We start from the raw sequence: 72089 nt of genomic DNA on the forward strand, positions 1-72089 counted from the left end.
AGGTTTTCTGCAAGATGGCGACAAAAGGCTGAGCACCCATTGTCCTCAGGGAACATGAGGAATGAAAAAGATTTTTTCTTGGATGAATGCAGTTGTTTGAAAACTGATTAGTTATTGAGACTGTACCTCATTTTTAAAAGATCTCTTTTTACTTAGAAACACTGCCCTGCCGGCTTTATATTTTTAGAGGGTGTGTGTGTGTGTGTATGCATGTCTGTCTGTCTTAACCAAAGCTGACAGAAACTGAATTAAATGCCATCAAATGGTTCTTCTTAGGACCTAGTACAGTGAAAATTTGAGGCATTCAGCCAAATCCTTAATCTTCCATACAAAAATGCCTCCTACTTCTCAGGCAATATGAGTAACCTTAAGAAAATGAAAAGATGTCCATTTATCATCAAGATTCCAAAGGCCATACTTTTTCTATATCCACTGACCTTTATTCACTCTCACTGACCTAGCATTTCCATGATGAAATGTAACACTTTACAGAAGCATCTGAACATGGCTCATCAAACTGGCGGTGGTGGGGCCCAATATTTAATCCAGTCAAAGCAAGTTTATCAACAGCTATGGATTGCCTAGATTTAGAAAAAGGGGTGCAGGCCTTCCTGAGACAACATCCCTCAGGTACCCATAACTAGCAGATACACAAAACTTATGTATTATTTGCCTATTTCAAAGTGTCTCCTCTAATACCCATAATATACAGCAACCAGGAAGTCAGAAATTTCAAAATACCAAAACAGAAATGTGTCAAGCTTCCTTAGTAAGAAATGAAATATTTGATATGACACTAAGGAGATGATCTTATAACAGGTGCTTTCACCAACACGTACTGCTTCATACATAAATACCCAATGTCCTTTTATAAATGAGAGCCATATATAAATGACCCTCAAGGGGGTCATTTGCTGGATCAGCCTCAGTGTTGAGTGAGGAGAACTGCAGGAGAAACAAACATAGCTTAATTTTGAACCAACTGCTCCTGAAAATGGCTTTGTTTAACAGAAAGTTTTCTGATAGGGTTTTTAACAAACAGTTTACTCAATAGTATAGAATGATTTTGAAATGTTCAAATCAAAAATAAATCTCTCAGGTGTGCCTGAGCACAGGCTTAATGAAGGATAAATATTGCATCTTTAGAAATGCCCCTACAAATTCCATTCCTCCTCTGAAGTTTGGAATGAAGTAGACCCTTTTAATGGAATACTTAGACGTGTACCCTGTAAGTAGCAATAGCTTATTTTTTCTATCTTATTCTTGAGTCAGAATTAGGATTGTTCTGTTTAATCACCAACCTGCAAGAAGAATATTTGATTGGGAAACACCAATTTATTCAAAAGTGGGAGACTAGTCCTGCTCATGTTAGGCCATAGAATGGGCTGTTTCTCCAGAAATCCTCGGCCCCATTCCTCCTTTTATAATAGTTCTGGCTCATGAGGACAGAACTTTGGGGACAGAGCTCAGTTCTCTGCTCCAAGAATTAAGTTGCTACTGCACGATGGCATCATTGCTTTTCATTTCACACAGAATATCCAAGCAAAAATGCCCAGGACCATCATCCAGGGTCTGAAACAAGATGAGACTAACCAGTGACAGTCAGGCAGAAGACCCGGAAGTAATCTAGGCACTGCTTAGCCCTTTTCCTTGTTTTCTCTAACATCAGTCTCTGTATGACTGTCAGGTCCATTTGCTTCTCTAAAGTCTTGTGTTCCTTACCTCACAAGTTGAGGAAGATTAAAGGGAGAGGATGCAGGAGGAAAGTTGGATGAATAAGGCAGATTTGAGAGCCTATAGAGAAGATTTTAGGCCTAATGGGCTTTAGGAAGTATTTGCAAAACTGAACTAGATGGGGCCTTGTTGTCATGGACACGTGCAGTACCGAGAGGTAGAGATGAGTGTTCTGGTGAGGAGGGCTCTTCCTGAAGTTCTGGGAGATCACATAAACTTCCAATCCACCTTCGGGCTTGAAATCAGCCTGCTCTGCTGCATAGCAAATCTACAACATGTGCTGAAAACATTTCTGAAGTTAAAAGTGTTCTGTTACTTCCTTTGTTGTGCTAGCTAAAAAAAAAAAAAAAATCCATATATTGTTCTGGTCTCCTCCTATCTCTTATCTACAGAACAGGAGCAAAAGAGAGAAAGACAGGGCATTGGCAAGGAACTTCTCTGGCAATGTCCTATCGATTTCCACTTCCTGCTTCATCAAATTACAAAAAAAAAAATGTGTTCTTCACAAATGGTGCTCACGGAGTGTGAATTGTCAAAATGTGTTGGCTGAAACTCCTTTCACAAAAGACCTTACTTTGCAAAGGAAGTAATTTTTGGCATGTGAATACTGCTTGCTACTTTTACCTTCTAAATCCTAAGAATTCAAGTTGTAAGATTTTTTGTTGTTATTGTTCCTAATTTAAAATGGTTACTGTGTTTGTGGATGTGTGCACATGCACACACACACATTTATATATGTATGTGTAGGTACATTATGCATATGTGTTGTGTATATATATATATATATGAGTTCTTTGTTATCTCCTCTGTGTTCATGCATCCTACTGTTTTGCAGTGGGTATAAATTTTTCCCACTGCTTTGGAAATTTTTATATAGTAATACCTATTAAAGGTGCTTAGTATTTTGTATTTGGCAATAAGGGAGTAATTAATACATGTTATCACTGAACCAGGTCCACATATAATCCTGTCTTTAGTATCTTTAGTAACCAATACACTCAAAACACAGTTGTACTGCTTTTATATAATTATGAAGATCTCGGTATAATATATTTAAGAGTTCGCATATAGAAGAAAATGCTGCAGAAAGTAAAAGGGATGGGTATGGCTCTTGCTTTTAACAAGGGTCAGGTGAGATCTGGGACTTGGTGTCCAGGTTGGTTAGCTTTCTGCCTTTCCCCTTCCTTTCCAGCTGAATGGGCCCAATCCCTTTACCTGCAGCCCACAATTTAGGGAAGTTGAGGATCTGGACAAGGAGGGCACCAGAAGCCCACAAGTCCAAAAGTGGCTGGCTTTGATCAATTGCTGTGTCTATTGCTAGGCCTACCTGTCTTTTATTTTCCCTTGCATGAATTGTAACACCTTTTGGCTATACTCTTTACCTAGGCTCACAACTTTCTGCTGCTCAATTTTCCAAAGCTAATTTTTCATCTCTGTTGACTGATTCCCCCACCTCTGGATCCCTGGTAACCATTCTACTCTATAACTTTATCTGATAAACACCTGAACTCAATCCCTGATCTGCCAGCATATTCCATCTTCCTTTTGGCACTAGCTAATTATCTTCTGGAATTTTTCAGTGTACCTTCCTATACTGCAGAGACAGAAAAGCAAAGAACCGAATTTCCCAGTTTCCCATGCAACCAAGATACTGAATGTGAAATAGAGTTTACATATTAGATGTACTTAAATGAAATCTAAAAGATAGATGCAAGTCCTTTGGAGCAACAAGGCCATGGAATTGTCAAGTTTTTCTACTTCCGGTGTCCATCCTCCAGCTTCCTGAGTCTGATATCTGAAGGGGAGGTGACAGCCAGACTCCATCGCAGCTTGCTGAGGGGCCATCCACAATGGCAGCAGTGGCTGCTCTACCCCTGGGTTGTAATCTCGCCAATGTCTTCTGGAAGCAGTTGTTCTAGTGAAAGCGTCAGGGACAACATAAGTGTTCTGGGAGTCATCCCTGGAGACCAAGCTTAGAAACCCTTCCTGTAGGCCTTCCAATGGTTTGGTAAGCATCTGATTCCTTTCATTAAATCACCTGCGGTTTAAAATGCCTAGAATGGTTTCTGATTTCCAAACTGAATTCTGACTGAAACATCAACCAAGAGAGTCAGACTCTATGGGTAGGCAGGGGGGCCAAGAGATGACAAAGTAAAGAACTTAGCAGAAAAGAAATTAACTCCATAAAGGACAGACAACTCAGGAAGGACAGAAGTTCCACTGGTCCAGGCAGGCAAGGCCCAGCATCTGAGCTGTCAGAGTCACACACACAGAAGATGAGCTCTGATCCTATGGAAGGTGCTGTCTTCTGCCTGCCCTGTGGATAGGTAGGTTTACACCACGACGACCTGCCTGTAAGTACTATTAGTAGGACACATGGAGAAATCATTCCTGGGCCTCTCTGAGTGGATCGGGCCAAGTAGATCTGCCTGGGTTTATTTATTCCATCTGTATTTGTCAAGATTCTCCAGAGAAACAGAACCAATGGGATAGAGAGAGAGAGACATAAAAGAAGATTTATCAAGAGGGATTTCCTCATGCGATTACGGAGGCTGAGAAGTCCCACAATCTGCTATCTGCAAGCTGAAGGCAATGGTGTAGTTCCAGCCCAGACCCAAAGGCCTGTGAACCAGGGGATGCAATGGTGTGTCAGTCTGCATCTAAAGGTGGGCAGGGAGAGTCAATGGTAAGTTCAGGGCTAAAGGCCCTAAAACCAGGTGTACCAATGTCTGAGGGTAAGAGAAGATGGAGTCCCAGCTCAAGCAAAGAGAATGATCCACCTTTCCTCTGCCTTTTTGTTCTATTCAGACCCCAAATACATTGGATGATATCTACCCACACTGGTATGAGTGATCTTTTTACTCAGGCTTCTGATTCAAATGCTAATCTGTTCCAAAAGCACCCCCACAGGCACACCCAGAAAGAATGTTTACCAGTTACCTGGGCATCCCTTAGACTAGTCAGTACATAACATGAACCATCACACTGCTTGTGAATACATGTTTCTGAAATACATTTTTGAGATGAAGTTACTTAAAGGCTGTTTTGCCACAGAGACAGGTTGAGTTGGAAAGGCAAAGAGTCACCTTTCTTTCTCACCAGCCTTGGAATGGATTTAAACACAGTAGCTATCAAACTTAAGTTTTTAGTATCAAACAAAACTGTTGCCCAACCCCCTCAGCATTTGTCTGAGGTTTTAAAGGTCCCTGTCCCTTGCTAGGACCTCCTTGGAATCCCAGAAAGTAAAGAGGAATTATTAATATTAATGAGTACTACAAAATGGAAAGTGCTTTATCTACATTACTTAATCTATAACAGTCTGTAAGGTCAACACTATTGGGTACTACCTTGTAGTATCTACTCTGAAGTAGATACTATACTAACAGGTAGATACTATATTATACTATAAGGTAGGTATCAGTAAGGTAGATACCATTATATCACCCTTTCAAAGATAACAATTAAGAACGGTTAAGGAACAACCCAAGGTCACACAGCTATAAAGGGGCACAGTCTAGACTGGAAACCAGGCCACTGAAGTGAAAGTCTCTGCTTTACCTTTTTTAAAAACTGCCTCCCCATGGAGCTCCTCTTTTCTATAGGCCCTGACTATATGGAGCAACTCTCAACAATCACGGATGTCTATTTTAATTAATTTATTCAATTAAGCCCACTGTACGCCAAGATAAGCACAAAATTGGTTTCCAAGAGAAATGTATTCTGGGATGCTGCTCACCTGTCCTGGAATGGGGCACTGGTAACATTTCTGAAGATCCTCACAGTATCTGCTCTATGACGGTGAAGTGCCTGCTGTCTTCTTTGGGCCCCCGAGTGTCAGAATTTGCCCTGGAGCAAGGACTGCTCAGTTGCCTCCGGTGACCCCCCTTCCACCTGGCATGCCACGGAGGTCCTCCTTGCTATTATTCACTAAGGCCTGTCTCCTGGGTCTGTATTAGCATTTAAGGGGGAAAAGCTATTCTGCCAGGAAAGATGCCACCCAGATGGAATTTAAGGAAGAAAATGGAACACAAAATAACTCTTATGTGTGGGAGAGCACATTTGAAGGTAATAGGGAAAAATCACAGAATAATGAGTAAAGTTTTAGATATAATGAAATGTCCCTGTTACTTCTGTTTATATGTATCTCTTATATGTGTGTTAGTCTTGTTTTGCTGTATTCTGCTATTTTCCTGCTGAGGCCACCCTTTCCTCTCCCACAGCAGTAGGAGCGTTTCCTCAGAGGGTGAGTCAGTTGTATTATCTGGCAAGAGGCTGTTTCTCAGTCAGGAAAATGAAACTGGGAAGAAGAGTCTTAGGCAGAAGGAAGAAGCAAATCTTGCCATCCACTGGTCCCACAGCCTTGGGTCTGCGCCCAGGCCCCTAGACGCTGTGTCCTAGGATGGTGGCCCTCTCACAGAGGCATACCAGGAGTCAGAGGGTGCCGAATCCTGGAAGCGCAGGAAATAAAGCTTATCTTGGAAACCGAATTGTCTGGATTTGTGTTTCACTCCCTGTTTCTCTCTTTTGCCATCCCCAGAGCTATGGTAGCATTTTCTAATAAAAATAACATCAAACATTTACTAAGCACTTACTATGTGCCAGGGACTATGCCAAATTTTCCTGGAATTATCCAATTCAATGTTCCCAGGACATGGGTATTATATACATCCCTATTCCACAAATGAAGAAAGTGAGACCCAGATAGGTTAAGTGACCTGCCCAGAGGCTGACCATTAAATCTTGGCTGACACTGACTTGAACCTAAGTCTGACACTAGAAACAGTCTTAAACACTTGCTTTATTTAACAAGAAAAAAACAGTTCCTTCCCTCTTGGCCTTGTCTCAGCTTTGTTATGAATAATAGGGAATCAGATGTCCACACGTGGCCAGAATGTTACAGAGGTGGAAATGCATGGAAGGTCTACATGTAGGCGGCAGACATAAGTAATGTGAGATCCCCAAGAGTCAGGTGAAGTTCAGGAGACAAGAATTAGAACCTCAAAGATTTTTTCCATTTCCCTCTATTACCAACCACTGAGAGTCCAGGTTTTCTTAATAATAAGATGTTATTTTCCTCATATGAGACACTGCAGCCAACTTTTATGGCCTGGAATAAAGCAGAAACTTCCATAGAAAATTAGTGTTTCATATGGGGTTACCAACACACCTGGGCTTTGTAATCCAGTTTGGTACTTTTTATTTGCTAGTGTGAAATAACTAACTGAGGCCATATGCAAGTCATCTCCCTAGCACATGATGAAACAAAAAAAACAGCACGTATATGTCAGAGAGTTTCAAGACAATAGGGAACTTGAATGAACTATAGATAACTATTCACAGTGCCCAGTTAGTATGTTATGACCTGGCTGCTGAATGGGTTATATTTTCTAAAAGTTACCCATAAAAAGAAAAGGTCAAGTAGGACAGGGTCACAGTTCAGTTGGCCTTTCACACTAACCATCCAAGAGTTTTACAAGGGACCTAGGGTGATTCATCAATTTATTTGTTAAATCTAAAAATATCAAAGAGAATGTATTCCCTGAGGCAGACATTGGGCTGGACACAGGGTAGAACATTGAAGGTGCCCGACCTCACATCACCCAGGGATCTTCGGAAACACGCTATTTGCTTCCACTATGAGCTGAGAAAATACCTATGTATGATGCCAACAGAATCAAACAAGCAAATCAAAAAGACCAAGTATGATTACAAAAGCCAGATCAATTGCTCAGCCAAATGGAACCCTAACTTTCCATAGGAGTAGAATTTGGAGATACTTCACTTGCCTACCCCAAACTTGAAAGAATTTCATTTACCCAAACGTGGTTGCAAGGAGCTAGAGCATGAGTAAATGACAATGGGTTGTCTTACAATGGAGAATCAGTAGCACAAACAGAAATTTTTAGAGTTGAGACACCTTGACTGATATATAGCAAGAGAGTGCACATACATACACCTAGGTATGCACACAGTTCTTACTGGCTCCTGACCTCCATCCAGACATTCCATCCAGACATTGATCCAGACCTTCAATTCACTTTCATCATTATGTTTTTGATTGATTTGCTTTTTTGCCATTATCTTTCCAGGTCTGTCGTTACAGGCCTTTTTTAACATTAACTTTGTACTCTTCCATTAGCTTCCTTTCAATCGGCTTATTTGAAGAGTTCTTTGAAGATGAAAAGTCCTATGTTAAGTGTAAAGCATTAATCCTACTTACACTGCAAACAAATAATATGAAGGTCATGCAAAGTTAGCATATTAAAACCGAAGCAAACAGGGAAAAGGCAATTTCCAAAAGAAGATAAAATGTAAAAACAAGACCACTAATAATACCTGATGGTATAGGATCTCCTTTTCATTTGCACTCTTGGAAATATTGACTCATTTGTCATTAGAAGGTCCCACAAAGCTAAGATTCTAAAAAGAAAGAGCTACAGTCTGGTAGAAGAATGCCCGAGAATTCAAATGCTTACCCCAAGTCTCAGAACAGAGGGAGCAAGCGAGAAGCCAGCCTTGTGAACTGATTTGCATGTTCCCTAGGTTGCCTTACCTGAAGATGCAGCCTTGGAGTAAGGCAAGGGAATAGCAAAGAATCAACTAGCCAGCAAGCAGAGGAGCACAAGCTGAGCTTAGTTTGAAAAGTCTTGAGAACCTCTCTCCATCCTTCTCTCTGCTTATTCTAATCAGTGAAGGCTTAGAAGTATTTTGGAGGCAATTCCAAAATCATCTCATCTGCATTCCAGAAAGCAGCCTCTGTGTAGCATGCACCTGTGTTAATCATGTGATTTCAAGAGCAGAAGAAGAATTGGGCAACACTTCATATGACCTTTTCTGGATATCTACTAAATCTCCTCTTCTGATGAGTTGCTCATAGCTGCCTCTAGGGTAAGGAATCATTTCAGGAGCTGAAGGAGGTGTCCATGCTGGTGGTGAGCCTTTGCAGGCCCACAGAGTCCATCAAGGGACCAACTCAGAAAGCCTGGCACCAGGCAGCGGCTTCCATCTCTACGGGTCTGGGAATAGTGGCTATGCTCACTAAATATTAAGATATGCAGAGAATGATAATGAAATTAGCCTTCAACCCATGCATTCGTGCTTCAGACCAAAAGGAGGTCTGAAAAGCTTTCAAAAGAGATGGTTACCTTTCATAAACAACAGCATGAAGCATCCTGGAGAAATCTCTTAGCCTGTCACCTTTCTGTCTTGGGGCTTCTCCCCTGTTGGCCCAAACAGTGTTTGGGAGCACGATGTAGGGAAAGAGATTCTAAACTCTTTCAGTCACCAATCCTCTAAAATTTTCCACTCACACATAGCTGTACATTTACATGCAATCTTAAAAGATCATGAAGAAGTTCATTCCAGTTTCCCTGCAGGTGTATCTCCAATAAATCCCTTCTGCTTCAGGTGAAGTTCAGTTGCCCTCTTCTTGAACTTCTGTGCAATGGAAGCAGTAAGCCACTTCTCAGACTCCTCTTCTTTAAAATAAGAAATTATTTCTTCACCCCTATTTTTGGATTTTTCTTTAAAACACTTTAACTGAAGAACTATTTGCAGCATGTCTGATGCATTAAGATACCATGTATATAAGCTGGCAGTTCCCAAAGATGGCCTTTCCTCTGGGCTCCAAATACAAGTATCCATTTCTTTCAGATTTGCTTCCTCTCTAGTCTTACCTATCTCAGTAAATGGCAGCACCATATGCAGTTGCTCAAGCTGAAAATCTGGAAGCCATTCTTGACCTTACTGTTTCTCTTCTATCAAATCCATCAAGCCCTTTCTATTCTTTGACAATCCTTTCTAGTAGGGGTCCTATATTCTCATGCATTTCACTATCTCTTACCTGAAAAATGGCTGTAGCCTCTTACCTGGTATCTGTGTTTCCAGGCTTCGGCCCACCATAAATTCAGGCTGTACCATTCTCTTGCTTAAAGCCCTCCAATGACTTAGCATAACTATTAAGGATATAATCTGAACTCCTCAATCTGGCCTTTAAAGACCTCCTTGCCAACCTTTCTACCTCACCTCACTTCACCTCTGCACATGTGCTCTTGTGCAGATCCTTCCCTCCTTAGCGCCTTTACTTATTTCATCTACCTGGAATGGTCTTTCCCCCAAGACTAGTCTTTCTTATTATTTAGGTCTCTACTCCCTTAGAAAAGCCTTTTCTGGCCACCATATTTATCACTGTTTCTCAATCCCTGGTCCTCGCTCCCTCTTTATTGTACTGTCCTACTTAAATTTCTTCATAGCACTTTTTTATGATACCAAATTTTTTTGCTATGTTCCACCACCTTGCACATATTAAGCACTTAGTAAATATGTGTTCAGTGAATTAATGAACTATAGACCATGACATCATGTAAACAATATTCCTACCCAATCCCTGGCTTCTATGGAGAAATACATTGACCCTGTTCTTTATTACTTTGGTAGGAAAGTGTCTCTGAATATCTTCATGCTAAACAAATACCAGATACCACCTAACAGCCGTACAGTGTTCAACAGCTGCATCCCTGGGTGTCACCCTGAGACATGAGAGGCAGCAGGTTATGAAGTCACAGAAAGGAGGGCAAAGGCAGAAGCACTAGGCAGGTTCAACTGCCAAAGCAGGACCAAGATTGAATCTGAGGAGGCAGCATGTGAAGCTGCCATCTAGGAGGACCTGAGAGGTGCTCCGGGGAAGGGCCTTGATGCTGGGCCAACATTTGCTAATGCCAGGCAGCTTTGATAACTATTTTGTTTAGGGCAGGAAATAATCTCCAAGTTCAGTAGTCTGGGAACTGCATATGATACTATGTGAGAACAAATGGACAGATTAGGAAGCAAAGGGTAAATAAGAGAACTCTTGCTTACAAAAGCAATGTCTGATCTCTAGAGGATGACCATGTATCGGAGTAAAAATTGGACAAAAATATGTTTCACTGAGAGAAATGGACCTTCGAAATGGGTAATTAAACCTACTATGTATTTTATAGCTACAGTTTTTGCGCAGTCTATTTACTTTTTTTTCCCCCAGTTTGAACAGCAGGGCTTCTAAAGTAGGTCAAAAAAGGGAGATTTAATTCACCATGTCGTTTTCACTGTCTCATTAGGCCAAATCCTGTGGTCTTGGTTACCCATCCCCTTCAAAGACCCAGCACAGCTCAGCGCTGCAGCTGCTGTTGTGCAGCCTCACCCCTCTGCCGTCCCTCCGCCAGGGGCCCCTGCCAGGCCACACTGAGCAAGGGGACGATCTAAACACCTTCCGCACTCCAGAGCCACTGTTGCAAATAAAACCTAGGCCATTGTGAAGTTATTGGGACATAAACCAACAAATATATGCTACATTCATACCCTTCTGGAACTGTAAACGTGCCCTAATTAAAGCAGGCACACAACAGCTCTGCAGATGCAGTGAGACAGCGAATGCAGGGGCTGCCTGTCTGACTCCTCAGCTTCCAGCTTATGGCAGCGCCTCTTGAGTTACGTCAACTCATTTATAACTCAGGGCTCTCCACTTTAAATGATGGAGGGGCTTTTGTCTATTTAGATTATCTAGCCTCTGAAATATTTTATTAAAAGGAATATAGAATCTTAGAGGACATTCCATCCAGGCAAGGAATCCTATATAGTATTCCTTATATCATGTTAATTACCTGCCTACCAAGGGGTGCTGACCAAAGGCTGAACCAAACCTGGGGTCACAGAGCATAAACCCCAGAAATCCATGAAAGGGTAGCTCATTCAGCCTGTCATCCCAGGAAGTTATGGGCCAGCAACCAAGGTCAAACTTAGAACTCTGGCATAGAAAATTTCAGTGGAGCCTGCGGACAATGTAACATATCATACCCTCTCTCCCTAGCTCAGTTAGCATTTGTCTAGAAATAAATGAAACAGTGAAATTAGATGTTTGATATTCAACAAATCTAGAGATAGTAACTCGGTGTAAAATTGAACTAAAATATTCTCCAAATGGTTTGCTCAGAATGCCCTGTAAGCAGGCAGAGATCACATGTTCTCCCTCAGCAAACTTCAACTCCCAACTACATCTGGGTTAGAACAGAGTGCAGTCACACAGATGAGAACTACGGAGCATGAACCATGGGTGAAGAGGAGGCAGAGTAATAGGAAACATCTGTCAATAGGTGTGGCTGTTTTAAGAAATGTTTGTACACTCTTCCCAATGACAGGCAGGTTGTACAGCCCCACTTCTTGAATCTGGGTAGGCTTGTGATGGCTTTAACCAATAGAACACAATGGAATTGACACTGTGACTTCCAAGACGAGGTCAGGAAAGACCACTGAGCTCCACCTTGTTCTCATAGACCTACTGTGGGGGGAGCCAGGTGTGACGTAAGAAGTCTGACTATGCTGAGATCTGCCACAGGAGTGAGCACATTTAGTAACTCAGGCCAGCAGGCTTCACTGAGCCCCAGCCAGCAGCCATGCGAGTGAGCCATCATGAACACCCAGCCCCGTCAAGCCTTCACATGGTGCAACCCAGCCAGCAAATAACTGCAACCTTATGAGAGATCCCAAGCCAAAATTACCCCTAATTCCTGACCCAAAAAACCACAAGCAAAATAAAATTGTTGTTCTAAGTGTCTCTTGTGGGGATGGTAAATAGTAACTAATCAATGAGATTTTAATTGTTCAACTGAAAGACATTGTTCTCTTTAATGCTGGAGCACCACCTGCCTATTAACTTTCGTCACAAAGCATCCTAGAAAAGGCATCACTCTGAACCAAGCCACAAACAGCCTCTGAGCAAAGACCTAGGCTGGAAGGTCAGAACAGTGACTGCCAGACAGCAGGCTCCCTACTTTGAACTGAGCTCTCTTTCTGTGTAACTTTCACCCATTTACCCTACTTCTGCCTGCTGATGCCAAAACGAGTCTTTTCTTCCATGTGACATCAGAAAAGATTATGCAAATATAATAGGTCAATAGAAAAAGAAAAACCTTTATTCACAGGTCCTTTGAAGCATTAAAACATTGAAGTATTCTTTCTTGAGATCTCCCTGGGGGTCATAATATTTACAAATTCTTCACATATGTACCTCTTCTATGCAGAAATGGAGGAAATCACTGTATGGGAAAAATTGTTTTTGTTACAGATTTTTTCTCGTTAAATGTATTTAAAATGCCTAGATCACAAAAATCAAGAAGAAAATTAGACCTAAAACTTCAGGCTGGGTTAAAGAGCTAAATGCAAACAGCTCAAATGTTCATTAAAAAAAAAAAGAAGAAGAAAAATACAACTATTTATATTTTACAAATGAAGGAAGTTTTTTTTCTCAGCATAACTTCAAAGACTATGAAGAAAAACTGATAGAATTAATTACATACAAATAGAACTTTTGCATAATAAAACATCCACAAAATTAAAAAGCTAATGACAAACTAGAAAAAATTACTGCTGGCATGCAATAAAACAAGAGATTAAGAATCTTAATATATATTTTTAATCTTCCAATTAGTAAGAAAATGAGCATTCCAATGGGAAAAACATATATATAAGCACAAAAGAAAAATGAGCAATTCACTACAGAAAAAGTAAAAATGGCCTATAAATCTATGAACAGTTTTCAACCTTTTGTTACCAATGAAAAAAAAATTAAATAACCTATGTTATTCTCTTACTCGTTCAGGAACACTTTCTATTTTTAAATTGCCAATAGCCATGCTTGACAAAAGTGCAGGGAAGATGCCCTCCCATACATTGCCTCTCAGGTATTTTCTGGCCCAATCTTCCTGCAGAATAGTTAGGTAATATAAATTAGTCACATTTAAAACAAACTTCCGAAGGGGCGGAAGATGGCGGCGTGAGTAGAGCAACGGAAATCTCCTCCCAAAACAACATATATCTATGAAAATATAACAAAGACAACCCTTCCTAGAATAAAGACCAGAGGACACAGGACAATATCCAGACCACATCCGCACCTGAGATAACCCAGCGCCTCGCGAAGGGGGTAAGATATAAGCCCCGGCCCGCGGGAGCCGAGCGCCCCTCCCCCCAGCTCCCGGCGGGAGAAGAGCAGGCAGAGCGGGAGGGAGACGGAGCCCAGGGCTGCCGAACACCCAGCCCCAGCCATCCGGGCCAGAGTGCAGGGCCCTCGATACTGGGAAAACAGGGCAGCAATAACAGTGAGCGGGCACTGGAGGCCGGGTATCGGAGGACATAAGAAAAGGGAGCAACCATTTTTTTTTTGCTTTTTTGCTGTTTTGTTTTGGCGAGCGCTTTTTGGAAGTCTTAAAGGGATAGGGACCCCAATACTAGGGAAACAGGGCAGAAAGACCGGTGAGCAGAGGCCTGAGGCTGGCACCGGAGAATAAAGAAAAACGAACGACCACCTTTTTTTTTTTTTTTTTTAATTAAAAACTTTTTTTTTTTTTAATTTAAAAAATTTTTTTTTCTTTTTTTTTTTTTGGTGGGCGTTTTGTTTTGGCGGGTGCTTTTTGGAAGTCTTAAAGGGGCAGGGCGGGTCACTTAATCCAGAGGTAGGGAATCTGGGATCTCTGGGCACCCTAACCCCTGGGATGCAGGGAGCAGGGAGGCCCCTTACAGAGATAAATAGCCTCCCAGCAGCTCCTGCTCCCCACGCGACTCCACCATTTTGGAGTAGCTGCCCGAGCCAGGCCACGCCCACAGCAACAGCGGAGATTAACTCCATAGCAGCCAGGTAGGAAGCAGAAACCCTGTCTGCGCGCGGCTGCGCAGCACAAGCCACTAGAGGGCGCTGTTCTCCCAGGAGAGGAGGGCCACAAACCAACAAGAAAGGAAGTCCTTCCAGCCGTCACTCGTCCCAGTTCTGCAGACTATTCCTATCACCATGAAAAGGCAAAGCTACAGGCAGACAAAGATCACAGAGACAACACCAGAGAAGGAGACAGACCTAACCAGTCTCCCTGAAAAAGAATTCAAAATAAGAATCATAAACATGCTGACAGAGATGCAGAGAAATACGCAAGAGAAATGGGATGAAGTCCGGAAGGAGATCACAGATGCCAGAAAGGAGATCGCAGAAATGAAACAAACTCTGGAAGGGTTTATAAGCAGAATGGATAGGATGCAAGAGGCCATTGATGGAATTGAAATCAGAGAACAGGAACGCATAGAAGCTGACATAGAGAGAGACAAAAGGATCTCCAGGAATGAAACAATATTAAGAGAACTGTGTGACCAATCCAAAAGGAAAAATATCCATATTATAGGGGTCCCAGAAGAAGAAGAGAGAGGAAAAGAGATGGAAAGTATCTTAGAAGAAATAATTGCTGAAAACTTCCCCACACTGGGGGAGGAAGTAATCGAACAGACCACGGAAATACACAGAACCCCCAACAGAAAGGATCCAAGAAGGGCAACACCAAGACACATAATAATTAAAATGGCAAAGATCAAGGACAAGGAAAGAGTGTTAAAGGCAGCTAGAGAGAAAAAGGTCACCTATAAAGGGAAACTGATCAGGCTAACGTCAGATTTCTCAACAGAAACCCTACAGGCCAGAAGAGAATGGCATGATATATTTAATACAATGAAACAGAAGGGCCTTGAACCAAGGATACTGTATCCAGCACGACTATCATTCAAATATGACGGTGGGATTAAACAATTCCCAGACAAACAAAAGCTGAGGGAATTTGCTTTCCACAAACCACCTCTACAGAACATCTTACAGGGACTGCTCTAGATGGGAGCACTCCTAGAAAGAGCACAGCACAAAACAACCAACATATGAAGAAGGGAGGAGGAGGAATAAGAAGGGAGACAAGAAAAGAATCTCCAGACAGTGTATATAACAGCTCAATAAGCGAGCTAAGTTAGGCAGAAAGATACTAAAGAGGCTAACCTTGAACCTTTGGTAACCACGAATTTAAAGCCTGCAATGGCAATAAGTACATATCTTCCAATAGTCACCCTAAATGTTAATGGGTTGAATGCACCAATCAAAAGACACAGAGTAACAGAATGGATAAAAAAGCAAGACCCATCTATATGCTGCTTACAAGAAACTCACCTCAAACCCAAAGACATGTACAGACTAAAAGTCAAGGGATGGAAAAACATATTTCAAGCAAACAACAGTGAGAAGAAAGCAGGGGTTGCAGTACTAATATCAGACAAAATAGACTTCAAAACAAAGAAAGTAACAAGAGATAAAGAAGGACACTACATAATGATAAAGGGCTCAGTCAAACAAGAGGATATAACCATTCTAAATATATATGCACCCAACACAGGAGCACCAGCATATGTGAAACAAATACTAACAGAACTAAAGGGGGATATAGACTGCAATGCATTCATTCTAGGAGACTTCAACACACCACTCACCCCAAAGGATAGATCCACTGGGCAGAAAATAAGTAAGGACACGGAAGCACTGAACAACACAGTAGAGCAGATGGACCTAATAGACATCTATAGAACTATAAATCCAAAAGCAACAGGATATACATTCTTCTCAAGTGCACATGGAATATTCTCCAGAATAGACCACATACTAGGCCACAAAAAGAGCCTCAGAAAAATCCAAAAGATTGAAATCCTACCAACCAACTTTTCAGACCACAAAGGCATAAAACTAGAAATAAACTGTACAAAGAAAGCAAAGAGGCTCACAAACACATGGAGGCTTAACATCACGCTCCTAAATAATCAATGGATCAATGACCAAATCAAAATGGAGATCCAGCAATATATGGAAACAAATGAAAACAACAACACTAAGCCCCAACTTCTGTGGGACACAGCAAAAGCAGTCTTAAGAGGAAAGTATATAGCAATCCAAGCATATTTAAAAAAGGAAGAGCAATCCCAAATGAATGGTCTAATGTCACAATTATCGAAATTGGAAAAAGAAGAACAGATGAGGCCTAAGGTCAGCAGAAGGAGGGACATAATAAAGATCAGAGAAGAAATAAATAAAATTGAGAAGAATAAAACAATAGCAAAAATCAATGAAACCAAGAGCTGGTTCTTCAAGAAAATAAACAAAATAGATAAGCCTCTAGCCAGACTTATTAAGAAGAAAAGAGAGTCAACACAAATCAACAGTATCAGAAACGAGAAAGGAAAAATCACGACGGACCCCACGGAAATGCAAAGAATTATTGGAGAATACTATGAAAACCTATATGCTAACAAGCTGGGAAACCTAGGAGAAATGGACAACTTCCTAGAAAAATATAACCTTCCAAGATTGACCCAGGAAGAAACAGAAAATCTAAGCAGAACAATTACCAGCAACGAAATTGAAGCGGTAATCAAAAAACTACCAAAGAACAAAACCCCCGGCCAGATGGATTTACCTCGGAATTTTATCAGACATACAGGGAAGACATAATACCCATTCTCCTTAAAGTTTTCCAAAAAATAGAGAAGGAGGGGATACTCCCAAACTCATTCTATGAAGCTAACATCACTCTAATACCAAAACCAGGCAAAGACCCCACCAAAAAAGAAAACTACAGACCAATATCCCTGATGAACGTAGATGCAAAAACACTCAACAAAATATTAGCAAACCAAATTCAAAAATACATCAAAAGGATCATACACCATGACCAAGTGGGATTCATCCCAGGGATGCAAGGATGGTACAACATTCGAAAGTCCATTAACATCATCCACCACATCAACAAAAAGAAAGACAAAAACCACATGATCATCTCCATAGATGCTGAAAAAGCATTTGACAAAGTTCAACATCCATTCATGTTAAAAACTCTCAGCAAAATGGGAATAGAGGGCAAGTACCTCAACATAATAAAGGCCATCTATGATAAACCCACAGCCAACATTATATTGAACAGCGAGAAGCTGAAAGCATTTCCTCTGAGATCGGGAACTAGACAGGGATGCCCACTCTCTCCACTGTTATTTAACATAGTACTGGAGGTCCTAGCCACGGCAATAAGACAAAATAAAAAATACAAGGAATCCAGATTGGTAAAGAAGAAGTTAAACTGTCATTATTTGCAGATGACATGATACTGTACATAAAAAACCCTAAAGACTCCACCCCAAAACTACTAGGACTGATATCGGAATAAAGCAAAGTTGCAGGATACAAAATAAACACACAGAAATCTGTGGCTTTCCTATATACTAACAATGAACCAACAGAAAGAGAAATCAGGAAAACAACTCCATTCACAATTGCATCAAAAAAAATAAAATACCTAGGAATAAACCTAACCAAAGAAGTGAAAGACTTATACTCTGAAACCTCAAGTCACTCTTAAGAGAAATTAAAGGGGACACTAACAGATGGAAACTCAACCCATGCTCGTGGCTAGGAAGAACTAATATTGTCAAAATGGCCATCCTGCCCAAAGCAATATACAGATTTGATGCAATCCCTATGAAACTACCAGCAACATTCTTCAATGAACTGGAACAAATAATTCAAAAATTCATATGGAAACACCAAAGACCCCGAATAGCCAAAGCAATCCTGAGAAAGAAGAATAAAGTAGGGGGGATCTCACTCCCCAACTTCAAGCTCTACTATAAAGCCATAGTAATCAAGACAATTTGGTACTGGCACAAGAGCAGAGCCACAGACCAATGGAACAGACTAGAGAATCCAGACATTAACCCAGACATATATGGTCAATTAATATTTGATAAAGGAGCCATGGACATACAATGGGGAAATGACAGTCTCTTCAACAGATGGTGCTGGCAAAACTGGACAGCTGTATGTAGGAGAATGAAACTGGACCATTGTCTAACCCCATATACAAAAGTAAACTCAAAATGGATCAAAGACCTGAATGTAAGCCATGAAACCATTAAACTCTTGGAAGAAAACATAGGCAAAAACCTCTCAGACATAAACATGAGTGACCTCTTCTTAAACATATCTCCCTGGGCAAGGAAAACAACAGCAAAAATGAGTAAGTGGGACTATATTAAGCTGAAAAGCTTCTGTACAGCAAAAGACACCATCAATAGAACAAGAAGGATCCCTACAGTATAGGAGAATATATTTGAAAATGACACATCCGATAAAGGCTTGACGTCCAGAATATATAAGGAGCTCACACGCCTCAACAAACAAAAAACAAATAACCCAATTGAAAAATGGGCAGAGGAACTGAACAGACAGTTCTCCAAAAAAGAAATACAGATGGCCAACAGACACATGAAAAGATGCTCCACATCGCTAATTATCAGAGAAATGCAAATTAAAACTACAATGAGGTATCACCTCACACCAGTAAGGATGGCTGCCATCCAAAAGACAAACAACAACAAATGTTGGCGAGGCTGTGGAGAAAGGGGAACCCTCCTACACTGCTGGTGGGAATGTAAGTTAGTTCAACCATTGTGGAAAGCAGTATGGAGGTACATCAAAATGCTCAAAACAGACTTACCATTTGACCCAGGAATTGCACTCCTAGGAATTTACCCTAAGAACGCAGCAATCAAGTTTGAGAAAGACAGATGCACCCCTATGTTTATTGCAGCACTATTTACAATAGCCAAGAATTGGAAGCAACCTAAATGTCCATCAATAGATGAATGGATAAAGAAGATGTGGTACATATACACAATGGAATATTACTCAGCCATAAGAAAAGGGCAAATCCAATCATTCTCAGCAACATGGATGGAGCTGGAGGGTATTATGCTCAGTGAAACTAGCCAAGCGGAGAAAGAGAAATACCAAATGATTTCACTTATCTGTGGAATATAAGAACAAAGGAAAAACTGAAGGAACAAAACAGCAGCAGAATCACAGAACTCAAGAATGGACTAACAGGTACCAAAGGGAAAGGGACTGGGGAGGATGGGTGGGTAGGGAGGGATAAGGGAGGGAGAAGTAGGGGAGTATTAAGATTAACATGCATGGGGGGGTAGGAGAAAAGGGAGGGCTGTACAACACAGAGAAGGCAAGTAGTGATTCTACAACATTTTGCTATGCTGATGGACAGTGACTGTAAAGGGGTTTATAGGGGAGACCTGGTATAGGGGAGAGCCTAGTAAACATAATATTCATCATGTAAGTGTACATTAGTGATACCAAAAACAAAGCAAAAAAAAAGGGCAGTTCCTGTGTGGTAACCTCCAACGAGTTCTACACAAGGGTATAAAGGGCATATAAAAGTGTAGGCAAAGGGTCTGTTTGTGTTTATACAGAGAATCAAAGCCTAATTGGGCTACCCCGAAAATGAACTAAGATACGATATGAAAAAGAACTTCCAACATCTGCACTCTCTGGAAGACTCATGCCAGAAGATGATCATCAAAAAACCCCAACAAAGATCCACGCACTGCTACAGCTGTAGATGCACTCATCCCACCGGTTCCTGGACTTGCCATGGGAATGAGGAAGGAGATATCTAAGCTGGCCTGTGCATACAGTAAAACAACAAATTTGACTGGATCTATACTGTTGGAACTCAACCAAGAATTTGGAGAAGTGCAAATTGTAGCGCTCCAAAGTCTTACAACTACAGACTATTTACTGTTAAAAGAACATATGGCATGTGAACAGTCCCCAGGAATGGGTTGTTTTAATTTGTCTGATTTCTCTCAGACTGTTCAAGTTCAGTTGGACAATATCCACCATATCATAGATAAGTTTTCACAAATGCCTAAGGTGCCTTAATGGTTTTCTTGGTTTCACTGGAGATGGCTGGTAGTTACAGATATGCTTTGGTTATGTAACTATACTCCTATTATGTTAATGTGTGTGTGCAATTTAAGTAGTAGTTTAAAACCTATACATGCTGAAGTTACTCTACAAGAAGCTATGTCAAAGAAATAATCAATCTTACCATGTTTTCTGCCGCCTGCTACTTCTATAGCTTTTCTTCTTCCTTCCTAATTACAACCCTTAAATAGAATTCGTGCCTCATATCAAATTTACCGAGTATCATAAATCTTCCAAGTGGTAAAGATACCTCAAGACAAATGCTGGGCATAGAAGCCACAGGGCATAAATATGCAAAGAAGTAAAAAGCTAACCTTTTCAAACAATAAGGCTTCCCTCTCACTTACCAACTTCACATTTCCCTGTATGGCCCCGGAAGATGACTGGTTAGCCAGAGACGGGTAAGATGCCTCAAGGGAGGAACAACCTAAGACAGGCACAGTCACAGGGGGGCCATCAGGTGAGAAATTGGGGATCAACAGAGGTGAGGCCTAGAACCTCACACCCCCTGTTCTGAGAGAAATCTTCTGCATACGTGGATGTTTTATTGCCCTTGTCTAGCTTGGGTTAACACATAGTCTACAGGCACACACCTGATCATCTACATTTGCTCTCTTACAACACTAAACTATGTTTTCTACCTTTATCTTGTATCTACCTACCACTTCAGCATTTTATTAAAAATAATAATAATAAAGAGAGAAATGTGGTATCCACATATAAATCAAGTATAAAAACCAAATGAGTATTCATATTTGAACTGACTGTTTAGAGTTCATAATGCATGAGCAAAACAGAAAGTTTCTGTGATGACTGCCCTTGTACTGTTCACTATGTAACTTATTCATTATGTAAGAATTTGTTCTACATGTAAGAACTTGTTTGTTATGCCTCAGAAGATTGGAGACTGATGAAAATTAGGCTTGGGGTGGATTAATGATTGTGCATTGAGCATTGACCACCCTATACAGAATTTTATTGTTGTTAACAACCATTTGATCAATAAATATGAGAGATGCCCTCACAAAAAAAAAAAAAAAAAAAAAAAAAAGGACAGACTTCCAATGGTAAAATAAGTAAGTAACCAGGATGTAATGTATAGCATAAGGAATATAGTCAAGATATTGTAACAGCCTGGTAGGGTGATAGCTGGAACCTAGAATTATGTATATAAATGTTCTACCACTGTGTTGTACACTTGAAACTAATGTAATGTAATACTGTGCGTCAACTACCCTTCAATAAAAAATAATTATTTAAAAATATATATATAAATAAATAAATAAATAAAAACAAGCTTCCTCTACAGCTCAGGATTCATGCCTACCTTTAAATGTGGAAACAATCAGTAAAGTATATAAAATTTTATCTATAATCATGTTCACCAGAGCATTACTATCAGGGGGGAAAATAAAGAAATTCCGTGTATTTCAATTGGAAAGTGATTGAAGAAAACATAGTACATCCATGTAATAGAGTCCTATCTAACCATAAAGTATCCTGTGGTAGCAAATATTAATAATCTGAAAAATACATATGGGTGTTGTTAATTTACATACACAGGTTATCAAAAATAGAGATAGGGTTATATATATTTTTTTTAATATGTTATGAATACATAAAATGCATTATGCCAATTAAATATATTAAAGTAAACATAAAATATAGTATATATTTTATGTAATTATGATATAAATATATATATAACATATAATTGTGTGATATAGGTCTATGTGTGTGTGTGTGTATACATATATAATTTTATACCTCAATTTTTTTAATAGAAAAATAAGGGTCCCAGCCAATGTTTGTAGTGACTATCTACAAATATGGAAAATTATGAGTAATTTTAATTTTTTCCTTTGTACTGTTTTATTCTTTCTGAAATTTCTACAATAATGATTTTAGTCTTGAAAATAGAAATATAGACATATGGACCCAGGCAAGCAGGTTTAACATTTTGTGAAGTCTACTAACTACTCAGATTGTGTGTCAGCAAAAATTAAACAAGTCATTTCATGATGAACTCTTATGCGATGAGGGGATAGAAAGAAAAGGAAGCAAATGAAACTCGGAAGACTAATGCTGAATCACAGGTGTCAGGAAGGTCTCTGTTCTGAAAAAGGGCTGAGTAGCAGAGTAGAAAGAGCTCTAAACAGGGAATCAGAGAGCTGGGGGTGTAAAAGCAGTTCTGAAATTAACTTGCTCCATGACCCAGAACAAGACACTTTCTACCCTATTCTAAAAATAAAATCTTAGACTAAAGAATCTCAAATTCCCATCCAACCTTAAAAGACTAGTCTTTCTGATGCATTAAAGACATGATTTGTGTTTCACTAGATTTTCTTTAAGCCAATAATACCATAACTAGAGCTACCAGACAAATAAATGACATGCAGTTAGATTTGAATTTCAGGCAAACAGTGAATAATTCTTTAGTGTAAGTATACCACATGCAATATCCAGGATATACTCATGCTAAAATGTTCTTCGTTTTCTTCGTTCAATGCAAGACTCCTCTAAGAGGCAATCTACTCTGGCACTATCATTTGATAAGTGTTTATGCTAAGGAATGTACATATTCTAAAAGATTTGTTGTTCATCTGGAATTCAAATTTAACTGGGTATCCTATATTTTCATTTGCTATATCTGGCAACCCTAGCTATAACCTCCCTAGCTTATGCAGCTGTCATACAATGTTCAAGTAAAATTATATTTTGCTATCCCAAAACTATCTTACCTTGATATCCTTTTTCCTTTCTTATTCACCTGCTATGTCCAGAACAGCACAAAATTGTAAGTAAATCTGTTTTACCCCAGGATAACCCATTTGCTCTCAATCATGTTCAGACATTGGCTGAGGCTGCTGTGAGGGAGGATAAAAATGTTTTTGCTCTACCCATCTCAGGTTCTCCAGCTGGTGCCTATAAACTGACCAGTAAAAGACAGACTAACAAGAGAAAAACAAACAGCATTTATTAACAGGTGGGTCTCATATGTACACATGGGAGCCCCCAGTGATAAGTAACCCAAAGAGGTGGTTAGAACTTGAGCTTATGTAGTGTCTTAGGTTACACAAAGGAAAGGGCTTGGGGGCTTCTGAGCAGGGGAGGCAAATTAGAGGAAGGTGTCCAGGAAAAGTAGGTAAACAAGAGTTGCCTAGGAAGGTCCATTATGCAGACTTAAGTCCGTGCCTTCCTCATTGTTAAGAGTCCTCCTCTTCCTGGTACAGGACAGGAGACACCTTTCACAAATGGAAATTTCCTTTATAAATATAAATTTCCTTTACAAAAGTAAAACTTGTATCCTGGGAGTCTTTCCTGAGTCTGCTGGTGGTTAGTAGCCTTTAGCTCAAAATAATCCATATGCTTAAGAGGCATATTTTGGGGAGACATATTCTGGGACCAATCACTTGCCAGTAAGAGCATGGCCTCAGCCTAAAAGCTGAGGCACATCTTGAAGGAGTCCCAGCTGGGGACTGCACTCCATGAGCACGTGTTCTTTTGACAGGAGATCTGAGTGGTGCAACTCCCTGATGCCTACAGTCCCTCAGTTGGTGGGAAACATATACACCCAGAGTCCATGAGCCCTTTCTCCCCCCTCCTTGAAAACCTACCCTTCCCTAAGAAAACAAGCCAGTCCCTATAATTTAAACTAGCAGACTGCAAACTTCTTAAAGGGCCAGGTAGTAAATATTTCAGGCTTTTGTGTGTCACATATGGACTCTGTTACACATTTTTTTGAAAACCAATCTTTTAAAAATATAAAAACCATTCTTGGCTCTCACAAGCTATACAAAAACAGGTCACAGTCCAGAGTTTGCACATGGGTCACTGCCAATTCCTGATTTTAAAGTTTACTTGTTCTCAGAGTGCACTTAAATGGAGTCCAAAGTTCTCAGGTATAGGAATGAAGCTTTCATAGTGGAACTTTGGGAAGGAACAATTGTCAGAAGAAAAAGAACAGTGTAAATGCAAAAAATACACAAACAAAAGCCATGGTCAAACCTGGTCTTTGTTAATTTTATTGTTAGAATTGAGCTTAGATACCTACTTACTAATGCAGCTAATACTTGACTAGCTTGGTTTACCAAATGTACAACTTTCATGAGAAAATATTTTATTTCAGAGAATTTGAGATTTAGCTAATGAAAACTTCAGAGTTACCTATACCTTTTAGCATTTTGGAATTATCCAGAGGATAGGGCTTCTTTGGAACTAACCAGCTGGCTTTCCAAAATCAAGATATACTCTAATTATATCTGTTAAAGGGACCATAACCTGTCCTCCAGGACTAGACAGATTCATTGCTCAATTCAGTCTTCGATGAAATCTTTAAGTTGCCTTTCTGGCCCTCTGGGGACTGTTTTCCTGTTCCCTTACAGAATCCTCAAGTCAGGCAGATCAAACTCAGTGTCCTGGCTGAAACCATTGGCTATGTGATCCTGGCCAAGTTGCTTAACATTTCCGAGGTTCTAGTGTCCATTCAGAAAATGGGTATAAAATTACCTACTTCATTATGCTGTTGAGAGGTTTAAAAATGACAACTCTGGAAAGCTCTAGCACTGTGGCTAACCTTTAGGGCATGTTCCCTAAAGGAGATCTGTTATAATTATATTCCCATCACTTTGAACAAATTTCTTACTATGTCCCCTCTGACTAGACTGTTGGCTCCCTCCAGTATAGGATGTATATCTCCTATCTCAGTATCCCTGAGGTCTCCCCCTTAGCAGTCCTCCATCAAAATTTGTTAAACTAAGCAAAACTATCACACAGGCCTACAGCCATTAAGAAAGCTCCTATTAGCTTTAATGATACATCTCTGAACCCATACTTAAAGAAGCAAGACCACATATTGGAATTGTCCTCAAAAATTCTGAGTCACTGTACTTATACCAAGAATAAGTAGAAAAGTTGCAAATAACCATAGGGCCCCTGAAATTGGGTCACTGCTTAGTGAATGCTTTATTATAGGTGGATTAAAGATGAAGCAGGCCCCTAATTGCAGCTTTAACTTCCATATGTCAGTGTCAGCACTACTCAGGGATAAACTTCTAAAATGATAATACCTTGATTTAGTATTAGACTTTTACCATTCAGTGACTTTGCCACCTATTATTTTCTTTTATCCTCACAATGAGCCCAAGAGGGAGAGCAATTGTATAGATGAGCAAATAGCTGCACAGCAGGTTTAGTGACCGACAGGGGGTCGCAGAGTGATTTGAACAGCAGAGCTGGGTTCCCAGACAGGCTTCAGCCTCCCAGTCCTGCACTTGCTTTCTGGGACCAGGAGGTGCCCTTAGCACACTCCCAGGACAGGGCTTCTGTGGGAGTTGATGTCAGCCCAGAGCTGTTTAAGGCCCACCAGGTGTTCAGTGTATGTCTAGAGCAAGAAAGAAGGAAGAAAGGAAGGTAGGGGGGAGGGGTTTAAGAAGGGAAGGAGGGAAGAAGAAAGAAAGAGAAGTGGGGAAGACGCTGCAAGGGCGAGAAGAACTCGACTGGAAGAAAATTTTCAAGGTAGTAACCTTCTGTGTCTGGAGAATTACAGTAAGAGAGCTATTCTGTTATTTTAGTAGTAGTTACCTCATGGCCTTCAGAACTTCAGTCAGGCCTAGGTTAGAGCAGTATCAGGATCACTGAACTATATATGCTGGACAATTTCCTGTGAAGCTACGTTTACCATCCTTGCTAACTGGCTATGGACACCCAAGCTTGTTGATTCATTGCTGACTTTCAAAGGCCAAGTCACAATTTCTTACTAAAGAGTCCCTGTCCCCATATGCAACAAGTTCGTTGATGTCCAGTACATGGTACTTTTATGTAAATAGTATTTTCCAGTTTACAAACCATCTCTATCAGAAGATCTTGATCTCTCTTGCATCACTTTGATAAGGTGATGAAAACAATGACTATTTCCAAAAGCAAAGGAGTATTATGCACATACACATACACAATTTTACATACAATTCAGAGGGCAGGAGTGCTCCCATACATCTTTTAGCAGGATCTCATGGGAACCACTTAAAAACCTATCATTTATAAATTATATCATTTAAAATGGACAACAGCTTTGTGAGGTATGTAAATAGGTATTATTTATCCCATCTTATACATGAGGAGATTAAATAACTCACATACAATAGTTACTTATCTAAGAGAAAAGGTTAATTAGGCAGAACTAAAATCAGCTCTCCTAACTACTGACCTGAAGCTCTTTCCCGATATCAAGGTACCCAGGTTAGAGGTGAATATATAGGAATTGTCCAAAGCAATGATTTGACCTCTCAGGATATGAGTCAGTTTAAGAAAAGAACAGCTTCTCCTTCCCCATCACAGATGTTATTTAAAATATTGCTCTGTAAGCCTCCAGTGCATTTCAGCAATCACCAAAAAACCACCTTGCCCAAAGGTGATGATGAATATACATCACCAGCCTTGAATTCATAACCACTTAATTCTGTGTGAGTGATGGAAACATTTTCCAAAGGTTAAATAAAAATACCAAAGCAGATAAGTGTTATAATAGAAGTAGGTAGGAAGCAGGCTGTGGGAGTACAGAGAAGCCAGGTGGACAAGAATCCAGGCAAGAGGCATGGCAGCCTAGGCTGGGTGATGCAGGCAGGGCACAGACAAGGTCAGATTCTACACCCACTTTAAATGAACAGCTAGTCATTTGGTGACGGATGATTGTAGGTGTCAGCAAGAGGGAAAAGTCAAGAATGCCAACAAAGTTTGGGCCTGAGCAATTGGAAGGTTGGAGTAGTTGGCAATAACTGAATGAGAAAGAAGAGGGTCTGGAGTTCACTTCTGAACACATTAGGTTTGACTTGTCAATTAGACACCTACAACTCAGTATTTTGCAAGTAAAATAAGGTCAATATTTGTTAAATTAAAATTAATATGACATGAAAAAACCAAAATGCCTAGGTATGAAGACTTGAAATTTGAAACATGTGTTTTGGTTATGAATGTGTAGGCTCTTTCCCTATACTTTATTTCCTCCTGTAGCAATTTGATGTTAACATCTTGGACTGCTTTATTTCATTTGGTTCTATGCTGGAAAACACAACAGAAGCAACAAAACCCTGATCTTTTGTACAAAAGGCAATAATACTGAAATTTGTTTTACCTTCTCTAATTGCTTCCCCAGCTACCTTTCCTAGATTTGTAGAATTAATGGTGGGAGAGGTATAGCTCAGTTGCTGTGCTGAGCTGAGGTCCTCTGAGCTTCACTAGAGCCTGGGTGAGAAGATGGCTGCGGGCAGAAACCGTCCATGCTCCCTGGTTCTCTGGGAGCCTCTCATACATGCAGAGGCTGGCCAACCTCCATCCTCCCAATGTTGACTGAGCTGGCCACATGCTCTCGCTCTTCACCCTAGTTAAGTAGAATCCCATTAGTCAGATAAATAAGACTGGATTACATTTTATTTTAGCTCTAGCTGTTCAGTATTTGCCCGCATGTGAACATGTGTGTTATTCTCTTCAGTACCCATGTGAACTATACACAGAGATAATGTAATGATAATAGGCAAGGTCAGTCTTACGCATAGACAAACTACGCCACTACCCACAGTGCATAATTAGAAGGCAAATCTTTCCCCTAGTTAAGGCTTGAAAGCTCATTATTAGTACTTCATTCCTCCCTAGTACTTCCTCCTTCCCAAGGCATCTTCCTGGAGAGAGAGCTACCTGGCTTGAGAAGGGAACAAGAATTAGCACTTGGTCTCTAATAGCTTGATTGATTGGCTTGCTAGTGGGTAGAGGTAGGCCTTCTAACTTTGGTGGCAGAGAGAGAGATCCAGGAGCACTGGGAGTCAAAGGCTATAAGGGTGGGTTAGAAAGTCTGGAGGGGATGGAAGACACTGTAAGCCTGCAATCCAACTGTTTGACTAGCCAACCCTGAAGATGAGAGATGGCGAGGCCTTTTCAAACCCTAAAACTACAATGCAGTTCCATTGCTTTTGTGGTCCCAGATGCACTTATGTGTCATGTTTGACCAGGGAAGGCAACATGGGCCAGGCGCAAGCAGCCCACCCAGCCAAAGGAGCATCTCAGAGGGGACACCGTGTCCTCCCATCTGCACAGAGAACCCTTCCTGGCTTTTGTTCTCCTGATGGAAAATGAAATCAGAGTTATCTGTTCTAATCACCTTTCTCTAAAATGACTTTAACTCTTTGCCAGGTCTATCACCTTTTACAAAAATAAAGCTACTAAGCAATTGTAAGCACAATTTACAAATGAAATGTTCCTCCTTTAATCCTAAGGGCCTCTGATATCAGATTGTCCTTCAGAGAAGGAAGTTTAGTATAAACTATTTTTCTTGTGTTTTTCCTGTGCTTGTCCTCAGCTTCCGTTTTCTGTGGAATTTCCCCCACTCCTCTGTCACTCTTTCTCGAAAATCTTTTTTCCCTCTGAATTTCTGCCTCAAGTTCTTAGGAGATGGACACTTGGCCTTTGTTGTCAATTTCTTCTGCTCATCACCACCACCTCAATTATTCTGTCATGGGGATTTATATTCGGCAGCCTCATTTCTAATTTTGAAATGATGGCTTCCGTGACTGCTGGTGGCATTTCAGAGAGTCTCATCAGCTAACCATTCAATCAATAAATATTTTGTGATCACCAAGAAAGTGCCCTTTTGAGGGCCACAGAGAGGAAAATACAAGATTCTGTCCAAAACGAGCCCACAATCCAGAGGACACTGTCAGATTAAGCAAGGCAGCCATTAGACTGAGGCAGCTGCAGTGCCATGGTGCCCTACGTGTGCAGACCAAGCTCTATGTCTGCAAATGCCTCAAAATTATGAAATCAAAACGATAGGGACAACCAATCACAAAGAGGAAGCCAATCAATAAGTTGCTTACTTTTCTCCCACCTTTTCTCCGTAAGTCTCTCCCCATGCTTCTGCACCACTTCTGGTTTGGCGCTGCTGCATTAGAATTTATTTTTGCTTGAACAAACTCAAAATGTATAATATGCTCAGTTTATCTGTTAACAAAACTCAATAAACAAAAATGTATAATATGCTGAGTTTATCTGTAAACCTGTAGTGAATACACAATGTAATAAATATTTCCATGAAGGTGGGAATAGTGTCCTCTTGTCAAGAACACTGACAGAGGTAGAGGGACCCTGCCCAAGACTTGGAGATATTTTTCCTGAGAAGGAATAGTTGGGCAATATCTTATGAGATGAGCAGGACCTTCATGTAGGGCAGTTTATGGAGAAGCCCATTTCTCCAGACTGGAGGAAGAACATGGGCAAAGCACAGAGAAATATAGAAGGGTGGAGAAGAGTGAGAAATGGGGCAGTTGGGTGGGGGGTGCTGCTGCAGGGAGGGCGCCTGATGGAGAATGCAGCTGGAGAAGTGCGGGGGCCAGAGAATGAAGAGTCGCACAGGCCACCCGGAGCCACCCGGAGCCAACAAAGCCTGGTCAGCCTGGGAATGAAGTGGCCGTGTGGTTCACAAGAGAATGACCTTGGAGGAAACGAGGAGGACTCAACACAGCTGGAAAAGATTTCTTTTAAGGTTTGCAGGTAGCAAACAACAAAAATCAGGGAAAAAAGGTTTCCTCGTATGGTTTAAGGCAGCACCCAAAGCTGTTTCAGTGAGGGGAGGGGAGGGAGAGAGAGAGAGAGAGAGAGAGAGAATATGCCTGACCTATTTCAAACCTAAACCAGTATTTGAGAGTTGAACTTTGTCTTAATTTGCCTCACACTTTTAAAGTTTTCTTTCACTTTATCTACTCAGCAAACACTTGCTTCCAGCATCTTAAAAACGAGCTGGCTGTATTTTCACCAGAAAATATTTTTCTTACCTAACAGCAACCAATTTTTGAGGGCTGCCATTACTGATAACAGATGTTGAAACATTTGTCTTACTTTTTATTTCTTTTTTTCCCCAAGATTTTTAAATGGGTTTTAAAAACATTTTATATCGTGTTTTAGCCTCAATATGTTTTTCCTAACATTATCACTCCTTTTCTCCCAATGTATAATAAAAAAAAATTAACAGCTCCTGTTACTGTTTATTTCCCATCTGTTGGAGATGATATAAAATTTCAGATGTGCTTATAAAATACCTACCAAACATACCAAATGTAACCTATACTATACTAAACATTATATTCATTGTATATATTTTATGGACCACTTCTGGCTAAACTGAGCATTATTATAGCATGAGTCATCCTGTCTAATCTATTGTAATTCTACCAGACTCAATAGCGGCACTGAAATTGAATAGGGATATCATATACATGTTTAGTACAAAGTATTCCAACTTTTTCTATACTAATATAGCAAACCACATTCTATCCCTCTTAAAATCAAAACTGGTTACTAAGCATGTTATCATATGTAAAGTATTGAAGTTTAAGAAACTTAGCATATGAAATGGCAAACATGATCTGGTGATTTTATTCAAAATTTTTTTTTGACAAAGTGCAATTCCTGGTTATTTGAAGCATTTGGTAAAATGATAAATAATTTTCCCTTAAATCTGTGTGTGGACTAACCTAGATAAAAAGAAAATGTTGGTAAATATTCTCTTAACTCCATCATGTCATCTTCACTCCACACATCCCTGTTTACTAAAAATAAGCTTCCAGAACTTTGAGAGCTATCTATTCATTTTTTTTGTGTGTGAGGGCATCTCTCATATTTATTGATCAAATGGTTGTTAACAACAATAAAATTCTGCATAGGGGAGTCAATGCTCAATGCACAATCATTAATCCACCCCAAGCCTAATTTTCATCAGTCTCCAATCTTCTGAAGCATAACGAACAAGTTCTTACATGGAGAACAAATTCTTACATAGTGAATAAGTTACATAGTGAACAGTACAAGGGCAGTCATCACAGAAACTTTCTGTTTTGCTCATGCATTATGAACTATAAACAGTCAGTTCAAATATGAATACTCATTTGATTTTTATACTTGATTTATACGTGGATACCACATTTCTCTCTTTATTATTACAACTTTTAATAAAATGCTGAAGTGGTAGGCAGATATAAGATAAAGGTAGAAAACATACTTTAGTGTTGTAAGAGAGCAAATGTAGATGATCAGGTGTGTGCCTGTAGACTATGTGTTAATCCAAGCTAGACAAGGGCAATAAAACATCCACGTATGCAGAAGATTTCTCTCAGAACAGGGGGGGTGAGGTTCTAAGCCTCACCTCTGTTGATCCTCAATTTCTCACCTGATGGCCCCCTCTGTGACTGTGCATGTCTTAGGTTGTTCCTCCCTTGAGGAATCTTACCCGTCTCTGGCTAACCAGTCATCTTCCGAGGCCATACAGGGAAATGTAAAGTTGGTAAGTGAGAGAGAAGCCTTATTGTTTGAAAAGGTTAGCTTTTTACTTCTTTGCATATTTATGCCCTGTGGCTTCTATGCTCAGCATTTGTCTTGAGGTGTCTTTACCACTTGGAAGAATTATGATACTCGGTAAATTCGATATGAGGCACGAATTCTATTCAAGGGTTGTAATAAGGAAGGAAGAAGAAAAGCTATAGAAGTAGCAGGCGGCAGAAAACATGGGAAGATTGATTATTTCTTTGACATATCTTCTTGTAGAGTAACTTCAGCACGTGTAGGTTTTAAACTACTAATTAAATTGTGCACACACATTAACATAATAGGAGTATAGTTACATAACCAAAGCATACCTGTAATTACCAGCCATCTCCAGTGAAAACAAGAAAACCAGTTAGTCACCTTAGGCATTTGTGAAAACTTATCTATGATATGGTGGATATTGTCCAACTGAACTTGAACAGTCTGAGAGAAATCAGACAAATTAAAACAACCCATTCCTGGGGAATGTTCACATCCCTTACGTTCTTTTAACAGTAAGTTAAAATCTGTAGTTGTAAGATTTTGGAGCGCTACAATTTGCACATCTCCTAATTCTTGGTTGAGTTCCAACAGTATAGATCCAGTCAAATTTGTTGTTTTACTGTATGCACAGGCCAGCTTAGATATCTCCTTCCTCATTCCCATGGCAAGTCCAGGAACTGGCGGGATTAGTGCATCTACAGCTGTACCAGTGCGTGGATCTTTGTTGGGGTTTTTTGATGATCATCTTCTGGCATGAGTCTTCCAGAGAGTGCTGATGTTGGAAGTTCTTTTTCATACCGTATCTTAGTTCATTTTCGGGGTAGCCAAATTAGGCTTTGATCCTCTGTATAAACACAAACAGACACTTTGCCTACACTTTTATATGCCCTTTATACCCTTGTGTAGAACTCATTGGAGGTCACCACACAGGAACTGCCTTTTTTTTTTTGGTATCATAAATCTACACTTACATGACGAATATTATGTTTACTAGGCTCTCCACACTATACCAGGTCCCCCCTATAAACCCCTTTACAGTCACTGTCCATCAGCATAGCAAAATGTTGTAGAATCACTACTTGCCTTCTCTGTGTTGTACAGCCCTCCCCTTTCTCCCACGCCCCCATGCATGCTAATCTTAATATTCCCATTCTTCTTCCCCCCTCCTTATCCCTTCCTACCCACCCATCCTCCCCAGTCCCTTTCCCTTTGGTACCTGTTAGTCCATTCTTGAGTTCTGTGATTCTGCTGCTGTTTTGTTCCTTCAGTTTTTCCTTTGTTCTTATATTCCACAGATGAGTGAAACCATTTGGTATTTCTCTTTCTCCGCTTGGCTTGTTTCACTGAGCATAATACTCTCTAGCTTCATCCATGTTGCTGCAAATGGTAGGATTTGCCCTTTTCTTATGGCTGAGTAGTATTCCATTGTGTATATGTACCACATCTTCTTTATCCATTAATCTATCGATGGACATTTAGGTTGCTTCCAATTCTTGGCTATTGTAAATAGTGCTGCGATAAACATAGGGGTACACTGGTCTTTCTCAAACTTGATTGCTGCATTCTTAGGGAAAATTCCTAGGAGTGCAATTCCTGAGTCAAATGGTAAGTCTGTTTTGAGCATTTTGATGTACCTAAATACTGCTTTCCACAATGGTTGAACTAATTTACATTCCCACCAGCAGTGTAGAAGGGTTCCCCTTTCACCACAGCCTCACCAACATTTGTTGTTGTTTGTCTTTTGGATGGCAGCCATCCTTACTGGTGTGAGGTGATAACTCATTGTGGTTTTAATTTGCATTTCTCTGATAATTAGCGACGTGGAGCATCTTTTCATGTGTCTGTTGGCCATCTGTATTTCTTTTTTGGAGAACTGTCTGTTCAGTTCCTCTGCCCATTTTTTAATTGGGTTATTTGTTTTTTGTTTGTTGAGGCATGTGAGCTCTTTATATATTCTGGACATCAAGCCTTTATTGGATCTGTCATTTTCAAATATATTCTCCCATACTGTAGGGTTCCTTTTTGTTCTATTGATGGTGCCTTTTGCTGTACAGAAGCTTTTCAGCTTAATATAGTCCGACTTGTTCATTTTTGCTGTTGGTTTCCTTGCCCGGGGAGATATGTTCAAGAGGTCACTCATGTTTATGTCTGAGAGGTGTTTGCCTATGTTTTCTTCCAAGAGTTTAATGGTTTCATGACTTACATTCAGGTCTTTGATCCATTTTGAGTTTACTTTTGTATATGGGGTTAGACAATGGTCCAGTTTCATTCTCCTACATGTAGCTGTCCAGTTTTGCCAGCACCATCTGTTGAAGAGACTGTCATTTCACCATCGTATGTCCATGGCTCCTTTATCAAATATTAATTGACCATATATGTCTGGGTTAATGTCTGGATTCTCTAGTCTGTTCCATTGGTCTGTGGCTCTGCTCTTGTGCCAGTACCAAATTGTCTTGATTACTATAGCTTTATAGTAGAGCTTGAAGTTGGGGAGTGAGATCCCCCCTACTTTATTCTTCTTTCTCAGGATTGCTTTGGCTATTTGGGGTCTTTGGTGTTTCCATATGAATTTTTGAATTATTTGTTCCAGTTCATTGAAGAATGTTGCTGGTAGTTTCATAGGGATTGCATCAAATCTGTATATTGCTTTGGGCAGGATGGCCATTTTGACGATATTAATTCTTCCTAGCCACAAGTATGGGATGAGTTTCCATCTGTTAGTGTCCCCTTTAATTTCTCTTAAGAGTGACTTGTAGTTTTCAGAGTATAAGTCTTTCACTTCTTTGGTTAGGTTTATTCCTAGGTATTTTATTGTTTTTGATGCAATTGTGAATGGAGTTGCTTTCCTGATTTCCCTTTCTGTTGGTTCATTGTTAGTGTATAGGAAAGCCACAGATTTCTGTATGTTGATTTTGTATCCTGCAACTATGCTGTATTCTGATATCAGTTCTAGTAGTTTTGGGGTGGAGTCTTTAGGGTTTTTTATGTACAGTATCATGTCATCTGCAAATAGTGACAGTTTAATTTCTTCTTTAACAATCTGGATTCCTTGTATTTTTTTGTTTTGTCTGATTGCCATGGCTAGGACCTCCAGTACTATGTTAAATAACAGTGGAGAGAGTGGGCATCCCTGTCTAGTTCCTGATCTCAGAGGAAATGCTTTCAGCTTCTCGCTGTTCAATATAATGTTGGCTGTGGGTTTATCATAGATGGCCTTTATTATGTTGAGGTACTTGCCTTCTGATCCCATTTTGCTGAGAGTTTTTATCATGAATGGATGTTGAACTTTGTCAAATGCTTTTTCAGCTTCTATGGAGATGATCATGTGGTTTTTGTCTTTCTTTTTGTTGATGTGGTGGATGATGTTGATGGACTTTCGAATGTTGTACCATCCTTGCATCCCTGGGATGAATCCCACTTGGTCATGGTGTATGATCCTGTTGTTGTATTTTTGAATTCGGTTTGCTAATATTTTGTTGAGTATTTTTGCAGCTACATTCATCAGGGATATTGGTCTGTAGTTTTCTTTTTGGTGGGGTCTTTGCCTGGTTTTGGTATTAGGGTGATGTTAGCTTCATAGAATGAGTGTGGGAGTATCCCCTCCTCTTCTATTTTTTGGAAAACTTTAAGGAGAATGGGTATTATGTCTTCCCTGTATGTCTGATAAAATTCCGAGGTAAATCCATCTGGCCCGGGGGTTTTGTTCTTTGGTAGTTTTTTGATTACCGCTTCAATTTCGTTGCTGGTAATTGGTCTGTTTAGATTTTCTGTTTCTTTCTGGGTCAGTCTTGGAAGGTTGTATTTTTCTAGGAAGTTGTCCATTTCTCCTAGGTTTCCCAGCTTGTTAGCATATAGGTTTTCATAGTGTTCTCTAATAATTCTTTGTATTTCTGTGGGGTCCGTCGTGATTTTTCCTTTCTCGTTTCTGATACTGTTGATTTGTGTTGACTCTCTTTTCCCCTTAATAAGTCTGGCTAGAGGCTTATCTATTTTGTTTATTTTCTTGAAGAACCAGCTCTTGGTTTCATTGATTTTTGCTATTGCTTTATTCTTCTCAATTTTATTTATTTCTTCTCTGATCTTCATTACGTCCCTCCTTCTGCTGACCTTAGGCCTCATTTGTTCTTCTTTTTCCAATTTCGATAATTGTGACATTAGACCATTCATTTGGGATTGTTCTTCCTTTTTTAAATATGCTTGGATTGCTATATACTTTCCTCTTAAGACTGTTTTTGCTCTGTTCCACAGAAGTTGGGGCTTAGTGTTGTCATTTGTTTCCATAGATTGCTGGATCTCCATTTTGATTTGGTCATTGATCCATTGATTATTTAGGAGCATGTTGTTAAGCCCCCATGTGTTTGTGAGCCTTTTTGATTTCTTTGTACAGTTTATTTCTAGTTTTATGCCTTTGTGGTCTGAAAAGTTGGTTGGTAGGATTTCAATCTTTTAGAATTTACTGAGGCTCTTTTTGTGGCCTAGTATGTGGTCTATTCTGGAGAATGTTCCATGTGCACTTAAGAAGAATGTGTATCCTGTTGCTTTTGGATTAGAGTTCTGTAGATGTCTATTAGGTCCATCTGCTCTACTGTGTTGTTCAGTGCTTCCGTGTCTTTACTTATTTTCTGCCTGGTGGATCTATCCTTTGGGGTGAGTGGTGTGTTGAAGTCTCCTAGAATGAATGCATTTGCAGTCTATTTCCCCCTTTAGTTCTATTAGTATTTGTTTCACATATGCTGGTGCTCCTGTGTTGGGTGCATATATATTTAGAATGGTTATATCCTCTTGTTGGACTGAGCCGTTTATCATTACGTAGTGTCCTTCTTTATCTCTTGTTACTTTCTTTGTTTTGAAGTCTATTTTGTCTGATATTAGTACTGCAACCCCTACTTTCTTCTTGCTGTTGTTTGCCTGAAATATGTTTTCCATCCCTTGACTTTTAGTCTGTACATATCTTTGGGTTTGAGGTGAGTTTCTTGTAAGCAGCATATAGATGGGTCTTGCTTTTTTATCCATTCTATTAGTCTGTGTCTTTTGATTGGTGCATTCAGTCCATTTACATTTAGGGTGACTGAGAGATATGTACTTATTGCCATTGCAGGCTTTAAATTTGTGGTTACCAAAGGTTCAAGGTTAGCCTCTTTAGTATCTTACTGTCTAACTTAGCTTGCTTATTGAGCTGTTATATACACTGTCTGGAGATTCTTTTCTTCTCTCCCTTCTTATTCCTCCTCCTCCATTCTTCGTATGTTGGTTGTTTTGTTCTGTGTTCTTTCTAGGAGTGCTCCCATCTAGAGCAGTCCCTGTAAGATGTCCTGTAGAGGTGGTTTGTGGGAAGCAAATTCCCTCAGCTTTTGTTTGTCTGGGAATTGTTTAGTCCCACCATCATATTTAAATGATAGTCGTGCTGGATACAGTATCCTTGGTTCAAGGCCCTTCTGTTTCATTGCATTAAATATATCATGCCATTCTCTTCTGGCCTGTAGGGTTTCTGTCGAGAAGTCTGATGTTAGCCTGATGGGTTTTCCTTTATAGGTGACCTTTTTCTCTCTAGCTGCCTTTAAAACTCTTTCCTTGTCCTTGATCTTTGCCATTTTAATTATTATGTGTCTTGGTGTTGTCCTTCTTGGATCCTTTCTGTTGGGGGTTCTGTGTATTTCCGTGGTCTGTTCAATTATTTCCTCCCCCAGTTTGGGGAAGTTTTCAGCAATTATTTCTTCCAAGATACTTTCCATCCCTTCTTCTCTCTCTTCTTCTTCTGGGACCCCTATAATACGGATATTGTTCCTTTTGGATTGGTCACACGGTTCTCTTAATATTGTTTCATTCCTGTAGATCCTTTTATCTCTCTCTATGTCAGCTTCTATGCGTTCCTGTTCTCTGATTTCAATTCCATCAATGGCCTCTTGCATCCTATCCATTCTGCTTATAAACCCTTCCAGAGTTTGTTTCATTTCTGTAATCTCCTTTCTGGCATCTGTGATCTCCCTCCGGACTTCATCCCATAACTCTCGCGTATTTCTCTGCATCTCTGTCTGCATGCTTATGATTTTTATTTTGAATTCTTTGTCAGAAAGACTGGTTAGGTCTGTCGCCTTCTCTGGTGTTGTCTCTGTGATCTTTGTCTGCCTGTAGTTTTGCCTTTTCATGGTGATAGCAATAGTCTGCAGAGCTGGAACCAGTGACAGCTGGAAGAACTTCCCTTCTTGTTGGTTTGTGGCCCTCCTCTCCTGGGAGAACAGCGACCTCTAGTGGCTTGTGCTGGGTAGCTGCACGCAGACAGGGCTTCTGCTTCCTGCCCGGCTGCTATGGAGTTAATCTCCGCTGTTGCTGTGGGTGTGGCCTGGCTCGGGCTGCCCCTTTATGAGGCACTGGGTTCTTGCAGGTGTGGATGTATTCTGGAGGTTGTCCTGTGTCCTCTGGTCTTTATTCTAGGAAGAGTTGTCTTTGTTACATTTTCATAGATATATGTGGTTTTGGGAGGAGATTTCCACTGCTCTACTCACGTCGCCATGTTGTCTATTCATTTTTATGCACAAAATATTGGTACCTAAATATTGTACTTGATGGAACAGATCTACTTTACTACTGGTAAACTTCAAATAGCCCTTCAGTTTAATTTCAAGTATATACTGTTATACTAAACTTCTCCATGTCCCCTAACACAAGTAGATGTTATAGAAACAGTAAAGTTTTCAGGCATTCTGAAACACTTATGAGCAATGAATACACACACACATAGAACCCTATTTTTCGTCATGGAAATTCACTTAACCTCTCTCAGTGTCTTATTTCTGCTCCATTCTGTTGAAAATGGTTTTATTCAGCTTTCAAAGTTAATAATGATAGATTAATCAAAATAAAGTTGGTTCATATTTTGCAATTGTGCTGCATTACTGTGTGTCTTATGTTTTGGAGTTCCTGGCATAGTTCCATGTAAATGAATTACCTTTGGTTAATTCTTAGCTGATAAGACAGTGTCCAAACATTGTGGCAAAAGAAAACCCTAGAGTATGAGTATTGTGGGTTAACTGTGCACTTCCATCCAATTATCAGCTAGCCCATTGCGTTCTCAAAGTGTGATCTAATGACCTCTGAATGTCCCAAGGCCTTTTCAGAGAACCCATGAGGTCAAAACTATTTTTATAATAATACCAATAAATTGTAATAGTAGAAAGTTATTTACTAAGAAATTACTTTTATAATACTAAGAAATTATAAGAATACTTAAACTAAGTATTTCTTATACTAAAAAATCAATATTTAATACTAATAAATTTTTATAATACTAAGAAATTTTAAGAACATACTTAATATTTTATAATATTAGTAAGAAAATATTCCTTACAAGTATACAGGAAAGTTCTCCAGACATTACTTAACATGTGATATTGCAACAGATTGAATGTAAAAGCAGATATAAAAATGTAGTCATCTTCTACTAAGCCAGGCATTAAAGAGTTTTGTAATAATTTAGAAAAATACCAATCTTCTCACTAATGCTTTTCTTTTGGAAATAGTTATTTTTTCATTAAAATATGTTTTTATGTTAAATGTAACTGTTATTTTTAAATAAATAAACATTTTAACAATGTCTATTTTAATTTCTGATATAGTAAATATTGATTGATAAAACCCATATAATCAAAAATTCATGGGGTTTTCAAAAATTTGTAAGATTGTAATGGGGACCTGGAGCCAAAAATTTGAAAACCACTGACCTAGGTTCCAATTAATTCTTCCATGTTGAACTCATAAAGCAGAGAGAAGAAAGAGAAAAGATGAAGACTGCAGGGCTCTTTATACTGGCAGGAATTTCTCACATTCTAAGTATCAACTTGAATCTCCGTTGACTGGGTTCTCAATATTCAATTAAAGGTAAGTTTTTTCTATTAATATAACCAGACTGAACTAGCCATTAATGAATTCTCATAGTTCATTATAGTGGCACCCCAGGAGGATGAAGGCAGACAGAGAATTAACATTTATTAGTCCCTACTATGCGTCAGGCACCTTATAAATGACAGATGGTTAAAAGCAAGGGCTCTGGATTCTGACTGACTCGACTTTGTCTTTACCACTTACTAGTCATGTGAGCTTGGACAAGACATTTAGCCTTTCTCTGCCTTAATTTACTCAACTATAAAATGTCATGTCTCATCAGGTTGTTGTGAGAAGTAAATAAGTCATTACATGGAAAGCCTTTTGAGTAGTGCCTGATATACAGTAAGTACTAAATAAATGTTAACTTTATCTAGCTAAATAATCTTCACAACAATCCTAGGAAGGAGGAGTTGTTATCACCTCCGATGATACCAAAACTAAGGCCCCAGGAGGTCATATAATCTACACAATGTACAGAGACTGCAAGTGATAGAGGTACTATTAAAGTCCAAGTCTACGTGATGCAAAAGCTCTTGCACTAGATCAGTAGTTCTCAAACTTGACTTACATAAGAAGTACTACCCTGAGAGCTCTTGACTCAGCAGGTCTGGGGTGGGACCAAGAATTTACGCTTCGAACAATTTCCCTAGAGTTGCTGGTGCTGCTGGGCCAAGAACCCCACTTTGAGAACTGCCACCCTAGAGATCAGGACTGGTAACCAAAAACGTTTATACCCATGACACCACTTTTAAATAGTCTAGGATATCCTCACTTGATCTACCATGGTTATTTTTGTAGCACTCCTTTTCTGGACCTTTCTTAGATTCCCACTGTGACATAGGGAAAATCAATATTTATGATTACTTCCATAAATTTAGAACTAAAAGCATGATCTTACCAAATAACTGTTCAAACTCATGCTTCTAGGAAGCAAGAAGACCCAGTTAATTGATACTAAGCAAGAGATATTTTTCCCTAAAGCTCAATTTTTTTCTTGTCACTCTTTAAATGATTCCTACCCACTTACTCAAAAATAAAACCTTAGAATAACTAATGAAGTATCTCACCCAGATTCCATACTATCATTCCTTCTTTCAAATGTGATCTCAACATAGATATTCAATTCAAAAAAAAGAGAAGAAAAGTTGGCTTTCTCATGGGAACTCAGCTTTGGAGTGAACAAACACTGTTTCTCAGTTGCCTGAAATTTTGAGATCACCATGTCAAAAAGGTGGAAGAGAATGAAAAGCCAATTTTCTGAATTAAATTGAAGAAGAGTCACCTTTGCCTACTGAGCTTCACTCTCTAATGAGAAATCAGCAGTGTGATTGGAAATTGGCAAGCTAATAGGTGGAGATAAGACGGGGGGTCAAGATGTGTATGTTGCAGCAATGTAGATGTGCGCTCCGAGTGTACTCTGGCCTGTTTTAGATTATTTAGGTAAAATGTACAGAACTTAGCACATCAACATGAAAGTAATAACAATGGGATTTGAGGAAAGAACTAATTCTCTGTTGCCTCTGAAACAGACTGGGTACCTAGGATGACCACCATTCTTAGCAAGCAGCAGAGGGCCAGAACAAGAGAGCAGAGACGAAAGTACCGCATGTTGGGTATGTGAGAAAGAGCTCCTTTTCATTTCATTCTAAGAGAGAAAGTGTCCTCTGGAGGCCATGATTTCTCTTTTCTACTTCTTTCCTATACTTTATTTCTTATTTTCTCCTCTTCCACTTTTGATTGTTGTTCTCCAAGACTGGGGAGAGAAGGGTGAAGGCTTTTAGGCAGTAGTTTATTTTTCAAGAAATGAATTTTACAGGTGTTAAATTTAAAGGAAAGATTTTCCACTGAGGGAAGGAGAAAACAAAAAAGAGCAACATTGATGCATATTAAAGATTTGGAATTGTCAAGAAATTGGAAATATTTACTGAGGGTAGCAATGCAGAGAAGCTTTTTAAGACAAGAATAGATAACTTCATCTGTGTTCATGCAGGAATATGCATATCTAAATGGAGAGAATTCGGAAGTATTCTATCCCTATGATGCTGTGAAAACAGAAATTGAACACTGAACCAAGGTGCCTACTTCAAGTGTAATTTGTCCCAGGCCTTGTTTAGTTCAATAATTGCTTGTTGAGAACCTTCCACATGCCAATCTAGGTTCAAAATGAATAAAACAAGACCCCTGCCCCCAAGTTGCTTGTAGTCAGTCCAGTGATTATGCCTAGATGTTCTATTTGCCCTTAGATATTTACCACCTAGCTGAGCAGACTTATCTCATATGAAATCTCTTCAGTCCCTGCCTTCCCCAGACATAAGAAAAGTACAACTAAAATACATCCCAGTAGATATATGCTTCCCTTTTCCCTCCTAACTCTTCCCAGCTGTATCCAGGATGTTCTGAGAAGGGCACTATGTACCATAAATTCATAAATCCTTCTATAGGAGCAGAGCAAGGCAGGAGAGCTGCCATTTGACTGATATAATAAACCTCCAGGAACAAGCTTGAGTGCCCGACCATTAGAGTCGTCAGCAAAATCTGCAGATTTAATTATACCCAAGTAATTGCAGAAAAGATCATCCATTATTCTAACTACTCTGAAACAGAAAAGCCCATACCCTGAAATGACTTTGTGGTAGCATAAACGGAGATCTATTCATTAGGACCATGAAATAAAATGGAAATCTGTTTTCTTTGCAGAGCGATGTGATTACCATCACCAGTAATGATATTATGGAAGGAAAACATACTGTCTGTTAGGACACACGTTTTCCTCTTTGCCTTGGCCTTCTTTCTTCCTTTGAAATGATCATGGTAAGTAAGACCTGGATAACTTGGGTTCATCCCAAACATTCCACCCTGGTGCCCAGATGTGGTAATTCCTAAACAAAAAGATTCAGAATTCTCTATGTGCAGTCACTTCTTTCCACCAATGCTAACAGCTTTTTGGTTTTTACTTTTTGAAACCCCTTGGGTTATATTTACAGTATGAAGATTAAAAGACCAGTGCAACATTATTCTTATAGAAGGACTGATTTAAATTGGAAATGGAACTAGGTATTGAGCAGTTACAAAGGCTAAAAGCTAGAAATAAGGTCTTAGGAAAAGGCATAGGTATTTGATATTTTTGTAATATAAAAGCAGGATTTGGAGGAAGGATTATAGAGCAGGAGTAAGCGGTTTGAGGAAGAGAAGAAAGAATGAGGTGATAGATGGCAAACCCAAAAGAAGCTTGTATTTTGCTTCACTTTAATCAGGGATTACATATATTTGTGAACACTGAAATTATAATGAGGCAGGATGGAATTGAACAGAATAGAAGCTGAGATTTGAAAATTTTAATGTTTTTTCCTAATAGAAATGTGACAGCTGATGAGGGATGAAGAGGAGGACCTGAGCAATTAAAAGAAGGGCTTTAGATCTCTGGCTGAGACTCAGGGAGAAACCACGCAAAGGAGACCATGATGAAAAGGACGCAGAAGGGTCCATCGTCAGGACAGTGAACTCAGAGGGGACAACCTCATCGCATCAGGCACTGGGAAGGCATGGGGGACAGAGAATGCAGATCGTTGGACAGAGCACAGATGTGCCTGCTTTTGATTTTCTCTGGAGTCTTAAGTGTGTATATTTACAAAATATGTAACTTTCAACAAAATATTTAGCATTCATTCTCTCATCACATCCCAGTAGCATTTTTCTGAAGCAATTAGGAGAAATACCCTGACTCTCATTTTACAGGCAGTAAAAACTGAGGCATATAGATAAGATATTCCAGCTCACATAGAAGGGAAGAACTAGGAGTAAATTACAAGTCCACCTGTCTTCCTGCAGTGCTTTTTCTGTGGGAGTTGCATACCCTCCCCCATCCTTTTCCTGGGCCCAGGCAGAGGGAAGAGATCTGTGGTCCATATCGAAATATCCAACTTTCTAAAAAACTAGATTGTCACCTTTAAAATCTAAAGCTGCCAGATAAAGAAAATAGTGAACTTACTCTATCTTCACACAAAGGACAGAATCAAGAGGAGAGAGTGAAAGCTACAGGGAGGCAAATTTCCATTCATCATAAAAAAAAAGAGAGAGAGAAAGAGATTTTTAATACATAAACTTTCCAAAAATAGAGTGGTTCCTTTACTAACAATGAGTTCTCTGTTACAAGAAATATTCAGGTAAAGATAGTATACCATCTGTGAGGAGCATCATAGACAGATTTTGACCTTGTTTAAAAGTTGGACTTCATGGCATCTAAAGTTTCTTCCAAAGATTCTAGGGCTCTTTGGTTTTGTTTTTCATAGTCTTAGACTCATACTGTCTTCCATCTGACATCCACTAGAACAGAGAGATCATCTGCTGAGTCAGAGGAAAACAGGAAGAGAAAAAACAGTAATAACAATAAGGCTGGTAATCCATCCCTCTCCCTTTCAAATGTAAAGACTCAAAATAGGAGTATTTTTCTGGCAACTGGAAACATTTCCTCTTGTTCTTTGACAAATTTCCTGTAGGTCAGATAGATTTAATCTGCCTGTTGTGTATGGATGGATAGCTCCACAGTACATGGAAATTCTGATAGAGATGTTTATATTTCTGACTATTTGAGACACAGCTTTTTAATATCCAGGAAATTTGTAAAAATTTCATTGGTATTACTTGAAAATAGTAATAATGACAGCATCCCATGTGCTTGATTCTCTCCTGAATCAAAGCATGTGAAATAGGAAATTTTAGTAGCTAGTTGAACAGTCCTTAAAAACCCAAAACTTCAGGTAATATTTGAGCTATAATCAGTGGATTTTATTGAGTCTTTACTACATTTCACTCTACATAAAGTTTCACTAGAGTTAGACCTACTGGACTCAATTTAGGTTCATTATCAACAAGTTATGGCCAATGGATCTAATTTCTTTATTTAAAAGGATGATTAAATCAGATAGCCTTAGCTGCAGGAAGCATAGCAAACACAAACATGGTATGCATGGACTTTAGCAACAGCTTTAATGAAGTCAGTCACCAGGATGTTAACAAAAGCCTGGAATATTGGACAGGAAGCAAGAATATGTTAGGCAGAGGATCACAATTTAAAAATATCCAGACCCAAATGTTACTAAGCAATAGATATATTAGTTAGAAGGCCTTCTTCCCTTTAGTTCTGGCATTAGTTTCTTCAAATCATTTTCTAAGTCTAAGACAGTCACTCATCACATCTTCAGATAGCACAAAGCTCAAGATGGATGATAAGAATGCTCAATATTAGAATCAAACTCCAAAATGGTTTTTAGACTGGACCAAGAAATTGGGCTTTATAAGATGAATAAATACATGTACATTTAGGACTGGAAAAGCACCCAAGCCTGAAAAAATGAGGTGATGATATGATCTAGTCCAGCGGCAGCATGACACATGATGAGGACGGAAGGATTTTAATTGACAATAAACTGAGTTGGAGTAAACACAGTAATGGGACCACCCCCCACCCCAAATGAGACTGTGTGTGGTATTGTGTTTATAATAAGAAGTATATATATATTTTTGTCCCTGTTCCTGACACAGAGCTCCTGAACCCTTGTACGTTCCTAAGTAATAAGAGCACAAAGAGCATCTTCTGTTCTGAGTGACCCTAGGTAGGCTCTTGGAAGACTCCTGTAGGACCAAGCCATTGTTGAAGGTTTAGAATTTTTAGCCCTACCCAACATTGTCCAGAGAAGGGAGAGGATCTGGAAATGGAGTTAATGATCGATTGCACCTATATAGGAAGCTTCCATAAAATTCCTAAAGCACAGGGAGAGAGGAGCTTCCAAGTTGGGGAACACGTCCAGACACTGGGAGAATGACACACCAGTTCCAGGGAGACAGAAGCTCCCATGCTCCGGACCCTCCCACACCTTGCCCTGTGTATGTATCTCTTCATCTGGCTGTCCATCTACAGCCTTTATCATATGCTTTAATAGACTGCTAAACATTAACAAGTATTTCTGAGTTCTATGAGCAGTTTTAACAAATGATTGGGTCCAAGGGGAAGGAAGGAGTTCATGGGAACCTCCAATTTGTAACCAAGTCAGACAGAAGTTGTGGGTAAACTGGGAACCTACTATTTGTGATTGGCATCTGAAGCAGGGGACAGTCTCATGCAACTGAGCCCTTAACCTATGCGATCTGACACTTATCTCCTGACAGATAGTGTCAGAATTGAGTTCAGTTGTAAGGATACCCGGCTGGTGTCTCAGAATTGCTTGGGGGGGGGGGCGGAACCCCACATATCTAGGGTCAGAAGTGTTGTGATTATGGTCATAGTATGAGGGTAAAAGAGAAACACAGGAGAACTGACGTTTTCAGTTAAAGATGGTAATCACAGAAGCAAACCATCGAGAATAAAGAAATCATCAGGCTGCATTTCCATGTTCAGACAATTCCTAGAGGGTTGCATTTTTGCTTTAGATTTTGCATTTTTTAAAACTGCTTTTTTAAAAGGGAACTCAGGAAGAAAAACAGTGAGGATAAGCCTTAAGCCCCAACTGACTGAAGAAACATTGAAGGGCATGGGACGTTTTAACCCAAAGAGAATATGATTACCATCTTCAAATGGCCTGGATATAACACAGATATTAAATTTGTACAATATGGCTTCAAGGAGTGGAACTGCTAGAATTATTGAAAGGCAGATAAACAGAGAGATTTTAGTTAATTTAAAGGTCAAAAGTATGCAAAGATTTAATAGGTTGCCCACTGCAGGTTTTCAATCACTGATCGATGCCCAAGTGAGGATGCTGTAAAATCTATGCAGCCAATGACATCTGGACTGTGTAAACAAACACAACAAAGCCACAACAGAACAAAATCTTCTCACGCCGTAAGTCTACTATTCTAAGATAGATAAATGAATGCCAGGAGACTAACGCTCAATTTCCTCCCTTTCCAATTTGCCAAAATCATTTATTCTCTTTCTACCTCTATTTTCGTGCCTGTGAAATGAGGGTAATTCCTTTTGCCATATCAGGCCAGATGGGAAAGTCTGTAATGAGTTTGGAGCCTAGAGTATTCTTCACTATAAATTCTCCATGTGTTTGATACTGTTATTTAGAAGGAAATTCAAAGTTTTCTACTTGAATAGAATTGGGTTCAAAGTTTGGGAGGGTGCTCTCAAATTACCTTTTTTTTTTTTCCTCTTCTGAAAATAAAAGTGGGATGTGATTTGGACCAATCAGTTTCCTTGATGGTGTAAATAACAATACAGCTGCCGGATGCTCCCAAGGCTTTACATGAATTGTGTTCAGCTAACCCAGGAACTCCCAGGTTTTACTTAAATACATTGGCCTGCTACCAGCTCATCCATCATTCCAGGCTCTAAACAAACAAAGGCCGACCTGCCAAGGCAGAGCTGAATAGGAGGCCACAACTTGGGGATTAAGACCAATTCCAAATTGCACTTTCAATACTGTTCAAATATTAACTCCGCTTTTAACAGTATTTTTTCTTGGATGTAATATTTCTTTTCTCAGACCCTTTCATGTCTCAGACCCATTTGCCCAGAAGCAGCACAAGTCAATTATTGAAAAAAAAAAAAAAAAACTCTGAAAGGAAATGGATGATAGCACAGGGAATTCTTCCATGACTTAAACATAAGAGGGAAGGAGACACAATGGAAAATAGCAAGGCAAAGGCGACCTCCACGAAATGCTGAGATTTTTCCATTTTGAAATACCTAGCTTCTAAATTAAACACCCCTCAGTGTTGCTGTAATGGCTGCAAATGACAGAAAGCTTTTATTTTTGACATCCTCCTTTCTTTTGCTGATAAGGTGAGTTTTCTCCAGTTTCTTTTTCTTTTTTGTTTGCTTAAATCAGAAAATAAATAAATAAATAAATAAAACAATTCTGCTAGCATCGAGAAAAATGCAAATATCAGGCTATTTGGTGAGGGCCACTGAAAATGTTCAACTTTTTTAGCAAATGGTGATAGAGGATAAATTGCATTAGTTTTGCAAAGTGATGAGGGCTCTGAAAAGGAGAATAATCTTAATGCATAATCATGTGGGTAGGTTGTCAGAATACAATGAAAATAAATACCATACTTTCTCAAAAATATACAAATTATGCATCTGAGTACAAGTTCCTAAATAACTCCTAATACTCTGTCAAGAGAGATAACTTACAGCAGACACTTGTTGTTTAACGAGGATTTATAATTGCAGTTGAATGATATCATTGATCGGGGATATTAAGCATCAGCTATTTTCTCAGCATTAGATTTTCCTATTGCTTCCCCCACACTCTTCCTACTTATTTTAATGTGGATAGAGACATAGCTGATACTCTCAGTACCTCATCTCTAAGAACCTAAGGTCTACAAAAGGATCTCTCAGTGTTTCCTGGTTCAGCTACAGCACAGTCTACGTACAGAGCTAAAGTTATTAAGACCTCAACAGGACTCAAGAATGTCGTCAGGTAACAACTCTCATGCATGGGAGGAGAAAAGAGACCTTTAAGTTCACTCATAATGACAAGAAACATTATTGTTAGACCTTCAAATGTTACAAAAGGAAACATCAAATCATGACATTCTAGAGTCATTTGCACACCGTTATCCAGATAGAAATAAAATGTTCAAACATCAAAAATGTTGAGCTATTCAGTATTACATAGATCAAACCTGGGTTTCTTTTTTAACTAATTTTATTTTGCTTTACTATAGCTAGTTTCAGTTGTGGACTAGAGGGAAAATGTATAAAACCCCAAGTGGACATTTGGCAACTGTCACAGTCTGTTCAGGCTGTTAGAAGAAAATACCATAGATTAGATACCTCATAAAACAACAAAAATACAGTTCTGGAAGCTGGGAAGTATAAGATCAAGGCGCAGGCAGATTTTGATGAGGCAGTGTCTGATGAGGGCCAGCTTTTTGGTGTGTCCCCATGGGGCAGAGAGCCTCATGATCTAAGCACTTTCTAAAGGCCCCATCTGTAAATACCTTCACTCTGGGATTAAGTTTTTAACATATTTTGGTAGGGTTGGAGGGGTGGGAAGGGATACAAGCATTCTGTCAAATGGCAGCACCTATTTGATCTAGGTATTTGATTTGTGTAGATCAATAAAAATGGGATGTGATCAGAGGTTGGCCAACTTCTTCTGTAAAGGATCAGAGAGCAAATATATGTCTGTGAAAGACACAAAGTCTCTGCGTCTCTGTGACAACTAATCAGCTCTGCCACTGAAAGCAGCCGCAGGTTCTATGTGGAGGAGATGGGCTCGGTTCCAATAAACCTGAATTTGCCGAAACAGGTGATGGTCCGAAGTTAGCCTACTGGCTGTATTTTGTTGATCCCTAACGTAGATAATCAAAGTAGCTGAATCAAATATTTAGAATTGTATAGAACCTGAGTGAGTCATAGGTTCAGGCAGTTGTAGAGGTATATATAACCTCCAGTTTTGTACATAATACAACGGAATTTCAAAATGATTAAAAGATTTTCCTCCAGCCATACAGTGTAAACAGTTTTTCTATTCGTTTGAACAATGACAAATTTTTCTAAGTGTACAAAATGGAATATCCTGATCACCAACAAATCCCCAAATACTAATCTAAAAATAGATCAAGGCAAAGAGGACTTAGTCTTAACAGTTTTGAGTTGGTCCAACTAAGGCCAAAGATTGCTACTTTTGAACTAAACCATCACAATTAAATTCCTTGTTATTGATTCAAATAAATTTTGCACTATAGAAACTCAACTTAGAGATTTATCCCTATCAATATGGTTTGTGTTTTTTGGTAATAAAAAGAGAGAAATTGCAAAAGCAATCAAAAAGCATCTGTTGAATAATGAGCCTGTTGCCATAGGGCAAGTATTAAGACCTTAGAGTCATGGAAGCTGTGATCCCTGAAAAAGTTTACATTCGACTTTAGATTGTGGTTCATCTCAACACACATTTATTAAGCAGTTATTATGTGCCAGGCAAAAATACATATGGCACTGTCCATTGTGAAGAAGCTCACAGACCAGTGGAACCATGAAGAAGAGCATGTCAATATTTGCACCTCTCTGCCTGTTTCCTTTCTAGTCTGTAGCACAAAACATGCTCATTGTCATACTGTTTTTTTGCCCATGCTTTTCTCTTTTTCTGTAGAGCAGTTTCTCTCACTAATGCTGCATTATATGTAAGTGCATGGGGAAGGAGCACAGGCAATTTTTAGGTAAGATTCTTAGAGAATTTGAAAAATGAGTTGAGATTATTCAGGCAAAGATGGAAGACACCGCACCACCAAAACAGTAAAGCACATGCCTGAGGACGGTGTCATGAAACAGCCTAGATGCACTGTAAACTACCATCATAATAGGCAAGGAAGGGAACTACAAAAGATGGAGAGGGAGAGTTGCAGACCAGGTCACAGAGGGCCTAATGTACCTATACATAATTATCAAGTGGCCATTTGTACAGTTCAAGTTTTTAAAATCTGTGGCCATTTGATGTACAACTTACATCTACCAGGTACCAATGCCATTCAATACCCACTTGAAGATTCTGGTGTGCCTATGCTTGGGGAATGCAAAAGAGAAGTTTGACAGAAATAAGAAGAAAAAAGCTAAAGATTCTTACTCAAGTTGTTAGCCATTAGTGATTTGGTGTTTGATATGAAGCCCTAGTCCTCTTTCTCCCCTAAATTCTTTCATAAAATTTACATTTCTGCTAATGCTTTCTAAAGTTAGATTTGTTTTCTGAAGATTTCACAAATGCAGAGTTTGTCCTCAAGGCTGATGTCAGCTCAAGAGCAGAGGTTCTCAGTGGATGCCAGTCATATATATATATACTGGTTTTACTGAGTACTTCCTATTGTCAGGACCTGGGCTCAGTGCTATAGTTAGAAAGATGAATTCTACCTAGGGAGACAAACACAAACAAATGATGATCAGAGCACTGATTTGTAAAACAAAACAAACAAACAAACAAACAAAAAAACCAGATAGAGGCGTATACCAGTGATACAGAAGTACTGAAGAGGGAATGATTAATTTTACTTAGGGGGGTCTCAAGAAGGCTTACCAGAAGAGATGATATTCAATCTGACCTTTGAAACATAATTGAAGGTTGCCAAAAAGAGACATGAGTTGGGAAAGTCATTTGAGAGAAAGAAAAACCACAAATGCTTGGAGAAAACAGTGTGTTTTAGAAGACTGTATATAGATTTGTGTGCTTGAAGCTCAGGTTGTGTGAGGTTGATGAGACAGTTGCCAAATCATGACATCATAAACAGCAGGTATACGAGCAAATATTGTTGAATGGAAGTCCAGTAAGAAGAAATAGGATCAATGGGATCAATATATATGACTTGATCTAAGCACTGAAGAATGGTAACATTACCATAAGCAAATCAATGAAGAGTCCCAATCATGTTTTTTATCACTTCTACATTCCTCTTCCGTATTTAGTAAATGGTGAGAATAAAATGGGTGTACACATGTAATTTGATGTATTGATTGACTAATGGCTATAAATACCACTAGAACCTGTCTTCAAAGGGCCCTCCAACTACCTAACCACAAGATTTGTAGATGAAAATATATTCCAAATAGTCATCAGTATGAAAGATTGCTCACAGATGCTTCAAAGATTTAGGAGGATCTTATAAGATACATATATACATGTACATACACACACAGCTGACCTTGAACAACATGGATTTGGACTGTGTGGGTCCACTTATGAGTGATTTTTTTTCAATAAACATATTGGAAATTTTTTGGAGATTTATAACAATTTGAAAAACATTCTCTATTCTCTAGCTTTATTATAAAAATACAGTATATAATACATATAACATACAAAATATATTTTATCAACCATTTATACTATTGGTGAGTGCTCCCATTAATATCAAGCTACTAGTAGGTAAATTTGGGGGAGTCAAAGGTTACACATAGGTTTTTGACTATACAGGGGTCAACACCCCTAACCCCCACATTGTTAAAGGATCAACTATATAGTCAGTGTTCAGAGGCCTGCCTTCTAGAACTCTGGGTCACGTATTCTACCCAACTCCTTGCTTATATTTTAAGATACAACAATGCCTAAATCATGCAGCTCACTCCTTTCATAGTCATTAAAAATTTATTTTTAAAATATCCATTGAGTACCTACTCTATAAGAGGTAAAGATGATGCTGTACTCTGTTTACTGGTATATAAAGATTACATAAAATAATGATAAAAATCTGAATATAAAACACGTCAAATATGATTATTTTTTTGTTTTATCCTATATGTATATTATATATGTGTATGTGTTCACAGACACACATAAGCCAAACTCTGATTCCATTTAGGAGAACTTTGTATCTATTGTGTTTCTCATGCTATATAGCTCGAAATCATTTATTAAAATCAACAGGAAAATTCAAAATGATTGAGCATTAGCTTTCTTTTTATGCTCTCCGAACACCAGAAACAGTGCATTAATCTCAAAAACTCAGCAACATAAGAAACAACAGATTTTAACCAATTTTTAATGTGAAATACCCCCACGCTCAGAACACATCGGACATGTTTTTCTTAAAGGGACAGATATGCCAATAATTTCCTCCATGCAATGAAATTGGTCCACTTTCTCAAAGAGTTTAGGGCCAGACTACCAGCCTCCGTACTGAAATGGTAGAATTTTGTCTTCAAGAGGAAATAAATCTCTGTCCTGCTGGCTGCTGTTATCCCAGTTTCAAATCCCATTTCAGTTTATCCATTTTAATCGAAACATTTATGTTGTTTATCTTTGCCAAGAAGGTTTATAATCCCCCTCATTAAGATTTTTAATAGATATTGCAAGTCTTAGAGCAAGAGCCACTAAGAAGCAATTTAAAATAACAACCATGTCAGCCTTATAGGTTGTGTTGGACTGGAGGAAAGAGATAAGAACATAATATTAATAAACAAGAAAATTTCAACTCCTAACTGCTTCACCATTATTTTAATCCATGGGTTTAACATCTTTTTGTACAAAAACTGTATTAAAGATCTTTAATATAGAACAAGGTTATATGATATTGGATAATGTTTAAGAAAATATCAAACATATTTTAAATGTTTATAGTTTTCATGTCCATTGTGGTTCAGATTAACACAATATCTAAGCCATTTCCCAATAATATTAGCATCAAGCTTATAGTTGTTGTCTGTTACACTCTGAGGAAAGTGTGGAATTAGAGGGCCAGAAGCAGTAAATAGGATGGAGAAGTAGAATCCACAGGAACCATCACAAGGTATGTCACCTGGGGGTAAATTCTTTTTATAGGAGAAAAAGTGGGGCATTTCTTGGAGGATTTTGGAAGACTCTGAAGAATCTTTTAAATCAGTACTGTCATTTAATTCAGTAAGATGCCCTAATAGTAAATTCCATGTCAGTATATTAACTAATCTGTAGTTGACCTGAAAGGGTTAATGCTATCTGAAATGGTGCTGATAGTTTGGGGATATGGGGTTCAAATTAACAACACATTCAATTTTACTTTCTAAAATTTATATTGTTTTACCTTCTCCTTATATATATATATAGGTAGATTTCAACTCCTGTTTTCCACTATTGCAACCCAAGCTTTACCTATCTATCTATGGATCAATTGATAGGTAGATAGGTAGGTAGACAGATAGATACAGCTTTACTTTGTCTGACCCTACAGACCTCAGACCTTTATTTCATTCCAGCCTTTTAAGTAAGAATGTGTGAGATTAATCACATACTTGACCATATCAAGACCTGATATAAATATACCTTTTGTCACAGTTCTACTTAGTCTTACCACCAGGCTCTCTATTCACAGACTTGTCATTTATTTGTGGGTCTTTTAACCACACTTAGCTTTTCTCAATTTTACAAGATGTACAAACTTAAGTAAAGTCAGTATCATTAAAGAAAAAGGTTAGAAGATGTGTTTTTAGATTAAAAGGTAGGACATTGGGAGATTGGCATCCAACAGAGTTAGAGTAAGCGTAGGGAACAAGCACTGGAGCCACCTCAGGAAGAAGACACTGTTTCCTCTAAAGTGATGACGTGACCCAGAGGCACTTGGTGACCAGGGCATGCTGATTCATAAGCACGTTCGCACTTGAGTACTGAACCAGCTTTGCTAGGCAGCTTTACCTAAGTAAAAAGTAAAGGCTTGGCATGCTTTCCGCCACTGCTCTCATTTATACGTGCAAAGCTAGTCCATTTTCAAGAGCTCACATTTTCTCTCACACTCACGGCCCGTCCTTTAAGGGTACTGCTGCCAGCGGGGTGGCACCTCTCCTGTAACAGTGACAATAACAATGGCAAAAATGATAACAGACATATGGTTGTGGACTTCTGAAGGAGATTATAAATGATCTAATCCAATGCTTTCCAAACATCATTTCTCTTTTTAACTGTAGAATCCTTTCAACAAATAGAAGTTTACTCAGAAAACTAATTAAATCAGGTAAAGGTGGAGCCACTCTGGTGAGCTGAGAGACCAGTGTCTTCCCCCAGGATGGCCCTGAGCCGGGGGGCACATGGAGGACAGTGTGAACCTCACAGGAGCATTGCCCCTGCCTCACAGCGGCAGTTAGCTGAATGGCCATCGTGTCCTCTTGTTTTATTTAACAGATGAAGGAACTAAGGTCCTTGGAAATAAACCAACTTCTCTGAGACCAGAGATGGTGACAGAGCTGTCAATCTATTTTTTTCAAAATATGAAAACTGCATTTTCACAGTAATTTCTAATTTTTCTGAGCACTTCTAAGTTGATTGGACTATATTTCATTTGATTGTCACAGTAACCTTGTAGCCCAAGCAAGGTTGATTTTTTTCTCATCCCAGTTTACACATGAAAAACTGAGGCTCAGAGAGGTAAAGATTTGTCCCAAGTGAACTTTTGTAATGGGTGATGGTGGGGTTAAAACGTCGGTCCTCTGGACACTACTCAGTGGTTTGCCCCTTGTGCAATGCCCTCATGATTCACATAGAAAAGTTATTCATAAATATCAAATAACTAAAGCCAAAGAGGCTACCACATGCTTTTCAACTAACTTATGCCTTTAAGATAAAAACAGGAGTAATTACTATTAAGAATTAGGCATTAATATTAAGGTATACTAGGATTAAATAATGTATAACATTGCAAAGTGGTAAATGGGGTGTCTCAGCAAATCTCAATCAATTACAGCTTAGTTCAAAACAAATAGCTTTCTCATTTATCTTGAATCTTTTTTTGTCTTATATGGAACTTTTTTAAACATCTAAGACCCTAAACACTTCCTAAAGTGTCAAGCTCCCACAGTTTTTCACTGCTTCTGGTTTCCATCTGCCTGAACGAAAGGCAGAAAACAAACCACTGAGTTAGGGATCATCAATCCACGACGCTGCAAAGGGCCGGGTCAGCAGAACTGGCGATGGGAAAGCCGCTATTTCCCTCAGGCCCCTTCAGTTCTCCAGTTCCCCTGCTTCTGCCTCTCCGCTCTCCCCTACTTTGATATGGAACCTTCAGTGTGGCGCCCTGTGCTCTACAAGTTGAAATCCAACTGGCTCTCTTCACAATGGTGGTGCAATCCTCTTCACTTTCTCCATCCTTTAGAATCTGAAATCATTCTCCTTGGGGTGCAGCTCATCTTTCAGAGATTTAAACTTTTTCTTTCACACAGCTTGATAGAAACCACGAGAGAGAAAAGATTACGGCCACACCATATGTCTGTTTCTCCATGACTACTGTGTGTGTGTGTGTGTGTGTGTGTGTGTGTGTGTGTGTGTGTGTGTGTGTGTGTGTGTGTGTGTGTGTGTGTGGTGTGTGTGTCTTCCAATGAGAGGGGAGTATATTTTCTCTTTTCAAGGAGAAAGATTTTCCCCTCCCCTTAGGTTTCTAGCTGCTGGATGCTTGATTAATTTAAATCTACACATAACTGGTTCTTTTATTAATGATTCTGCCAGGTTTCCAGAACAGAGCAGGATTAACCTGCTCTGAATACAGATTGTTCTTTCTTAAAGGGGCCATTACCTTTTAATAAGAACACAAGAAGACATAGCATGGTGATACCATTGTTTGTTTATGGGGAACACCATGGGTTGTCTCCAAAAACTTTGAAATACAGTTGCCCACTGAAAGCTAAAGGGGAAAAACCCCCAAACCATGGCAATGATCAGCCATCTATGGGAACAAACTAAGATATTTCCCAAACATGTGGCAGTGAATTGGGAATGTCCATAACTCTTGACTAAGGTGACTGGGGAGAAACTCCAGGAGGTGAAGGGAAGTTGAAATGAGACTGTAAGTTAGTTTAGCACAAATCTAGCAATCCCATTCCATTCATATGAACAATAGGAGGTTTGTAAGTATACCCACAATTAAAAGGAGATAACAGAGACAGACACTGGTGGTGGTCATCCAAGCACAGCTGAAGAGAGAGGAAGAGCTGGACCAGACCCACCTCATGCTAAGCAAGAAGACCCAACGCCTCCTTACACTTCTGCCACCATCAAACTCATTCTGGATGTAATTCCAGACTCACTACCACTTTGAAGATGATAAGTGGGTCAGGCTGAAATACATGAGTATCACACTGGATCTTGTGATTGGGTACATGTAGGTGTACTCAAATCCAGTTCATGTGAGTCAGCATCAGACCTCCTCTCAGTGGACTCCTTGTTCAAAAGGTTGAGGCCTGAAGAGTGGAGGAGCAGAGCCTGGACCCAGCAAATTCTCTAAGATAAAAGGCACCTGTGTGCATCTGACCACAAGGCTAGAGGCCCTTCTGTACACAAGACAAGTTTGCTTTTTTATATTATATGCCTTCTGTGAACCACCACAAAGGCGAAACTCCTTCTACATATTCAGCTCCAGAATTGTGGACAGAATGAAATGGGAGTAGGTGCTTAATAATTCTTTGTGTGTTTTTTATACAGGCTCTCCTCTATGACACCTTTATGACTTGAGGGCCTCAAAAAGCATTCTATTTCATTGATATCCTAGTTTCTGAGACTTCAAATAAATGGCATTTGGATGACACACATTATGACAAGAAAAATGTTCCAGCTTTTCTTAAGTTCTCTGACAGCCACAAATAAAGTTGCAAATCTACAAGATGCCACAGAGACACCATCCAGGTCACCATCTCTAAACTTTATACAAGGTGAGCTAGTTCTCTCACAAAGATGAAATGAAATGGTTTCCAGCTTCAAGGATCTTACAGTACATGACAGGGGAATAGATACAGGGATAACCAATGACTCTTTGACCTCCCTGGTCTCTACAGGATGACTTAGGCTGTGATTTGACTGTGCTGCGTATTGCAAAGAGGTTGTGGGTTACATTTTTCTAAAGGGACAGTAAATGAAATCAGTATTTATAGCATATGCATGTGTATGCAGACTAATGTGATAAGTAAACTTTCCAGATATTGAAAGAGAGAGAGGTAAGGCAAGAAAGGGAGTTTAATACTTTGTTTTTAAGGAAGGGAAAAGATGAAGGATTAAATATTTCCCTTTGTTTGCTAGGTGTTCTCTTTGTTGCTCTCCTGGAACTTAAACACCCACCAAAGAAACTGCAGACTAAAATGTTACCCTGATAGCAGCTTGGGGAGCTGTCCAACTCTCTCTGTTCCCACCAAACAGCATACAGTCCCCAGGGCTGAGATTTCCTCTAAATCCAGGAATTAGCCATGTGTCTCCATGGCAAGCCTGAAGTTCAATTCCAGGAATCAGAGTTGGCCTTCCTCCTAGTGCATTTAAAAGACTCTCGTAAGAACGATAGCCTGTCAGCGAGACAGACTCAAAGACCAGCATGAACATGGTATCTTCCAGCAAAGCAAAATTGTCCAGGAAAAGACATTTTGCATTTTGTAAGAAAGCTAAAGATTTAATAAAGTAGGAGAACACTGAGGGGGGAAAACAAAGGTCAGAAATACAAAATAACGTTTAAGGCCCTACATTTTCACAAAACACATGTTTAAGTAAAATGAAAAGGCCTGGAAGCAGGGATGCACGGTTCTAACACCAGGTTTCAATGTCCAGTTTTTTCAGCATCAAGCTTTTGAATGACCTCTGATCATATGAATAACAAAAAAAAATTAAGCCAAATGACAGATTTCACTTAATATTTGGCTGAGCAAAGCAACCGACCCCTCTAAAAGTACCTTTTGAAATAAGAAACTAACTTTCCAGGAATCTGTGTGTCCTAGAAATACTACTGGACTTTATGCTCCCCTGTTTTGCTACCTTAAGAAAATTAAATTTCTAAAATGTTTCCACCAGAGGGCAGTAAACAAACAAACAAACAAACAACCTGTTTACTGAACACAACTGCTTCTACTAAAACTGGATATAAACAAATTTTATTTTCCCATTAACCTGCATTATAGGCTCAGAGACTTTTCAGTGCTGAAAATGTTTATTTGATCCCTCCTCCTGGACTTCTCTTTAATCTTCTCATTCTCTGTCACTAAAAGCATGGCCTATAAACAATCCCAGAATGAAACAGGGGAGGCAGCTTTTATAAAACGAAAAACCTTCCTTCACCTATTCTGTCCATTCACCCAGGGCCTGCCTGGGTCTGAAATTCCAACACTGCTGATGAAGGGCCTGCATGGCCACCAGCAACTGTATTTCACTGTTGTAAGGACAGACACTGGCAAGAAACCACAGGAGCACTCTAACGAGAGCTGTGAATACTAAGCAGAAATCCTGCAAGAAAAGGAAGAACAGGGATGCCATCCAGTGGTCAGCCAGTGGCCCTGCTGCCTATGTGATCCTCAGCATGGCCTCCACGGAAAGCACTAGAATGCAGTTTGTAGGCTCTGAATCAAAAGGTAACTGGGGCCAAAAGGAATCATTGTTCCAATCTGAGCAAATCTCAACTGTACAGCTTACTTTTCTGAATTGCAAAATGAGAATAAAGGTAGTGTAGTTGAGCCAGGGACCTGGAAGCTAACTGGAAAAGCCACCTGGCTGAGGGGCTCTCAAGGGCAGCTGCTTCTCAGAACTACCTTGCAGCTTTATAAAACACTGATCCCTGGAACCACCAAGACCTTCTGCATCACAACCTCCAGGGATAAGGCTTGAGAAATGGTATTTCTAAAAATAATTCTGGGAGATTCTAATACAGAGAGCCTCACCTAGTCGAAAGACTGGCTTGGAAACCAGTGATTTAATCCATTCTTCTATCTCCAGTCAGGGTTGTGCTTCAACCATCCCAGGTCTACAAGTCTTCTCTGACTCTAAAACCTTTAAACAACTATTATAGTCATCCATTACACTGTCCAAAATCCCAAATTTTCAGGGAATGCTCCTTTCCAGTCTGAGTCCATGCTCTACTGCTTATTACCTACATAACCTAGCCTTTGAACATGTCAGTTTCACGTGAATGAATGGGGTTATGATAGTACTTAGCCGGTAGATTTGTTGGGGAAAGTAAATTGCTTAGATAGTGGCTGTCACTTAGGAAGCACTAAAATATTTGTTATTTTTATCATTATTATTACTCCACTGGCTGCTCATTTGGCTTACTTATTTGTTTGCTGGGTCCCAACAGAAATAGGGATCATGCTAAGCCTAGCACTTGATATCTAGCCAGCTCTCTTACCTGTCTGCCCCAACTTGCCCCAGGCCTGTACAGTCCTTATTGTTACTGACAGATTTATCTAAAGGCCCAGTCAACCCATTCTCTGAACTAAAACTGATCACAGCAGGAGCTTCAGTGTCCCATTGGCAGATATATGGCATGATAGAAACATTTCTTGGGGACCAACTATATGCCTAGTGTTAAACAACACACATTGTATATATTATCTCATTTAATTTTCCCAACACTCCCTCAAGGTAGGCATTAAGTTCTCTAATTTACAGAAGAGGAAACTGAGTCTTAAAGAGGCGAAGGCGTAAGTGACACACTTCCCTGGGTGTCTCCAAAGGCTGTGATAAACTCTGGGCACACCTAGCTAGTCTCTGATTCTAAATGCTGCTGATGACCCAGTTTGTGTATCCAGGGGTTCTATCCAGCACCCAGGTCCTCATTAGAATAGCTGATGAGCTTGCTTATCTGAGATGCCTTATCTAGTACCTGAAAGCCCCTTCCTAGAAAGCTGAAGCCTATATCCTACATGCCTTAGTCTTGGCATGTGCACGGCTCTCATAGACGATCTCCCAGGCCATGACAGAACAACTTGCCTGACCTCAAGGATCCTCACAGCTGCAGCCCCTCAAATGTGCAATAGCTAAGGGAAGCTAGCCCCCATTTCCAAGTCTCATAGACACCATGCACAACTAACTACCTGCTGCCCTTCCCACAAAGTCCTGGCCTCTAATGGCTTCAATTTCCCCTGCAATCTGTTTTTTCCTGGTTCCAATTTTCTTATTTCCCACCACCTCCAGTTGCTGATTCCCTGGTGCTCCTCACACCTGAGCCTACTCTAGTCATGGCATTACCAGCATGCTGTGTGAAAAACTGTGTCCCCCGAAATACATGCAAACCCACTGGCATAGAGAATGAAAGAGTATGAGTCAGGATGAGGGCAAATACAAAATATATTAAGCCTGGAAAATAATAAATCCTGTTACTATACTCTTACAATGTATTTAAGCTCACTCATATTTGGCAAATAGTCATAACTATGTGTATGAACATAGGAAACAAGCTACTAGGCTGGGTGTCGTGGGGGATAAGGGCAACCAAGAAATAATCCTTGCTTTTAAGGAAATACACTTGGAGATTAAAAGCACACAATTTTAAGTGCTAATAAAAACAACACACACAATATATGTGAAGGACCACATGAATGACATGTTCAGTGCAGGCCGTAGGATTTGATAGGAGAAGACTCTGCCTCAGCCTGTAGGGATCATAGGTAGCTACTCCGAAGAAACAGAAATGATTTAACTGGAGAAGCTGTGGGATGGCCCACCAGGGTTCACCAGAGAAAGGACCAGAATGTATCCATTGGAGCTGGAGGCCAGAAATGCATGTGGAAGGTCAGCACTGGCCTCTGGACAAAGTTGAATGTGCAAGTGAGGAATCCGGAGCTAATCCCTATGATGGGGCATATAGGAGGCATTATATATGTTGACCTAGTTAATTAATTAAATTTAAATACCAATGCTGTGAGTAGGTTTGAGAAGGCATTATCTAGATGTCATAGATAAAAGTTCAGAGTCAGAGATGATTTGTGATTTGTTCAAGAGCACAAGTTAATGGTTAATTTGCCAGTTTTCAGTTTTCAGATTAGAATCTAAGTACCTTGACTTTTCAACTATACAACAGTATCATAAAGCTGTGGAAATAAAAATTTCTTTAAGCAAATCAAAATGGCTAAATTCACAGAATTCAGTAGGCTTCCCCTTTTTTGAAAAAAGAAGATATTTAGCCTGTGGGCTAAATATCATCCATGTCCTTTAGCTCTTTAGGACTGCTAGATACAAAAAATTCACTTATATTCTATGTAATATATCAAGCAAAGGAGTCAAATGAAGATAAATACACAGAGAAGTATGAACACGTGAGTGAAACCTCACTTTAAAGAGACTCCTCACCAGTGTGCCAAATCTAGAGCACCCCTGTTTACAACAGACAGCTTTAGGAGGTTTTTTCTGACCCAGGAAAGGAATATCTCTGCTGGCAAGACCTAAGATGACAAAAGTGAAAATTGCTAAGAAAACAAAGCAGCAATCACTCTCATATTATGTATCTAGGAAACACAGCAGCCAAGCAGCCCAGCATTCCAAGGTGCCCATCAAGGCAGAGGAGTGAGTCAGTGCCTGGAGAGAGGAGCAACTGTGGTCTTTTCCACTAAAGGGCTTAAAAAGTCTTCTCTAAACTGAACTTGTTCCCTCCCCAAGACACTTGGGTTTTGTCTGTGGGAACTCTGTACACATTAGGCTAGGAAAAACCTCAATTACCTTTTAGTTTATCTGGTACCCCGCTACACTAACCTGGTATCCAGAGATACTGCAGGGACTGATTTTCCCTAAGAAAAAATGGGAGGGGGCTTGGGAGGAAGAGTCATGGAAACAGAGAGATTCAAATCTCAATTCAGAAGACTAGAGATTTAAGGAGCCTGTTGGTTTCAAAGATAGTTGCTCCAGATCAGTGGATCTCAGGCCTTAGCGCATTTCAGAATCTCCTGAAGGGCTTGTAAAAAATACATATTTTGGGTTCCACCGCAGAGTTTCTGATTTCATAGTTCTGAGAATTAGCATTTCTAACAAGTTCCCAAGTGATGCTGATGTTTCTGGCAGTGCATTTTATTACCGGAAATCACCATTTTAGATGTACCAGTTACCTAAACAGGACTCCATCTTGGCAAAAATGTAACCAGAAACCCACAAGCCTCTAGAACGAAATCCCATAGACTCTTAAAATGTTTGAACTTGAAAGGCCCTTAAGGCACCTTCTCGTTACAGAGGGGAAATAGCCACAAAGGTTACTTAATGTGCCCAAGGTCGTGTTTTTCAAACTGCAGACTGAAGCCCACTCATGGATTATAAAATCAGTATAGGATATACTGACTAAGAAAAGAAAGAGAAAAGATTCAAATTAAAATGAAGAATCAGAGTGGACATCACTACTGACCTTTCAAACATAAAATGAGCAAAAGGAAATAATGAATAGTTGTATGTCAACAAATTCAATAACCTAGATGAAAAAGACAAATCCTTGGCAAGACACAAACCACTGAACCTGACTCAGAAAGAAACAGAAAATCTGAATAGGCTATTACAAGTGATAAGATTGAATTAATAATCAGAAACTTACCCAAAAAGAAAAACCAGGCCCACATGGTTTTCCTGGTGAACATTATCAAAGGTTTAAGGAAGAAATAACACCAATTCTACACAAACTCCTCCAAAAAATGAATGAGGAAACACTTCTCAATGTATCCTATGAGGTTAATATTAGTCTGATACCACAGCCAGATAAGGACATCACAGAAAAAAATGAGCTACAAATCTCTCTTCTGAAGATACAAAAATCCTCAAGAAAATACTAACAAAACCAAATCCAACAACACATAAAAAAGATCACACACATAACCAAATGGGATTTATTTCAGGAATGCAAGGTTGGTTTAACGTATGAAAATCAATCAATACACCATAGTAATAGAATAAAGAAGAAAAAATGCATGATTTTAATAGACTCAGGAGGAAAAAATCTTGACAAAATCTTTTTTTAAATGTTATCATTTCATGATAAAAACACTTAACAAACTAGTATTAGAAAGGAATTTCCTCAACCTGATAAAGGGCCTCCATAAAAAAAAAAAAACATCATATTTAATGATGAACAACTGTATGCTTTCCCCTAAGGTCAGGAAGAAAACAGGGATTCCCCCTCTTGCCACTTATACTATGCATTACACTGGAAATTTTAGCCAGGGAAATTGGCAAGAAAAGGAAATACAAGGCATCTATATTGGAAAGAAAGGTGTGAAACTATCAATATTAATAGATGATATGGACTTGCACATAGAAAATCCTAAAGAATCACAAAAAATGATTAGGACTAGTATAGACTTCAAGAAGGTTGCAGGATACAAGTTCAACATATAAAAATCAATTATAGTTCTGTACGGTAGCAATAAACAATCCAAAGTTAAGAAATTAAGAAAACAATTTCATTCACAATTACATTTAAAAGAATAGATTAGGTATAAGACTAACAAAGAAAGTGAGAGACTTAAACACTGAGAACAGCAAAACATCGCTAAAAGAAATTAAAGCAGTTCTAAATAAATGTAAAGACATTGAATATTCATGGATTGAAAAACTCAATACTGTTAGATGACAATACTGTCTAAGTTGATCTATAGGTTCAATGCAATCCTTCTCATAATCCCATCTGGGTTTTTTGCAGAAATTGACAAACTGAGCCTATAATTCATGTTCAAAAATGTTGGGATCTATAGCCAGACAAAATCTTTCACCAGAATTTCTTTCCATCAAGCCCATCAGTTTATGCAGGTAGTGTATACAGACTGAAATTCTTAGTGTATCTTCCTAAAATCTAGGGATAGACCAAACTTTATATGTATTTTCTTGAATGTTAGGACCACAAACTGGTACCATGATGACAGAATATAAGATGATAGAAACATGAAGATAAAAATTTTATTCATAAAAATGTAGAGAATGAAGCTCTCTTCTTGTTTGAAGGCATGAAGTGCCTTTGAAAGTAAAAGCCTGCTTCAGAGCACATGTGTGGCCTGAAAATTTTCTGGACAGATTAAAGAGACTAATGATTCTTCCCTTCTGTAAGTAGCAGTGGCTGTGGAGCATATTGGCATGGTAGAGAGACTCTAAAGCCACCCAGCTCCTCCTTGAGGGTTCCTGGCAGCTCCACTCACTATCACTGGGCTCATGTTCATGAGGCTATTGCAAAGCCCAGGCAAGGTAAAGTTGAACTGATTTTACCTTCCCAAAGGGGACGAGAATGGAGCTGTCCAGGTTTGCTCACACCTGTCATCTCATCAGGAATCAGGAGAAAGAAAAGTCCCCAGAGGTAGGCAATGTTGATTTGACATTTAATTCTGTCACTTACTGAGTACTGTTTAATCTCTCAAATGGAAATAATAGAATCTGTAGGTTAAGGAGATTAAATTAAAATGTAATCTTTCTGCTTGCTCCTCAGAGTAATTTGCAGTGTGGGCAATATCATCCTAATTTTTTTAATGAAAAACTCACCAGATGCATTTATCACTTGAAGATTTATATCCTGCACTACGTAAAAGAGTGCTTTGGGATAGTGCTATGAGGATGCAGAGCAAACTCGTTTGCTATTTTGCATTTCTCTTTCATTTTTAAGTGCAGGAAAGAATGAAAAGGCAAATATGTAAATATTAGAGAGTTGCATTTCTCTAGGCGGGGCTGACTGTGCTTTATTCTCCTCTCTGAACACTTCCTAGCTCCACTTCTACACTTGAAATTAATAGAGAAGCCAAGGGCACAAGCTGTAGCAGTACCTATTCCACTGATTGCACACACCTGTTTCATACTCCTTGCACAAAACTGACAGAAGAGTTTCTCGCTTTGTTCCAATTGTTTGAAATTTTAAATTTCCAAAATTCCTAAAGTTTCACTTCTTGCTTTTCTTTTCTCCACTTCCCCAAGAAGTATGTTATTAGTTCTTCTCATTATATTGATCAGAAAGGAAAGAAATCCATTCATTTACTTATTCAATGAATTGAAAATATCAAGAGCTCTGTTCATAGCTCTGCAAAACCCAGAAAGTTTCTGTCTTCTTCATTCAATAGCCAGACTGAGAGAACTGTATATTTGGGATCTTATTTCAGTTTTCCTAACGTCTCTTACATAACATAACTTGAAAAGGAAACTGTTATTTAGTAGGGAAGTTTTCCTTTTCACTGGGGTTAAAAATGAAGGGGAAAGACACCCCAATTAGGCAATTCCATTCATCTGCCTAGCTGTTGATGACTAAAATACATAAAACTTCTTTATTTTCTAATTAACAGCCAGAGAACTGGTCTCAGGAAATTATACATAAGTAGTCCATAAAAGGGTAAAGGTCCAATACCACCATGCAAAGATAGTAATTAAAAACAGGAGGGAGAAAGGCCCATTATAAATTACACTACACTTGCGGCTATAAAAAATCCTCTTTTTAATTAACTGAAAGAATGAGGCAAACAAACTCTGAGCTTTTACAATTGGCTACTAAAGTTTGAAGACAAATGACACAGTAATTTATTTTTTAATGTAAGCTGAATACCACTAATCACATCTCAAGAGGTGTGGATTATCCTGAGCAAATTTTACAATATTACCATTGAAGATTTTGGAGTTTGCACTGCTTTGCTATAGCTCACCCATTTTAGCAGATTCCAGAAACATCTACCTTTAAGAGCCAGACTTTCTCTAAAAAACCAAGGGGTTTGCCCAAACTACTTCAGTTAAAGTCACAATAGAAATACCCAATGCTACTGACATTAAACTCAAACAGGTGTGTGCCCATTTTCTGTGCTGTAGGAGAAGCAATTTATTTTAAAAGTAGTTTCTTAGTCAGGGCCTCTAGATTCTCAGATCTGTTGCCAACTTCATCTGTGTTTTTTGAAGGGGACTTCCACCTTGGTCACTATCTCAGGTGTTCCAACCTGATCATCTTCACAGTGGCAGTGAAAACATGACTGATATGTTCATTGGTTTTCTAAGAAAACTGAATCACATGTCTGCAGCATGACAATGGCAAGGTGTTGACCTCAAGTCTTTCTGTTCTCTCATCAAAATTTATGGTTAATTGTGGGCCTGCAGATTGGGACGTGAACATCAGTGCTAAGCTGGGAAATACTTTGTTTGATACTATTGAACAGTATGATTCAAGATGTGAGATAGAAACTAATCCTCAGGATCATGGCCTATAAATTAATGCAATCAGTTGTGTCAAGCAAAATGAGAAGTTCTGGTTCCCCCAGGGTGTTCTTCATTTCCCATTCCTCCCCTTAGGGCTTTTTTTTTTTTAATGACATGTATCAACTCAACTTTACTTTTCCTAACACAAGAGAAAAGAACAAATATGATTTCTAAGCATTCTAATTCTGTCAAAGAAAAAAATTAACTTCTAAAGCCTCGAAGTAAACCACCAGATTATAAAAGCTCTCAACTGTCTTGAAGCATCCTTGGAAAGACAGTTATTTAGGAATTAATAAGTCTGGGCCCTCACTCTGTGTCAACACTATTTAGTCCTCATAATACCTGACTCTGTTACCATATGGCTATGCCGACTGTTCCCTTTCCCTTATTATCAATCATGAGCACCACAATTACAGGATAACACAGCTCAAGGTCACACTGAAGGATGTCTTGAGATGAAGTGGAGTTCTAAGCAGGACCCCTAGATGGCACTCTTTCTTATCCGTAGTCAATATGAACAGTTTTATTTCCTATCTTTACAACAATAAAAAGATTGAATTCTTGAGAATCCCAGATATTAAAAAGAGTGTTCACTATGAAAGAAAGGAATTCCATCAGCTTTCATTAACTTTCTACACTGCAGTGACCCTCAAAATTTCAACATTTGTTACCTTTATCACATTCTAATTGTACCCAGGCCTGTAGAATTGAAGTATGTTCTCCTGCAAAGCATGAACAAGGAACTTGGTTTCTAGAGAACTCTGTGTGTCTCTTGGTTGAACGGAGTAGTATTTGGGGGACATTGCCTTATATCTTGATACAATTGCCCTATGCCATCTTGATAGAAATCTGGATGCTCACATAACACATCAAAGTTTACCAACAGCAATTTGTGCTCTGAACTTAAAAAAATCATGCACCACCAGAGTGTCTCAGTTGCTGCTACTCTCCTGATTGATCCCCACACAGCCAGTCCACCATGCGGAAGTATCTGTTTCAAATCTGTATTGTTCCGACACCCAACTTTGGAGCCTACTTCCAATGTCACAAAGGTAACAAAAGAAGAGGACATTCAGTGTCTCTGTGGAGTCTAGCTTCTTATGCTCCTTACCACTCAACCAGAGCTGTGTGGCGGTGGGGGACATGGTGTCTGTGGTCAGAAGCAGAAAAAGCTGGACATAGGGGAAAGGGAGTGGAGTTTCCCACCAGCCCAGGACTATCTCTGTAACTAATGGATTGATGGCCTTCTGTCCTTTTGAAGCTCTAGGGAAGCTTCTGTGGTGCTCACAGCTAGCCTCAAAGTCATCACAGCTTCCCCATAACACGGACAGGCCCTGGCTAAATAGACAATGTCCCCCAAATACTACTCCGTTCAACCAATAGACACACAGAGTTCTCTAGAAACCAAGTTCCTTGTTCACGTTTTGCAGGAGAACATACTTCAGTTCTACTGGCCTGGGTACAATCAGAATGTTATTAAGGTAACAAATGTTGAAATTTTGAGGGTCACTGCAGTGTAGAAAACTAAAGAAAGCTGATGGAATTCCTTTCTTTCATATTGAACACACTTTTTAATATCTGGGATTCTCAAGAATTCATAGTTCTGTGTAACTACAGATATTTCAGAGAATGACAAAGAGTTTAAAAAAATCAGTGTTCCATTCAAATGCTTTCATTTTATCTCATTTCAATTCCAAATCCCTCATTTTGACAATGGGCTGTTTTCCAAAGCTGAACCCAACCACGGGTTTGCAGACTGACCCCTATATGACTATAAGGCTCTGACAAATACAACACAGACTGGCTTTTAAGACCCTTAAGAAAACACATAACAATCTCTCATTAGCCCTTTGTCCTCAAGGCAAAAACCCTTGTGCTTCTTTGCAATTAAGAAGTTTTATAAACATGCATTCCTCACTGAGTTATTTTTCTAATAGCTTATCTTGCTGAGACATAATGCAACAAAGGTCATAGGTGCCATGCATAAAAATTTAGTTATATAAGTTGCATTAAACAATTTAAATGGACCATTTATGGATTTTCCCCACAAAGCCAAGGGTCTTACTTTGGTTGGTGAGCTCATCTCTCCTTCCATTTTTACTCAGAGGACTCTTTCTCAGGACTTGGGAATGGGAAGGAAGCAACTATAGCCTCTGGTTTACCCAGGAACATTGTAAGCCTGCCACTTTCCTGAATATTGCTTAAATGTTTAGAGCTCCATAAAATTCAAGCTGCACTGGATGAATTCCGTAAACACCACTAAATGTAGTTTTCTAGGAAGAAAGCTGCCAATTTTTTAAGACAGAAGATTAAACCTCCAGATGGCCTTTTTCTAAAGGGTGAGTACTAACTGGGTTTCCATGTCCTTATTTGACTCTCTAGTCCATCCTGAGCATCCCTTTCTAGAGCAGAGTTGGGAAAACCAAAGTTCACCCAAAGGCCCAGTAGAAGGGTAGACAGATAAGACAGACTCTGTGGTATTATTTTACAGACACTTAGAGACCCATACTGTCAATCCATTTATTTCCAAACAAGCTTTTGCCTGTCTGACCAAATGCCTAAAAATCTGCTTCTAGAAGATTTCTTCTTTGGGCTCTGAAAGACCTTTCTCCTACTTCCCTAACCAAATCCAAATGTCCTGGGGAAAGGTACAGTCTTCAGGGTTTATTAGCCACACCTGTATTCCCTTAACTGCCTGGATGGAGTATTAGGAAAAAGGCAGCTGTCAGAGAAGTCATGAGGCTTGCCTAAGGTCACACAGCTTGGAAGGGACTAAATCCATGTAGCACTGAGGGAGCCTTTGGAAAGAACCAGAAAACCAGCTCTGTCTCATTCTTCTCTCAAGCAGGCAGGCACACAGATCAAAGAGCTACTAGTATTTTCTCAGAGCAGCAGCTCCAGGAAGGAGGCAGGGAGCAAAGACATCTCTCTTCTTAGGAAAGGGCTGGTGACTCGTGTGGATAAAATGAAAGTTCCTGTGGCCAGGATTCTCACCTGGCCCTGGTTGGCTGGCTCACTACACACGTGTGGGCAATACATTGCTATTGACTCTATATAAAGAGCTCTGCCCAGTGCTCTGGGTGACATGGTGGCAGGGCTGGAGAGCAGAGCAGAGGCTGGAGTAGTGACAGCACAAAGGGCAGAGGCCCAGAGGACAGCTGTGTGGGACGACTGTACAGGCAGAGAGGCCCAGAGGATGGCTGTGTTGGACAGAGGGGCCTACAGGCAGAGACTGGCTTGCTGCATGCAGACTCACTCCAAATGAACAGGATTTTAGTGATTGACCTGCCACCATGGAAATAAAAGTGGGTATAACCCTTTCAGCCCAAGAACGTTCTACTGTCATTTCTTGTCACATTAAATCCATAGTGAACTTGCCGGGGGCTGAAACCCATTGGCAAGTGTGGGGAAGTTGGGGTTCCTATGGCCAGGATCCTCACTGAACTTAAACCACCTGATGATGTAGCTGGCCTGTTGCTAGGCTACCGCTTCCACACCTTAAGGCAATAAGCTATTACTGCACTATATAGAGAGCTTGACCCAGTGCTCTGGGTGGAGGCAGAGACGCTAGTGCTCGACCTCCCACTGGAGAACAAGCCAGGTAATAAACCCTTTCACCCCAAAGAACGTTTTGCTGTCAATTTCTTTGGTCACATTGAATCCATAGCGAACTTGCCCGGGGCTGAAATCCATTGGCAAGACAGCAAGACACTTGATTTAGAGAAAAAAACATGGGCTTTTGCATCAGGAATGCCCAATTCTTCACACGTTTCTCTTTGGAAGATTTTTTATGAATATTAACATATTAGAATAGTCCTAAATACCACTTATAACATTTTTTTAAAGCTCATTATTTCCCAAACTATTTGGCCATAGAATGCTTTTTTTCTTAGCATCTATTAACATCTCCATAGAAGAGTTCAGGAAATCTACTTTAGTGGAAGTTGTGAGAATTTTTGCCTCCTCATGATGCCCTGCAGCTACCAAACAACCCAGACCAGAAATTTCTGAAACCCTTATTCCTGGCAGAAGTTATCTGCATGTTTTTTCTTCCAGATGTCACAATCTGAAAAGCCCAGAAGGGTCTCAGTTGCTTATCACCTGGAACACCTTTTCATTAAGGCCACTAACAACTATAGATTAAAAAAACCAGTTGTGGGTCAAATGAAAGTAAAAAACTCATTTTTCTTTTTTCCACCTGCAGCCCTCTCCTTGTTTTAGGACTTCCCTGGGCACCCTCTTTTCTACAGAACTTTCCTCACCACCCTCAGGCAGAGTTAATTCTGAATTCTCTTCCCTTCCATGGCCAAAGTTCCTATTGATATTACAATATTTGGTATTCTTGCATTGTAATATCTGCTTATAAGCCTGATTCTCTCTAAACCCTAAGGGCAGATCAAGGTCAGGAAAGATGAAGTATATATCTTCTCAACTCCACCACTTGCAGCCCTGAGGATGTTGTAATTGTGTATGAAGTTCTGATAGGCATAACATAATGAGTCAACAAATTCAAGAGGCCAAAAATAAGAGGCATATGTAAAATTTTTTAACTAGCTGTAAATTTTAAACTAAAAATGGGAAAATCATATCCAATTAAATAAATAATAGTTAATACTCAAATATATTTTATTACAGTCATTTAGTTTGTCAAGTAGAGAAAGAAGAGGAATGAAGAATGAAGGAAAGAATCAGAGGGGAGATAATAATAATAACAAAACAGTAAGAAAGAAGGTACAGAGGGTATGAGAATAAAATAGGAAAAAAGAAAAAAGAAAAGTTATACAAAAATGTAGGTAAATTTAGAGGTAGAAAGAAGTTATAGAGAAAATGAAATGTTAATGCCAGGATTCTCTCACCTGATTCTAATATTGCCCATTAAATACATATTTAAACTATTCACCAGTGGCAGAGCCCGTAGAGCAAACCATCAGTCCTGGAAGTAGTGGCCCGGAGAGGGGTGGAGAGGAAACATACAAGCACCTGGTCATAATTGGACCTGGCAGCTGCTAATCACCATGAACACTGGCCCACAGAGTCCCACAGAAAGAGTAGAGAACCCAGAGGGGAGCAGGAATAAGCTGCTGCACAGCCCCGGTGCTAGGAGGCAGAGAGAGAGGAGGCTGGCAGAGGGAAGCTGCTGAGGCCCAGTGCTAGGAAGGAAGCAGTAAGGAGATGGAGCCACCAAGAGGGAGGCAGTGCCTGGAGAGAGCAGAGGCTGTAGTCCGGCAGAGACAGAAGATGCCTTTGCCACCTGAATGTAGCTGGGTGAATGCTATGAGAATAAAACATGGTATGAGCCCCTTATAACCCCCAGCTTTTTGTTGTCTTTATTCAGTCTCAGCCAATCCACAGTGAACTTGCCATCAGTGGGGAACTCCCTCCTCCAGGAGCCACAGCAGTAAAGCAAAATAGCTGGAGTGATAAAGGAAGTGGAGAAGAAAGCAAACAAAGAAAGAATGTTCAGCAGTTTTGAAGTGTTAGTGCAGCAGCCTCAAGTCTTAGCATAGACTAACCATAACTAAATTTACCATTACTCACAGTTCTAGAACTGTTTTTTATGCTTTGGCCTGCTGATTTTTCACTCTGAAGTTTCAGTCGGTTGGTCCATCACTGCTGCCAATATAACTACTCCTTTGGGGAAGAGGATTCACAGGTCTGAGGGGTTTTTTTTTTCCATTGAATCTACTGGATACAATTGGCCTATTCCATCTGAAAGTCATGGTTTGGCAACTTTTTAAAACCTGCAAATAGAAACTTACTAATAAGCTATTTGAACTAAAATAAATGTAATTGTAATAAATGTTTGAGTTGCATACAAAGATATTTGTTTTGAATGATTTCTAAGCACAGGCTTTTAAAAATATTGGAGTATTTTCAATTTTTTACTTGCTTTTCTTTTCTGCAACTGATTCCTTTCCATCTAGTCTTATCTTCCTAAAATGCCTTCAGGTTCCATAGCAATTATTTACTCTCCTTTGTGGGCCTTATCTATTTTTATTGCTTAGCAGTAGTCAGTTTCCCTCAAGCAGAGTTGTGGTAATTAATGGGAATAACAGAGTGACTCAGATCCCTGATCCAAATTTCTCTTCCAGCTCCAAGTTCCAAAAATAGCCCCTATTAGTCATAAAGCTCATTTCAGTAATATT

This window comes from Manis pentadactyla, chromosome 11 (genome assembly GCF_030020395.1).
Source record: "Manis pentadactyla isolate mManPen7 chromosome 11, mManPen7.hap1, whole genome shotgun sequence".
Taxonomy (NCBI): Eukaryota; Metazoa; Chordata; class Mammalia; order Pholidota; family Manidae; genus Manis; species Manis pentadactyla.